Below are 69,109 nucleotides of genomic sequence, written 5' to 3'. Positions count from 1 at the left end.
GTCCTAACATGTCTCTTGTGCTCTGTCCATTCTTTTTTCTCTGTGGGCTTCAGTTTGGATCATTTATATTGATATTTGAATTCACTAATACTGTTTGTTGCTCTTAAATCCATCCAGTGAGTTTGTAATTACAGATACTGCATTTTGTAGTTCCAGAAGGTTTGTTTGATATTTTTATAGGTTACGATTCTCTGTTGAAGTTTTCTCTTTAACAATTTTGTCATACTTCACATTTTTCTCTTTGACATATTTGTAATAGTTATTGAAGTGTCTTGTCTGCAAAATAAGATACAATGTCTTATCTGCTAACCACAAAATCTGGGGCATCTGTGGGTCTTCTTCTAATATTGATTTTTTTCTCCTGAGAATGTGTGATCACATTTTCATGTCCTTTCACATGCCTTATAATTATTTATTGTAAGCCAGAGATTGTATATACATGAACTGAGACTGAAGAAGATGATATTTTCCCCAGGTAGGGGAAAATATCTTTCTTTATTGGGCAATAAGATAAGGGGTCCATCATAACAATATGATTAGAAAATGAACTGCATTGGGGTGGGGTTGTAGTTTTGCTAGTCCCTACCTCCTTGGCCATGAGACACCCTGGGAAATTCATTTATGCCTTTCAGAGGCTTGAAATGAGCTCCTTAGCCTCTCAATCAACACAGCACCAACATTTTGCAAATAACTAAGAGAGCTTTTTTATGACAAAACCCCCCTTCCTCTAGCAGGACTTTTGTCTCCTAAGCACTGTGAGTCTGTGGGGGAAATCTCACTGTTATTCTGCATCCTCCTCATCTGCCCCCACCTTCCTGTGCCCCTCAAGCAGTCAGCAAAAGTTCCATGGGAGAAAGCTGAGGGCCATCATGGATTTCCCACCTCTCATCCTCATTCTTCCAGTGTCCTTCCTTTCAGCCCAAGGAAGGAGTGGCTGCCCAGGCTTTGAATCCTGTCCCTTTCTGCTTTCTTAGAGATCTTTATGTAGAATATATCATACCCCTTCTCTCCCATGCAATTTGTCTTCTTCCTCTCTTGGTACCTTCCCATAAGCACATAAGTTCAGGTTTCTCATATCTTTTTTTTTTTTTTTTTTAAGATTTTATTTATTTATTTATTTGACAGAAAGAGAGAGATCATAAGAGAGGCAGGCAGAGAGAGGGGGAAACAGGCTCCCCACTGAGCAGAGAGCCCGATGTGGAGCTCGATCCCAGGACCCTGAGATCATGACCTGAGCGGAGGGCAGAGGCTTTAACCCAGTGAGCCACCCAGGCGCCCCAAGGTCTCTCATATCTTGAAGAAAGCATTGCAACCTTTTTTCATCCTTGTGTTCTTGAACTACTGGTCCTTCCATTTACCCGGATGGAACAACTTATTCAACGAACTATAGTTGAACACCTACAATGTGCCAGGCAGAATTCTAGGTGGAATACATCCTGAACAAAAACAAAGCCTTGACTCTTATGGAAATTATATTCTATGGAGGGATACAGAAAATAAACACATAAGCAAGTAATATAGTCAGAAGGTTAATAAATTCTAAGGGGGGCGGGCAATGAAGCAGAATGAAGGAATTGGAGATGACTGGGGATGGACACTAGGTGAGTATCACTTTATATAGGGTGGTCAGGGAAGCCTTCCACAATAAGGTAACATCTGAACAGAGACCTGAAAAAAGTAAGAGAATGAGCTGTATGGACACCTTGAGGAAGAGTGTCCTAGTCAAGGGGAATAGCACATGCAGAGGTCCTGAAGTAAATGGGCCTGGTGTACTCAAAGAACAAGGAAGGGATTACGAAGAGGAAGGAAGGAGAAGAGTGGCAGATGAGATCATAGAAATAGCAAGGGTCCAGGTCATACAGGGCTTTGTAAGCCAATTTAAGGACTCGTTTTTACCTTGGAGAAATCTGGAAAGTTTGAAAGTTTGGAAAGAAATCTGAAAGTTTGCTTATATGTAAAAGGATCACTCTAGCTGTTGTGTAGACAATAAACTATAGACTGAAAAGGAAGCAAAGAGACAGACTAGGATGCTATTGAAATACGGGAATGTGACAAAGATGGCTTGGACCCGTGGAGGTGGGACGAGGTCATCTGGTTCTGAATATATTTTGAAAGTAGTTATAGTAGGATTGCCAATGCAGGGTTTGCAAGAAAGAGGAAAATCAAGGATGACTGCCAGGTTTTTGGCCCCAGCGATTGAAGAATAGAGTTGTCATTACCTGAGATGAAAAGGCTGTAGGAGAAAAGGGGTTTTTTTCTTGGTTTTATTTCCATAATGGGGAGTGGAAGTTATAAGTTCGATTGGAGACAAGTGGAGATGCTGAGTAGGCAGTCAGATATACAGAATTCAGGAACACATTCCAAGCTGGAGATTTAAATTTGAGAGTTGTCAACACACAGATAATATTTAAAGCCATTGGAGGATGAGATGACCAAGAGAGTGGGCACTGAGCCAGAAGAAAAGAGTTCTGAGTACTCAGTCCTGTTGTTCCCCAATATGAAGGGGTTGGCCAGAAGAGAAGGACCAGCTGGGGAGATTAGAAGGAGCAACCAGTGAAGGGAGAAGAAAAGAAAAAGAGGGGAACGTTCTAGAAGTTGAAAGTGTTTCAAGAAAGAAGCAGAAGGTATCAGGAGAGAGTGAAAGGATTCATGACGCAAGAGAAAGAAAGTGACTGGTGATGTCCTCAAGGAGAGGAGAGTATGCAAGAGGGGGGCGGCCTCCATAGGAGCACCCCATCTCACCCACAGCATCAGGGGCAGGCAGAGCACGTGGGCCACTTGCTCTTTCTCCCCTTACAGCTCTGCTCTTCTGCCACCACCACCTGACCCCTTTCTGGTCTCAGACCCACGAGGGACTCCACCGGGATAATCAGATCAGAGTCTTCCCAACTCCTGGAATGTCTTAGACAAGTGCCAGACCCGGGCAGGACTCTGATGCTATTCACTTATAAAATTTTTCCCATTCTTCGAGGTCATCTAGAAGCCCATCTCCTCTGGGCACCCTTCCTAAACCTCCACAGCCCCAGCCCACAGTGCTTTCTCCTCCCCTGCCCTCCCACTTCCTCCTCCAACCCTGAGACTGGCATTAAAGGGCATCACCCTTGGAGAGCCGGGTTGGAGTGAGGACCGAGGCCCTCTCCAGCTGCATTTTGACACATCACCAGGAGGGGGCTCAGGGTAGCAAGTGCATCTGTCAACCACAGTAGGGACAACTTGCAAAAGGGTCGGGAGGTTGGAGGCAATCTGTTAGTTCCTTCCCAGCTTCGCAGACTGCCTGTGCTAGCCTGCTTCATTAGTCCTGCCTCCTTTAGGGCCCCGGGGGGAAATCCTTCAGGTGCTCTCTGGAAGAAACAGTCTCTGACTCAGTAGGTCCTTGGGGACATAGGGCAGGACTCTTTCAGAAGTAAAGGAGGCAGCTCCTTTTCCAGAACAGCTAAACCATTCTCCTCCTCACATGCGCCATCCTTGGCAGGGCTAGCGGGGAGAGCCCTGATGTCCTAGTTTCCAGCCCACTGTCCCGTCTACACCTCACTCCCTCTGGTCTGGGTTGAGGCATTCACTCCAGAGTTCAAAATTTCTGCCAGCTACAATATTAGGAGGTATGGGGGTGGGGGAGGGGAACCTGGCTGAGGAACCTGAGGAGATCAAGCTGGGGGTCTGCCCTGAGGAACTCTTGAAATTACTTGGGACTAGCAGAGAACACTGGGCAGCACATGTCAAAACCAACCACAGCTGAAGTTGGCCCGTGTTTCTTGAAAGAGACGGGAAGTAAGCGGATTTGTCCAGTTTGAGAGGCCAACATCTGGTCGACTCCCTGTCCCTGAGGGGAGGGAACTGAGCTGTGTGAATATTTACGGACGTGTGGAGGGTGTGCAGATTGATGAAGTGGGAGGACATTTTGACAGCAATGCTGACTCCAACAGAATGGAACAGGGGATTTCTAGGGTGAGTGGAAACACCCCAGGGGTGGCTGGGATCATTCCTCAGAGGTGGCCATGCCTCCCTGAGTGGAAAAAGTCTGACGCTGCTCAAGGCCCTGGTTGGAAACCCAAGGCCCACCACGGGTTTGTCTGTGGGGGTGTCGGGTTTCCTCGGAAAGCCTGGTTGTAGAGATTTCTTTAGAAGTTGTATTTGCGATGATCTCATCATGGGAAACGAGGAAAGAAGAAGAGATGCCAAATATGTTATTGTGCTGAAAATCCTGTTTTAAGAAAACAATTGCAAGATTGTATTCATTAGCAACTGCTAACCACAAAAGTGGAAAAAACAGTTATGCCAATAAGAAATAATCCCCACGTCGGACAGAGTGCGTGTCCTTGGGGATGGAGCCAGTGGGGAGAGAGCCCACTTCTGGTGACAGAAGCAGGGTGGGAGGGAAACGGTCAGAGGGCTGACCAGACGCTGGAGCTCATATAGCCTGCCTACCTCAGACTGGGTTTCTCTCCAGGGTCAGTGACCTGAGGGGTCACCGATCCACACACAAGGCATGGTCCGGGAGGGACAACTTCCATCACACCCCGCATGTCTCCACATGAGAGGCAGAGTGGGCTGAGGGAAGCCAGCAAGAGAAAGGGCCTGGGATTGGCCGTCAGTCATCCCGCCTTGGAAATGAGGATTTGGCCGGGGTGCTTGAGTTGGTTAAGTGTCTGACTCTTGGTTTCGGCTCAGGTCATGATCTCAGTGTCATGAGATCGAGGTGTGTTTTAGGCTCTACACAGGGCCTGGAGCCTGCTTAAGATCCTCTCTCCCTTGGGGCGCCTGGGTGGGTCAGTCAGTTGGTTAAGTGTCTGCCTTCTGCTCAGGTTGTGATCTCAGGTCCTGGGATGCAGCCTGGCATCAGGGTTCCCACTGAACCAGGAATCCGCTTGTCCCTCTGCCCCTCCCTCCACTCATATGCTCATTTGTTCTCAAATAAATAAATAGAATCTTAAAAAAAAAAAAAAGAAGACTCTCTCTCTCCCTTTCCCTCTGCCCCCCACCTCCTGCTTGCATGCTTTCTCTCTTGCTCTCTCAAGAAAAAAACAAAACAAAACAAAACAAAAAAACTGGCAGGTGAATAATAAACCATTCTCACTATTGGGACAGCTTAGCTTTCCCTTGTGCCGGCGCCAGGGCTGGAACCATGGTCGGATGTCCTGAAGATGTCCAAGCACGTACCTCAAGCCCAGCTAAAACCACATGACCATCACGTGTCCCCGTAACTCAAAAAGCAATACTAGGATTTGAGATTTAGCACCTGGATTGAGACTAGGATTTCTGGATTTCAAATGGTTTATCCACTGTCTTCCCTAGGAAGGTCTCCTCTGCTGGCTTCTCCTGAGGGGCCCCTTTGTTCTCCAAGCCTGGGGCTCTTGGTCTTATCCCTCTCTCTGGAACCCTTAACTTGTTCTGTTCTGTGCTCTTTTCTCTGAGCCTGTCATAGGCCAAACCTAGGAGCAGGACCAGGGCAAGGGGACATAAATGAGGCCCCTGTGATGCAATACTGAAGGAGGCCCTCATTCTCGGGGTTGTGCAAGTGCTGGTAACTGGGCTATTAGCACGTGACTAGAAGTCATCAGAAAAAAAAAAAAAAAAAGCCCAGAAAAACCAAACCAACTCCCAGTATGAGGGAAAAACGTCTCCTGGCACCACAGTGCTCTTTTACTTTTGTTGTTTTCTTTCTTAACTCCATCCCGGCCCTCCGGTTTGGAGAACCACCCTGCCCCTCCAGCAGAAGGACAGATTCCAAGATGGATTCCTGGTATCCCCAGCGCCGGAAGCGTGGGCTGGAGAAGGAAGAGGAGAGCAGCAGGAGGAGGGTGCAGGCTACCACCCGGGACAGGGGGCGACAGACACTGGAGAGGGTGGCCAGGGAAGAAGAGGGGACAGTGGGCCAGATGGGGACAGCTGGCCATACAAGCCTTGTTAGAAGACGTTTTGTTATTTTTCAGTGTATGTGTTGGATGGGGTGGGGGTGTTAAGATGTTCTTGTCGGATCAGTTCTGCTCTTTTTTCCAGGCTGCTCCTGCTCTTTTGCCCGCCAGAAGCTTCCAGCTGGAAGTATTTGGATCTAGACACCTGAAGTCTAACACTCAAGTGTCAGGAATAAGAAAGCAGAAAGCAGGAACGTGCCCTGGTCACTATGCTCTATATTCAACCCTACACTGGATCCGGTTATTTCAGGGAAACTTGGTTGCCTTAGACAGTCTGGGCTGGCTGGCCGGCCCCAAATGGCAGCCTTCTGCACTCTAATTGAGTGGGTGGGGCTGGGTGGGGTGGTGGCCTTTGCGAAAACATCCAGGACTGAAACTGTAGTTTCAGACCTGAAAGTGCAAAGAAGTTTGGAGATAAAGTGCAGCCTGTGTAAGGGGAGGCCAAGGTCAAGATTCTGGTGTCACAGGGAACTTGGAAAAAATGCCGCAAGGGGGCCTTTGGCCCCCAGCACAGCCAATACTTGATTTTTCTTTCTTAGGGAAGTGAAGAGTTCTGGGTATTGTTCTTAGGTGAGGCCTGCCAACGTCTTGGAGCTGCTTTCTGAAAGATGGGCTGCTTAGCTGCTCTAAGGAGCCCAACCTCACACCCCCGCACTCACCTTAAAGCTAGGTTAAGGAATTCAGTTTGCTTGATTTAAGGGTATTCAAATAGATGAGGAAAATACTTGTCCTTTTGTATGTTAAGGAGGCTAAAGAAAGATGTCTTTGAATTTTATCGGCATCTCAGAGATTCTGTTCCAGGAAAAGTAATAGGAGGGTCAGCACATGGCCTCCCTTTGCTGGAATGATGGTCTGATGCTATCGCGTCTGATATTACAGCGAGCCTGGGGAGGATGAGACTCTCAAGGGTCACTGTTCAATCTCTCATCAATCCTGAATGAGCAATGGCAGCTCTGGGGGTGAGGCCAAGGGCTGGAAGGAATCCTGGGTCCTGGAGGCAGCTGCACGATGCCTTTGGAACCAGACTGCTTCTGACTTTCTCCTCAGCGACCCTTAGCTTTTGTCCCCAGAGCTGCAGGATGACTGCTGTACAACCGGTTGTGTGTCTGCACTTCTGGCACAAAGAAAAAGAAGAGCAAAAGGCGAAGGCACATGCCAGCTAGGCCCGCTCCTTATTGTTACTCTAAAAAATGTTTAATTGTGATAAAATATAGACACGATAGAATTTACCATCTTAGCCATTTCTAAGGGCACAGTTCAGTAGCGTTCCGTACATTCAGACTGTTGTGTAACCCATCTCCAGAACTCTTCCCATCTCATGAAACAAACTCCATATCCACTTAACAGCAACCCCCACCCCATCCCCTCCTCCTCCAGGTCCTGGCAACCACACTTCTCCTCTCTGTCGCTAGGAATTTGACTGCTCTGGGGACCTTCTGTAAATGGAATCATACAGTACTTGTCTTTTTGGGACTGGCTTAGTTCACTTAGCATCATGTCCTTGAGATTCATCCATGGCATACCATGTGTCAGAATTTCCTTACTTTTTAAGGCTGAATAATTTTCCATTATATGTATTACATTTTATTTATCCATTCATCTACCGATGGCCACTTGGGTTTTTTCTACTTTTCGGTCATTGCGAACAAAGCTGCTATGGACGTGGGCATACAAACATCTCTTTGAGACTGTGCTTTCAGTCTCTTGGGTTTATTCTCAGAAGTGGGACTGTTGGATCCCATAGTGATTCTATTTTTAATTTTTTGAGGAACCACCATGCTGTCTTCCATTGCATAAGCCCATTCCTTTAACAAGTTTTTTTCAAAGCCCCAACCTGAGAGTTTCACTTCCATCTCATTGCCCACAGTGGATCACGTGATCACTTCTAGCTGCACGGGAGCCTGGGAAATGATGTATTTTTGACTAGGCCTATATTAGGGAGGGTCACTCCAGCTGTTTGTGTTCAAGGCAGGTGTCTGAGTCTCAGCTGAGCCCATCTCAGACACTCTATCTATTCCCTGCCCTAGCTGTTTATCCTTTCGGGGGGATCAGCTCCCTCTCAAGCCACTGCTTCCAGAAATGTGAGGCAATACTCACTTTCTTTCCTCCTGACCTGTTCTCTTAAGCAATTATGAAAAAATATCTCTCCCCACACACACCCATATAAACTGTCCTGTGCTATTCCTTCCTTGTCCATCATGGCTGAGTCAAGCGTCTGCTTCCACACTCTAAGTCCTCTGGGATATGACCTGTGTCACCACTGCAGGGCACAAGGTACAGGATTGACTCTTGGTGGAGGGAAGGAGACTCCATTCTTCTAGATTAGTTCTATGCCACCTCCAGGGTCCTGCTGGAGGGATCCTGGCTCTCTCAGCCTAAGGACACCTCTTCCTCAGATATTTCTCCCCAGGTTGTGGGGCCTGGTGGGGGCTGCTCATCCTGCGATCTATGAAGTCAGGCCCAGCCTGGAACAGGACCTGATAGGGCAGGGGGAGCAGTGTGCATTGGTGGAGAAGCTCATGACCTCCAAGCCAGATGGTCGTGCCTTGAACCCCTGTTCTCTGCTCCCATCCCTAGAAGCAGTTACATAGACATAGCCGCTATCAAACTTAAATTCAGAAACACATGTGCACGTAGATTCAAATACAGAGTTGCTCACACAAACGTCCGTACCCATGTGCCACACACACACACACACACACACACACACACAAAAGCAGGCACAGAATTAAATTTGCATTCGGCACTTAAATTCAAGGGAGCAAATCTTGTTCCTCCAATCACTACTTTTATCCTTTAGTAATTTATTAATCTATGTCTCAATTTTTTTAATTTGTCAAATGAGGATAATCATGGCATTCCACTCACTGAGTTGTGAATATTAAATGAGATAAAATAGTAGAGAACTTACGAGTGGTTACACCTTCCAGAGATGCGCATGCATTCATTCTATTTCCTGAGCCCCCTCCTCCTTCTCTGTTGCCACTTGGTGGTGAGCCTGGCAAAAGCACGAGGTTCGAATCCTTCTATCCATCCTCAGGTTTCTCACCTGTAAAACGGAGCTAATATTATCTATCTGGTGGGACTGTAGTGAGGCTCTAAAGGGGTCCCAGCAGGGAAAGCTCCGAGTCTAGATCCTGGCCCCCAGAAACCTTGCTACACTTGAACTGTTCCTGTCTGTAACTGATGAAGAACAGGTCGGAGAGCAGATGCAGGGACGGGATGTGCAAAGGTAAGCGCCTAACGCCACCCCCCCCGCCCCGCCCCCAATCTCCTCCCAGGCTAGAGCTGGGGCCTCTAAGGACAGAGCCCAGACACGGGGATCAGAGCTGCTCCCCCTGTTGGAGCCTGGCCCGGGGTTGGGGGCAGGGCTGGTCGGGTGGCCGTGGGTGGGAGGAAAAGAGGAAAACCAGCTCAGTGGAAATTACCCTGCGGTTGGCTTAGGCGCCCACGACACTGTATTTATAGAGAGCTCCCTGCAGCTCTTAATTCCTCGCAGTCCACTTAACCCTTTCCAGGCCGCGGTACCAGCCCCGGGCGGAGGGAGAACACAGGACTGGGGTCGGCTCGAGGGATCCGGGATTCGAGATCCGGCTCTGCCGCCAGCCGCCTGGAGGGTGGGGTGGTCAGCGGGCAGTCACCTGTCTGTCCCCTCTCGCAGAATATAAACGTCGGATCTTGAGAGTGTGGGAACGGGGAGGGGGAGGGGCAAGGGCAGACCAGCGCCCCCTGGCCCGAGTCCAGAATCTGGTCTGGGGTCAGGGGCGGGGTCCGGGCCGATGCCCTGCCCAGCGGGCGGGCTCAGGCCTCTGCCCGGGACAGCCGCCGCGGGGCCAATCCCGCCTCTGGGGCGCACCCGGGCTGCCTTTCCGGGCCCGCGGCTTCCTCCAGCCCGCCCCGCCCCTCCCCTCGGCCTCTCCGGGCCGTCCCCGACCCCCACTCGGGCCCGGCCTCGCGGCGGCGGCGGCTAGACAGCGCTCCGCCGCGTCCCCGCGTCCCGAGAGCCGGCCGCGGCGCGGTGAGTGCTTGCGTGGCGCGGGCCGGCGAGGGTGGGGGCGGCCTTTGTCTGCGGCCGAGCGGTGCCGGGCAGCCGGACCGCGTGCTGTGCCCTCCCTCTCAGGGCGCCCGTGCCCGGCCCACTCCCCGGGTCCGCGGCGCAGCTGGGCTCTGGGCCCGCAGGCAGTGGGGGCCGCCACAATCCAACCCCGCCCTAAGCTTGTCGCCGAGGGCGCTGGGGCACAGTGGGACCTGCCCTCGCCCGGGAGGTCCTGGAGGAGGCTGGTGGGTGCTTGTGATTCCCCGGGCCCTGGGCGTGCAGGGGCGTGGGGGCAGATCTGTCACTGTGTTGATGATTCTGGAAAGCTCAAAAAAGCCAGCTGGGGTTAGCGGGGAAGCAGGGTCTTCCGGGCCCTCCAGAGGGCCCTGCAGAGGAAAACACCCTGAGTCCCAGCTCCAAGGAGGGAGAGCTGCGGGGGAAGGTTGGGAAAGGGGGCCCACTCTTCTTGGGCCTAAAGGGAGGACTTACGGGGGCAGCAGCGGCGGGAGGGGGACAGATTCTGAAAAGAACAGGTAGGGAAAGCTGACCTGGGGGAAGGGGCGAATAGGTGTTGGGGGTGAGGCGCAAACACGAGGGAGAAGGATGGGGCAATTTGGGCTCTGAAATTCTCTAAGAGATGGTGGGGGAGATAGGACAGAGAGGAGGTAGGAAACTTGGTGTCCCAAAGGTGGGGACCCAGGATGGGGGACACACTGGGGGGGGGGCGGGGAGTTGAACCTCAGTGTCCCAAGGCCCTCAGAATGCTGTTTAACCAGGGAGTTGGCAGGTTTGGTGGCCTAAGGCAGCAAACTGCCAGAAAAGGGGATTTATTTCTAAGCCAGACCTGCCCTAATGAGAAATGCGTGACAGATGACTCAGAAATGGATGGATCTATCACTGGGGGAAAACCTTAGGCAAATGGTAGTGCAGGAGCGATGGGGGAAGAGGGGAAGGGTTTGCTTAATCTAATTGAGAAAAACAATTTGCCTTCAAACTGGATGTGGGTAGTTGTAAATGAGTCAATTTCATCATTCAGTTAAGGCCCAGGTCCTTTTCTTACATGCATGTCTTTAGCTGTTGACCTCTGTATTAGAAAGTAACGAAGCTATTCTGTCTTTAAGAGAGGTCTGCATTTAGTCCAGCCTCCTATCATTCCCTCTGGCCTCTCAGAAATGCCTAGGAAATCTGATGCTGTGCAGCCTTCCCTGCAGTTTGAGGGCCTGTACATAGGTGGGTCGCTTTTGGAAGCTGGGAAAAATTGAAGTCTAAACTTGAAATTGAAGCTGAAACTTGTCTGATGGGTTGGGCCCATCTGAGTGGTGGGGCGGGGTGGAGGGTTCTGGGGCTGCAGGGTGTGAGCCATGGCTCATAGTTCCAGCTCATTGGGAATGGGAATATTTGGGGTGAGTACATTCCCTGATATCTAGAGTTCCTGAGCCTTAGCACTAACACTTATTTTAACTATCGAGCATGGAAATCTTTCTCTGCCGTATTACGTACATCACAGTCTGACTTCAGGACACTCCTGATGTCAGTGAAATTTTTCTTCGTGATTTTGGGTCAGTGGTGTGAATGTCAGATTTTGCACTAACAGGCTGTAGGGTGAGGGGACTCTTGTGGGAGTGAGCTTTGCATTAAGTGGCTTCAGCCACACTTTTACTGATCACTTGACTGTTGTTTGGAGGTTTTTTTCCTCTCTTCAATGACATCGCTGATGGTTTCTCCTGCTTGCCTTCAGTGAGCTTTCCAATTTACTCCAGACTCGTGGGCTGCAAGAAATCAGACCATCCAGCTTGTAAGAGGGGAGAAGTGTGTGTTAATGCAAGGCTGAGATGGGAAGGGGTGCTGGGATTTGTGGAGCTGGCATTCCTTCCTGTCCCTGGCCCTCTGCAGCTCTGACCAGTCACCGGATGAAAGCAGACCAGCTGCATGTCTGAGATGCTCAGATGCCTGACAGGGGGGCGGGGTGCTTGAACATTTGTGGAAAGGACATTTATAGAAGCATCGTCTCTTCTGAGGAGGTGGTGTCCTTCCTCTTGTGAGGATGACTTCTGAGCCTTCCTCGGGGAACTCCTCAGTCCTTAATCTGTAGCCCTGTCTTGTCTGGAGCCATAAATCTTGATTCTTTGGAGCAGGATTTGGCCTTGACCATGAGCTAAGCAGTACTGCTTGGGGTCAGATTGGCAGGATGGCTGTAGACCTGTGAGTTGGGATTCCACCGTATCTAAGGACACTCCTGGAAAGTGTTGTAGAACACGTCTCTGGCCTGCTGCTGGCTGGTTCTTGGTTGGACATGTGGGGTTTGAGTGTGAAGAAAAATGGTCCAAATACAAACAGCCTCTAAGATTATGACCACATCAGGCCTGAGGCTGTGGACTTGAGTCATGGGGTCAGAGGAGGAGGAAGGGCAGGCGGAATGATGTCACTGCCCATGAGCTTATCCTCTGAGTGGGTGGCCACTTCTCATTGCTGTCCTCTTTCCAGACCCCAGGGCAGGAGTGCCGGGTGCGGCATTGGGGGGTGGGGGTGGGCAGTAGCTGCAGGGGAAGGCATAGCCTGGGCCTGCGGGAAGTAGGAGAGTGGGAACTGATTGATGTGATCCGTGAGAAATTTCCTTTGGTCTCAGATACATCAAACGTCTTGGCCAAGGCCTCATGTGTTTTTCTGCAACCCCGGCTGCCACAGCCCAGTTTTGCCACCCCTGCAGTATGAGGTTCCAGCTAGGAACACGGAGGTTCCAGGTTAGAGGTGGGGTTGTGCTGGATGCTTCACAAGCATCACCTCGTTTAATCATGTCAGTTCTCCAAAGTCGAGCGTCATTAGGTCCGTGGTAGAGATGGGGAAGCCAGAGCCCAGAAAGGGGAAAGAAGTCACGTGCCCAAAGACACACAGCTGGCACATGCTGGACCTGGGCTGCTGTCCGTCCCCAGAACAGGGAGAGATCTCATTTGGAGAGCTGGGGAGAGGGCTGGCCTGACCTGGGTATCCCAGTCCGAGCATCGGTGGGAGCGCTTGCTTTTCCAGAAGCCTGGTCTTCTGCACCCTTGTGCCTCCGGAGGCCCTTCTCAACCCTCCAGGTCTGAGTTGTGCTCCCAGCCAGCTGCCCCACTCTGTCATTCTCTTTGTGGTCCAGAGAATGGATGCCTCCTCTACACCCCTAATTCCTTTGGGCATTTGGCCTTCCAGAGGCATTTGGAGAGTATCAGAGGGAAACCTGCTAGGAGTGGGGAATGAGAAGCATTTTTTATTGGGAGCCCTGGAGTAGGAAAAGATAGTACCCCTGAAAAGCAGGGCTCCCAGGTCACCCTCAAGTCAACATGGGCTCCCCGGAACCGGGGCTTCCCGGGGGAGATACTGGAATGTGCACTGGGGGTGGGGGGACCTAGATGTATATAGCCCGACAGAGGAGCTCTTGGCTGGGGGCGGGGGTGCCCAGGTGGCCTTGTCCGCATGACTATGGCAATAATAACAGCAGGAATAATTTGTTACTGCTGCTTGTGGGTGCTAGGTGCTTTCCTAAGTCCTTTCTGCATATGGTCTTATTCTTATAGCAGCCCTTGTGGAAGAGGGGTTGTTACTCCTGCTTTAGAAATGAGGAATCAAGTCTCAAAGAGGTTAAATCATTTATATTTGGTTGTGTGTCTAAAAAAAACTTTTGAGGCAGAATTTGAACCCAGGGCTGCCTGCTCCAGAGCCCAAGCTGTACCCTGGGGCTGGCAAGGTGGCTTAACGATTCCATTTAACAACACAAAAGGCCTAAAAAGCAAGGTCCACAGGGGGCTATTTCCAGCTGTCCTGTAATCTCCCTAAGAGAGTAATTTGAAGTCCTTATTTTATAAATGAGCAAACTGAGGGTCAGAGAGGATGTTTGTCCAAAGTCCCATGACTAGGAAGTAGCAGAGTCTAGATTTGAAACTGTGTCTTCTACACCAAAGTCATCTCCTTAAACACCAGGGCTCACTTTTCCCATGAAGGCTCTTGTGAGGACAACAGCCCAGCATGTGATCATGGTTAGAGCACAGGATGGTGGTGGGACCTTAGAGAGTTGAGGAGACAAAGACCCAGAGAGGCAATGGGAGCCGAGGGAGCCTAGGAAGTGAGTGATGGAGCCTGGTCTGAAATCTATAAAAATCTCCCAAGTTGCTGTTTTCTTTTTTGTATTAACGAAAGAATTAGACACTCATGGTCAAAGTCACAGAAATATATCAACTAAGAAATAGGAGTAGATGCTTGCCCTTGTTCCCACGTTCCAGGGTTGGGTTCACTGTCACAGTTCCAGACCCCTTTCCCATATACAAACATCCATCTCTCTCTAAACACATGGTCACTTTCATTCATTCACACTGCACTGAGCACTCACCATGTGCGGGGTCTTCGCTGGAATCAAGGGTACAATAGTCAATAGAGCAGACACTGTTCCTTGTCAGGGAGGGTCCAGTATGACACGAGGAAAAGGAAACTGTGCAATGAGTAACAGGTAACTCCCCTAGGGTGGCCGATCGCTTCCTGACTTTTCTGCCAAGGTGGCTCTCGGGATAAAGTGGTGTTACGCATGTCATCCGGGAGGAAGGAACTGTGTTTGCAAAAACCCAGGAGAAGAGGATCCCCTGTTGTAGGACTCAGAAGAGGCGAGTGTGGGGGAAGGACAAATGGGAGGAGGTGAGGCTGGGGAGGTGAGCAAGGCCAGAGCAGGTAGGGCTCTGTGGGCCCTGGAGGAGCTGATGACATCTTGGAAGTGATGGCCTGATGCAGTTTATGTTTTTATAGCAGTTATTCTGGTTGCTGTGTGGAGTCAAGACTGGGGCATAGAACCGGGTGAGGAGACAGAGGGAAAGTCGAGAGACCAGTGAAGAAGCTTTTGTAGTCAGCCAGGCAAGAGACGACAAGGACTTGGCAAAGCAGTGAGAGCAGCACAGGTGGAGACAAACAGAGGGTGAAGCTGTATCAGGCATCGGCAAACTTTTTCTGCAAAAGGCCAGAAGTAAATATTTCAGGCTTTGCACGGATTACAAGTGCACGGTTCCGCTGTCGTCTGCAGAAGCAGCCGCAGACAATATGTAAATGAAATGTGGCTACATTCCAACCAAACTTTATTTACGGACACTGGGATTTGACTTCCGTGTGATTCCTGTGTCTCATGAAATACTCTTTTGATTTCCAACCGTTTAGAAAAGTAAACCTTTTCTTAATGGGTGTGCTGAACTAAAGCAGGCAACAGGCTGGTTTTGGGGCTTGGCTGTCGATGTAGTTTGGGGTCAGGAATGGTTGTTCTTGGTGATGGACTGTAGAGGCAAGAGAAACTCGGGTTTCTGGCTTGAGCAGAGGGTGGAGAGTAGTGCCTTTCCCGAGCGGGAAGAGCTGAGGAGGAACAGGTTGGAGGGGAGATCCAGAGTTTGAAGAGGGACATGTGAAGAGGGAGATGCCTGTGAGTCACCGGCGAAGAGATGTTTAGGGGACAGTTGGAGCTCAGATGAGAGGTGTGGGCTTGGGGAAGAAAATCTAGGAGTTGCCAGCATATAGACGATATTTAAAGCCATGGGAGTGGGTGAAATCATCTAGGGGAAAATAGTAGAGAGACTTGAGGAGAAGGTCTAGGAGCCAACCCCGAGGGGTTCAGTGGTGGAGGAGGAAGGCTGGGCGCTGAAATACAGGTGATGCTGAGATGGAGAGAGAGGTAGGGGACCAGACCTGCAGCCATGGGGCCATCTGTTAATACAGAAATGAGGTCATACAGTTGACAGTATGCTTGACTGACGTGACACATGTCATGGACTTATTTCTGTATCAGTATACATTCTTTTAAAAAGCTGTGTGCTACTCCAGTACGCAGAGGCGCTGTCATTAATGTACCAGTTCCCAACTGGTTCCCATTTTTGCTGCTAGCTGGGTGTCTTTGAGAGTGGAGCTGGTGTGTCCCTAAACCAGTTCCTACGAACTACAGCCCATGGGCCAAACCTTCTGCTGCTTGTTTTTTGTATAGCCCACAGCTAAGAATGGTTTTTACATTTGTCATGGTTGAAAAAAAAAAATCATGTGATTCATGAAAATTACATGCAATTCAAATCCAAGTGTCCATAAATAAAGTTGTGTTGGAACATGGCTCTGCTCATTCATTTATGCATTGTCTATGACTGCTTCCCTGCTACAATGGCAGGGTTGAGTAGCTGTGACAGATATCAGATGGCCTGGAAAGTCTAAAATATTTACTATCCGGACCTTTACAGAAAGAGTCTTTTCCACTCATGCCAACAGAACAGCCCTGGGAAGCCCGGCTGGGTGTGGTTTGGCTCATCGGCCCATTCTGGAGCCAGTCATTGAGGGTTCTCCAGTGAGTCAGGTCCAGTCACCTGCTGAGGCCCAAGGGTAGGGGTCAGTCACACCAGCTCACAGGGACTGGGTTCCCTGCAGAACCGGGGAGCCCTGTTATTAGAAGGAATCGGTATAGAAGAAGAGAGGCGCTCTAGAACAAAGGTCGTGGAAGAAAGTTGCTAAGAGCCTCAAGACTGACTGCTGAAGACAGAGAGGGTCCGCTTAGCATCCGTTGTGTTTCCTTCTCAAAGAAAGAAGTTGCAGAGGCTGTTGAGAAGGAACTGAAGTTCAGGCCAGGTAGGGAGGTGATGATCTGGTGTATTCCATGGCTTTGTCTTCTGGCCCCTTTGATTGTCCTGGTGCAGAGTGAACTTGGAGATAAGATGTCTGGAAGCTGTTTGGGGTATTTCAGGAAAACCGTGGTAGATGGTGAGGGTGGGGGCCGTAGCCCTCCATGGTTTCCCACTGTGTACAGAATCCATCCTTAGGCAACCCCTGACCACCTCCCGGGCCCCATCTCCCGAAAGCCACTCCCCAGAGTCCCTCTCTTCTTAGAGGATGCTGTGGGGGCTCACTCCTCCAGGGAACTGCTTGACCCTCCATGCCCATAATACTTCATCATGTTTGGCGTGTGAGTGGCTAGATGAATGCTGAAAGACTTGAGATGGGCAAATAACCGGTTTTACAGGGAAAACGGCAAATTTGGGGAGTGACAGATTGGGGATTGTGTCCTTAACCCCTGACAAAATCCTGGAACCAGTTATTAGTGGAGCACTTGAAGAAGAGTCTATTTTCTTCAGAGGAGCCTTTTTTATTTTTTTTTTTCCTGGTTCCTCCCCATTTGACCGGCCCTCCACCAGAAGTGGGGATAAGACCTGTGATGCGCAGTTGGGTGGCAGCACGAAGGGGGAGATTCCTAATCCCAAGGCCCTGAACAGGGGGTGGGCATTGATCCAGAGGCAGAACCTAGTGCTGTGGGGTCTCCTTATTCCTGTCCTCTTCCTGAGGACCTCAATGCCACAAGAAACAAAGCAGGGAAAAGAGGGTAACCTTTTTGGGTAACGTTCATTTTTCTTTCTTTTCCTTCCATCACAAAATTATCAAGCACCTTCCAGGGGCCAGGAACTGTCACAACAGTACTGCAAAAGATCATGGCATGGTCACACAACACTGTGACTGTACTTCCCCCCACTGAATTGTACACTGAAAATGGTTGAAAGGGTCAACCTCACACTCCATGGATTTTGCAATTTAAAAGAAAAGTTCGTGGCAGTTGGGGTGATGGAACAGGTTTAACTGATGAAATGTAATAAATAGTGGCACAAATGAAGTATCCCAGAAAGTCCCACCCCCTCCCCAGCTCCATCAGAAGAGGACAGCAGAGACGAGGGTCTGTGGCGATGAGAGTGAATGGTTCCCAGTCACTGACCACAGATTTGATCGTCTGTGATTTCGGTTATTTTGATGAACAATGTGGCACGGCTGCTCAGGGTGGCCTCGTCAAGGGAGAAGATCTAAAACGTGCAGGGAGGGGGTGGACTTGTAATATAAGGTTGAAGGAGGACTGGTGGGCGGAACACGAGACAGGTTTGGTTTCAGGATAAAGCAGAGCTTTATGCCAGTGACGCTGCCCCAAAGCCAGTGGATTTCTTCAGGAGGCCCGTGGTACCCAGCACTGGTGGGGTCAAACGGGTTGTGAGGGTGGCCCGAGAGAGGCACCCAGTTCTGATATGTGACCATTAACCTCTGCAGATTCTTCAGAATTGGTTGGAGGATCTTTCTTCTTTCCATAATCTCCCTCAATGATCCCAACTTGGGCTCCCATCACTCCCAATGCGTGGGTAGCTCCTGTCCTGTTCTGATCTCTACTCCATGTGTCCAGCAGTCCATGTGGCATTTGGCGTGGACGCTCTGTGTAGCTCAAGCCCAGTAGAAATTGTTCTTCCTTCTACACGTGCTTCATTTCCAGGTGTCCCCATCATATGATGTGTGCCCCCATGTGCCCAATTTTTCAAGCCTTCAAGATCCCCTTGTCTGTCTCAGCCCCTCCCTCCCTTACAGACAGAACAATCCCCAAGCCAGGTCGCGCCTACCCTTGAAATATCTGCTGAGCCGGGCCCAGGGATCACCACGTGACTCAGAGGAGATAGTGTCCAGGTCGTATTTTGAAACACCTATTTTAGATGTTGTTTCCTTTCACCGCTCTGAGCAGTGGTGATTTTTATGGGGTGGGAAGAGCAGGAGAGAGGAAGAGGGAAAGGAGGGGAGGGATGGCTCCCTAAATTAGTCACTTCAGATGCTGTCAGAAAGACCCAAAATAACAGTGACGCTAGAGTAGATGCTTATTCTCACCCATGTGACGGTGTGGGTCCGTCCTGGGCTGATCCTGCAGCCTCTCCGAGGGCCTCGTGTCTTGCCATTCTGAAGTCCCCAGAGTGTTGCCTTTGGCAGCATGGTCTCAGATGGTCACCACGGCTGTGTTCCAGCTGGTGGGAAGGGGGAGGAGACAAGACAGGGTATGCTGCTCTCTTTAAGGGTCTGACCCAGACGTTGTACACATCAGTTCCTCTCACATTCTATTAGCCAGAAGATGGTCACAGGACACACCTCTTCCCTGCAAGGCAGGCTGGGATCTGTAGTCTTCAGCTGAGTGGCCATGTGCCTAACTAAAAACTCTACAGAAGAGGAGAATAGATATGAGGGGGGAAATGAGTGGTTTCTGCCACCATCGTTTTGTACATTTCAGTGTGACCTGCCTGGCAGCTAATTGGCTCGACCTCAAGGATATAGTACATGAAGATTTAACGTACTAATGTAGTTCTGCTAGGATCCAGCCAAGCATTTCTTTTATACATAGGAACACAGAGTTTAGAGAGGGGAAGTTACCTGTTACAAATTGCACAGCAGTGACAGAGCTGGGACTAGAATCCTGAACTTTGGGCTCATTTTCTACTATTTCAAAGGGATCTGGTTGAGAGTCACCCAGCAGTGCCAGGAGAACAGGTGTCTTGGGGCTGGGGAGAAGCCACTCTGTCCGGCCTGTTTACCTGGGGAGCTGCTCACCATGTTTTCTGGACTCACCTTTAGGGTTATATTATGTCTCAGGTAGGGGCAAGTAGCCCTCACTGTACCTTAATAATGTCCTGAACTGAAGTGCAGTGATTCACATGCACTTCTCTCTTCGATTGCAGGCTCCTTGAGGACAGACACACAGCTTCGTCATCTCTCGGGCCCCAGGGCCTGCCTACCAGGTACTCAGTGAACAGTTAAATGCACTTCTCAGTACACGAACGAATGTATATTCAAGTAGTCTTTTGATCGCAGATAATAGACACTTAGCCCAAACTAGGAGGAGGAAAAAAAGATCGGCTCATGTATCTGGGCTGTTTCGGTGTGTACTCGCTTCAGGCATAGCTTGATCCAGGTGCTTATCTGCTGTTTGCAACAGCTCTGCCTCTGTGCTACACTGGTTAGCGGAGATCAACACTGGCATGTGCTTTGCTCCTTCTTGCCCTCTTGGTGGGAAGCATTGTACAAATGGACCCTGCAGGGATTGGGAGGAGGCAGGGGGTTAAGAGATATGGGGTGGTCATGGTGGGAGCAAGGAATTCCTCTTGATCCGAGAGCTCTATACGAAGAGCCCAGTCTCGGCCTTTGTTTCTTGGTTTGGGCTTAATGGGGGCGCATACTGGGTCCTCTCTTGGGGGCTTCTCTATGGATGCACTTCTGCAGGGGTTGAATGAACTTCCTGCACCTTCAGGCCAAGGGTGGCCTGGGCTCCTCAGTCCTGCTTCCCAGGGAAAGCCAAGGCGCTGTGTGTTCTTTCCTGGCAGGACTCCTTGGAGTTCCCACATTTGGCTGAGATGGGGTTGAAGGAAGAGGAAGAGGGAGGGCTGGCTGGTGACTCACTGGGAGGGGTGGTACATACTGGCTCCAGGGCAGGTCCCGCCAGGGGATGAAAATTCCCCTTTGTAGAGGAGGTGGGCAGGGTGGTGACAATGCAGCCTGAGATCAGTGTGTCTCCAGGGGGGCAGCCAAAGAGCAGTGATGGGCTTTCTGTTCCCAGGTCATGCTCCCATTCCCTGAGCAGCACCTTGTCTCCAAGAGGTATTTCTCCATCCCTCTCTCAGTCCCTGGGGCCCCAGCTGTTGGGGTAGGAACTTCTTGGAATGCTCAGGTCTTCCTGGCTCTAGGCTGTCAGGTTTTTCCCTAGCTTGAGCCATGACAGTGGGAACTTTGCTGGGTTCAGAGTCTAGGAAGGTAACCAAAGTGGGGAAGCCTAACGCCCACCCCTGGAAAGCTTCTCGTTCTCCCTCTGGAGTGAGGGACAGCTTGGCCTTTGGGGAGCCCTGCTAGGTCTGGTCAGGAGGGAGGTGCTCCCCCACACTCATGGAGGTGGCAGGCATTCCCGAAAGACCCTGGTGAGTAGAAGCTTGACATATGGAGATCTCATAAGAGAAGCCTTGAGTGCCAGGCAGAGGAAAGTGGCTTTACTTCTGTAGTGAATGGGGAGCCATGAAAGGTTCTTGAGCACAGGTAAGGTTGTGAGCAGATTCCTATCTTAGGTCCTGAGAGCAGACGTTGTCGAGAGAGGGGTTTGTAGGGGCAGAGTTCAGACAGCAGGGCCAGTGAGGAAGGTCACAGGAGGGTCGGGGTGGGAGTGGCAGGCATGAGCAGCAGTGGGAGGGTGAAGGAGGGAGGTGGCTTGGGAAGAACACACAGGCCTTGGTTTTCTTCTGGGGCTGAAAGAGAGAAAAGGAGTCTTAGAATCTGGAAGCTTCTTAATCCTTAGGTCCTAGTGCCTCTTTGGGGGTGGGGATGGGGGTAGAGATGGGGGCGCAGCACAGAAGCTGCAGCCTGCTAGCTTTTCCTGTGGCCAGTGGTTGCCCTTGTAGGCAGGATGTGGTGCCCGCCAAGGGTGCCTTTATGAATGGAGCAGCAAGCCTGCTGACTCAGCAGGCGGCAAGGCTTTGAGGCCTCTGGGTTTGGACCGGAAGTGTCTGGGAAGGAAGTGGCTATTCAGGGCTTCCCCACTGTGGACAGCTGGAGTGGGGTGTGTGTGTGTGTGTGTGTGTGTGTGCAGGATGCACCCGGTTTGGCTGAGGGAGTCCCTCAGCCCAGCTGCTGGGGGTGGGGCAGGGTGGGGGGGGGTGGGGCGGGGCGGGGCCCGGAGTGTGCTTGCCTGGGACTGGAAGGCTTGAGGCCTGGTGCCCGAGACCAAAATGATGGTCTGCTCCCGGGAGGGCAGAAAGCCGCAGCAGGAGGTTGGAACCCAAAGCCTTGGCAGCTTGCTAACTAGCAGATTATATCACATTACCAAAGGCACCTCGCTTACAGGGGCTTTATTTTTTTCTCTTGCAAAATGGGACTGAGTGGATCTGGCTGTCTCCCTGGGTGGTTGTGAAAACGTGAACTCGACTGTGTTCTTTTTTTTTTTTTTTTTTTTAAGATTTTATTTATTTATTTATTTGTCAGAGATCACAAGTAGGCAGAGAGGAAGGCAGAGAGAGAGGAGGAAGCAGGTTCCCTGCTGAGCAGAGAGCCCGATGTCGGGCTCTATCCCAGGATCCTGGGATCATGACCTGAGCCAAAGGCAGAGGCTTTAACCCACTAAGCATCCAAGCACCCTCGACCTTGTTCTTGTTGAACAGTGCTGGATAGCCCAAGTCCACACTGCTTATGTGGCTTCCCTGGGACATGGGAACAATCAGACAGCAGCTGTGGGATGGGGTGAACGTGGGTTCAGCCCCCCAGGTCAGACACTGTGAGGGGGTAGCCAGGATCAGGAGCAGGGCTGGGCTCAGGGAGGTCTCGTCTGCGGCCACAGACCTATCTCTCACTCAGCCCTCACTCCAGCCTCTGGTGTTCGCCCAGACCTGGCCTCTGAGTGTCCAATTAGCAAGTGTGCTCTTTCTCGGGCCCCATCCTCTGACACCAGCTGCCTCCTAGTACTCTCTCCAGGAGGTTTCTGCACAAACACTGCTAACTTCACACGTGTAACACCGACCACCTCCATGTTCTGTCTCAGTGACTGCCCATCCCTCTCATGAGGCTCAAAACCTCCTCTGGCCTGACTGCCCCCTTCCTCTCTCCCCACGCCCTCCAGTGCTGCTGTTCTCACCCAGACCTGCTTTATCTCTTCTCCTGTATCCTGCAGATGCTAACAGTCATCTTTATGGAGCACAGCTCCGACCATATCCTTTCTCCTGCTCCAGAACTGTCAGAGGCTCCCAGTTACCTTCAGGATAAACTTCAGACCTTTCAGCTTGTCTTTCCGTCTGGCTCCCGCCTCAGCCTTTACTCTCCCCACCAGCTGTCGTCTGGAGTCAAACTGAGCCAAACTGATCTGCGCACATTCTTGCCCTGGGCCGGCCAGCCTTGCCTCTACTTGCCACCTTGCCTCATCTTCCTTGTATTTTGTACCAACATCTCAGTTCTGAAGGGGTGGGTCCAGCTGCCCCCTGCCCCGTGTGCCCTGGTCTAGCCTTCCCAGTGACTCAGTTCCCTCCTGTAAGCATGTCTCAAAAAAAAAAAAAAAAAGCCCTCGGTGGGGAGCCTTGTAGAGTGTGGAAGGGAGGACCCGCCACTGGGCTGTTGCAGACTTCCCTGAGCTGGTTAGGGGATGGGGATGAAGCGAAGGCAGGCCTGGGGAAGACCCTTGGAGACAAAGGCCTCACTTCCTCTTCCTCACAGGCAGGGGCAGCCTTCCACCACGGAGAGCCCAGCTGTCAGCTGCCTCTTGGGAAGATGCTGTGTTGCTGGGCCAGCGCGGGTGTGGGCGTGGGTGTGCCCTTGGCCACGGCCCTGGCAGCGCTGTGGGTCTGCATCACAGGTGAGGGGAGCAGTGTGGGGGTTGGAGGGGGGGTGCACCCATTCCCAGCAGGGCTCCTGCCAAGCCCTTTTGTCTAGCAGGGATGGGGAGGGTTTTGGCCAACATCCTCCCACTGTCCCCTGTTGCCTGTCCACTCATTTCCACCGGGATTCCAAAGGCAACTTACTCTGCATTTCTTAACCCATTTCCTCTACTGTAATTTGGTCATGTGAGCACTTACTGTGATAATGTGTATCTTGAACACACAGTGTGTGTGCTCCCTCCTGAGGGCCTTTGCATGTACTGTTCCCTCTGCCTGGAACTTTCTGTGCCCACACATAGGCATGACTTGATCCTTTATTTCATTCAGGTCTTTGCTCTGATGTCACCTCCTCAGCAAAGTTTTTTGGCTACCTTGTGTAACACAGCACACCACCTCTCCCTACCCTCGACCTTACTTTGTCATGCTGCTTCCTGGCCTTTACCTCTGCCTGACATGTTGTGCATTCATCTGCTTCTTGTCCGCTCTGCTCAAAGAGCAGGGTCTGTCCTCAGTGCTAGGACTGGTTCCAGCCACATAGTAGCTGCTCAGTAACCATGTTGGATAAATGATGTAACTCTTCCCACACAGCTCTTGGCACAGAGTCAGCATTCAATAACGACATTATTTTTAATAACAACGTCCTCATCCTATTTTAAATCCTTACCAGCCCCTGGCAGAGGGCAGGACTGCCTTCGTCTGCTGTAGGGGAAGACAAAGCTGAGTGTCTGCTGCCACCTGCTGGTCATAAGGAGGAGCAACTCTGGTTGTGGCTGCTCTGATTTCTCTGAAGGGCTTTGGGTGATTCCTTAGGTTACATTCCTAAATGCCCCCTATAAGGGACACCAGTTGGAGAGCGGCCTGGGACATGTGGTTGCAGCGAGAGATCCAGGACCAGCATAAGACCTTTAGAGACCTCTACACACGGGGAAGATCATGATAGCCTTTCCCTGTAATTCACAGTAAAAATACTATTTTTCTAAATGCAAGAAGCCTTTAGTGGGTGCTATATCCAGCCAGCGTTGTATCAAGACTGTTTGGTTTTTACGTTTTTTGAGTGTTCTTGCTTTGCTAGTGCCCAGAGCACCCACTTAACCAAGAATGGCAGTGCCAGAGTAGGGAGCATGTCTCCCCAAAGAAAAGGCTCAGGGAAAGCGCCCCCTCTCACTAACTTCCCAGGGCTCTGAAAGAAGAGCTAGAAGGGAGGCAGAGGTGGCTGGGTGAGGAGGCTTGCCAATCCACAGGATCAAGGGCAGAGGACAAACAGGGGAATCTGGCTCTAGGGATGAGTTGACAGTAGGCTTCCAGGATTCCTGCTCCTGTATTCCCCTCACCTTCCATTCATCAGCAGGCCCTCGCCAACAAACCTGACTCTGTCCCGTGTGCCCCAACACCACTGCCACCCTCTGGAGCTAAGCCAACTTCTTACAAACCGAACTGAAGTAGTTCTTAAACCAAACAGCCAGAGTGAGCTGTAAGCACTGTTAGGCAGATTATGCCTGATTACCACCCCCTCAACCTGCAGTGACTTCCCATTGCATGTAGCAAACTACATTCTTTACTGGTCTTGCAAAGCCCTCCCATCCAGACTCTCAGGCCACAGTGGACAGCTACCTGGTAATCTCACTAAGGGAGCTGAATCTTGCCTCAGGGCCTTCCCACCTGCTATTCCTTCTGCCTGGAATATTCTTACACTGGCTTTTTTGCATGTCAGGCTCTTTCTCATTCCCTTAAATTTCAACTTAATATCCTCTTAGTAAGAATGAGCCTCACTGCCCTGTTGAAAGGTGTGGGCCTTCCTTCCTTCGGATATAAAAGCAAATCATGTTTATTTAGGAAAATAAAAAAGAGAAAGCCCTTGTGATCCTTTCTCATTCAGAGGAAACAACTATTAACATTTGATATATACCTTTTTAGACTCCCCTTTCTAATTAATAAAGACAACATACTTATGTGAAAATGCCACAGTCAGATATTTGAAAAGCGACCACCTCTAATCCTTGGCTTATTTATGTCTCTCATATCCCTAATCCCATGCTAATGAGAATTTGTGTCTTAGTTTGTCCCTACCTCCCTTTAAAAGGTAAGCTCTGAAAGGGTGTGACCTTGGTCGTCTTCTCTGTTGCATTCCTAACTCTTATGCTCGACAATAGTAGGTGCTTGCTGTAGCCTTGTTGACTGAATGAGGACCACAGGTAATAAACTTTGCTTTGCGTCTCGGGCCTTAAAGGATGGGTGGACTGGCCTGCACTTAACCCAGAGCGAGGGGAGGACTAGGGAGGGTCCCAGGCCCCACCCCTTCTCACTACCCTACCCCACCGCCCCCAGGTGCTTTGGAGGTCCAGGTCCCCGAGGACCCCGTGGTGGCCCTGGTGGGCGCCGATGCCACCCTGCGCTGCTCCTTCTCGCCCGAACCCGGCTTCAGCCTGGCTCAGCTCAACCTCATCTGGCAGCTGACAGACACCAAACAGCTGGTGCACAGCTTCGCCGAGGGCCACGACCAGGGCAGCGCCTACGCTAACCGCACTGCACTCTTCCCGGACCTGCTGGCCCAGGGCAACGCGTCGCTGAGGCTGCAGCGCGTGCGCGTGGCGGACGAGGGCAGCTTCACCTGCTTTGTGAGCATCAGGGACTTCGGCAGCGCAGCAGTCAGCCTGCAGGTGGCGGGTGAGCGCCGGCAGGGGGCGCCCTCGCGGGCTGCGTCACTCACCTCCTGTCACTCACCTCCCCACCCACAGCGCCCTCACTGACCCCGCAACTCAAGCCCCACTGCTGACCTCTAGCCCTGCAGGTGTCCTTTCCTCCACTGCGACGCCCCCCTTGCCCCCGCCCCGTCCTTGCCTTACTGACCTCGACTTCTGTGCTCTACCGCCTGCCCCACTCCAGCTCCCTACTCAAAGCCCAGCATGACCCTGGAGCCCAGCAAGGACCTGCGGCCCGGGGACACGGTGACCATCACGTGCTCCAGCTACCGGGGCTATCCGGAGGCCGAGGTGCTGTGGCAGGACGGGCAGGGCGCACCCTTGACGGGCAACGTGACCACGTCGCAGATGGCCAACGAGCAGGGCTTGTTCGACGTGCGCAGCGTCCTGAGGGTGGTGCTGGGCGCGAACGGCACGTACAGCTGCCTGGTGCGCAACCCTGTGCTGCGGCAGGACGCGCACGGCTCGGTCACCATCACGCCCCACAGAAGCCCCATAGGTTTGTTTTGTGCCTGAATGTCCCCATGAGGGAGGGAGAGGCTTGTCCTATCAGCAGGGGCTGCAGGATTTTAATCTAGCTCCCTACCTTCCGTTTCCCAGATGGGTGAAATTCCCAGCAAGGGCGACGGGAAAGGCAAATAGGGCGAGTAGGCTGGGAGCCTTACCTTGCTGGTAGGGCCGAGGACAGCCATCACGGACCTTCCTCACTCTCCGGGGCTACTGACTCCAGGGCTCCGGAAACCTCTGGAAAGAGAGTTAGGATAGGAGAAGGATCCATCATGTAGGAGGGGGGTTTTGCTAGGGCTGGATGCTGTCCCCAGCCTCTCCCTCCCAACCTCCCTGACCCCCGCCGCCAAGAACAGGCATTGTCAGGCCAAGGTCAACGGTCAACCTCAGTGATTCTTGTCCTAAGATTAGGGGGACTCTACATCTGGGAATCCGGAGACCCTATCTGCTTTTGGGTCTGGAGAGAAAGCGGGACTATGGGACAGGAACTGGGGGTTAATGAAGGAGGAAATCTGAGAGGCTGTGGGCTGGTAGCCCGGAGCGTCCCAACCCCCTTCACCATCTTATCTAACCTCACCCCCAGGTGCCGTGGAGGTCCAGGTCCCCGAGGACCCCGTGGTGGCCCTGGTGGGCGCCGATGCCACCCTGCGCTGCTCCTTCTCGCCCGAACCCGGCTTCAGCCTGGCTCAGCTCAACCTCATCTGGCAGCTGACAGACACCAAACAGCTGGTGCACAGCTTCGCCGAGGGCCGCGACCAGGGCAGCGCCTACGCTAACCGCACTGCACTCTTCCCGGACCTGCTGGCCCAGGGCAACGCGTCCCTGAGGCTGCAGCGCGTGCGCGTGGCGGACGAGGGCAGCTTCACCTGCTTTGTGAGCATCAGGGACTTCGGCAGCGCAGCAGTCAGCCTGCAGGTGGCGGGTGAGCGCCGGCAGGGGGCGCCCTCGCGGGCTGCGTCACTCACCTCCTGTCACTCACCTCCCCACCCACCGCACCCTCACTGACCCCGCAACTCAAGCCCCACTGCTGACCCCTAGCCCTGCAGGTGTCCTTTCCTCCACTGCGACGCCCCCCTTGCCCCCGCCCCGTCCTTGCCTTACTGACCTCGACTTCTGTGCTCTACCGCCTGCCCCACTCCAGCTCCCTACTCAAAGCCCAGCATGACCCTGGAGCCCAGCAAGGACCTGCGGCCCGGGGACACGGTGACCATCACGTGCTCCAGCTACCGGGGCTATCCGGAGGCCGAGGTGCTGTGGCAGGACGGGCAGGGCGCACCCTTGACGGGCAACGTGACCACGTCGCAGATGGCCAACGAGCAGGGCTTGTTCGACGTGCGCAGCGTCCTGAGGGTGGTGCTGGGCGCGAACGGCACGTACAGCTGCCTGGTGCGCAACCCTGTGCTGCGGCAGGATGCGCACGGCTCAGTCACCATCACAGGTAGGCAGGAGGCAGGTGAGCAGCCGGGGAGACGGAGGGAGCTGCTGCCTTTTATCTAGACCCTGAGTTAGAATTTAGGTGGATCGGGGTGGTCAGAAGCCTCCACCGAGAAGTCCTTGAGGGACTTGGTTTAAGGCGCTGGTGAAAGTCATGTATAATATTGGCCCTCCTACGAGCGCCTTAGAGGCGCTCCGCACGCACAAAGGGGAGTGGCTGCGAGAATTTGGAGGTGCTCTAGGGAGTCCTAGAGCAGACGCGGCATGGTGAGGGAGGGCTTTCCTACTGCAGCTGCTTCGGGGGACGGGAACGTGTTCCTGGAGCCATGGCACCGTCTGATCTGAGGCCGTGAGAGACAGCTAGGGATTTCCAGGTGGTCCGGACCGGACCCCACAGTGTCCGCACTTCAAGAGCGGAGCTCTCAACCCAGGCAATCTCTGCTGCCCCCGTGTGGCCAAACACCAGATTGATGTCGCCCATTTAGCCATTCCCTTGATCTGCTTGGGGTCTGATTTGTGGTCCCAGCCCAAACACCTTCCCTTCCTGCATTGCTCACCTCAGTGATGCTCCTTGTGCCTGGGGGCGTGAAGAGGGCTCAGGCCCACACTCAGGCCAAGGGAGGCAGTCTCCATCCGTCTTGGGACATGAGGTTGGCTCCTCAGTCCCTCAGGCAACTCAGCTTTCCCACCGGCCTCCCCACAGCCTCTGGAATCAGGACAACAGGTTCTGTCTGTCTGGTTGTCCTGTCCTCCCTTCCTGTGACTTCCACCCCCTGGTGGGTTTCCTGAGAGAATAAGAAATACCAGGTAGAGTGACATTGACAGAGAAAGGGAAGATTTCTGCGAAAGGAGGCAGGGGCCAGAGTGGGCTGGAGCAGTCGGGAGAAGTCTCCAGGGACAGGTGGGATTTGAGAGAGCCTGGAAGGGCAGGTGGACTTTGTGATCATTTGCCCCTGGGGTTGAATTGGGTATTTGCCACGCTGTACAGAAAGGGCTTATGGGTGTCAATGGAATGGTAAGGAGAACGCTTACCTCATCTAAGAGAAAAACACTTTTATTTTAAACTTCAGTAGCTAACATTTAAAGTGCTTTCAGAGATGAGGAAACCAAAGCCCAGAGAGAAGAGAGAACTTTCCCAAGTCTGCAGACTAGAACAGTGGCTTTATTTCGGGGGCCAGGCACCTCTTTGAAAATTGGATAAACAGTAAATGCAATAGTTTGCATGTTTAGAAGGTGCACAGGGGTGTGTGGCCCTTGGCTCCAGCACCCAGTGGTGAGCCAATGACCCAGGACCAGAATCCAACCTTTAGCCTCTCAGCCTAATTTTCTCTCCTCCCCACCACCCAGCCTCCTGTTTTCATAAGAGCAGGTCTGGCCTACTTTGGAGCCCTTGGCCTGTATTTTGCTTCAGGCAGCTTTATGCCTGGTAAAACATTCTAGGATTCAGAATGTCAGTCCTCCAGCCTGGGCTCTCCCACACCTGCTGGAGAGGTTCGTGACATAGAGCATGCTGTGTGCGTGGAAGGGGCTTTATGGAGCATTCCCTGGGAGTGGAGCCTCAACACCCTGGCCCGAGCCCTGCTCTTTACTCCAGGGCCAGTTTGGCTGGTGTTCAGGTGCTAACACCAGTCAGGGGGTGAACACAGACAGACATCCTCCCTCCTCCTGAGTATTTTGGTGGCTCTGCTCCCTCCTTTGCTGCAAGGGCCGTGCCCGGGATCCCCAGGTGTTTCTTTCCTGGGCTTTATGGATGGGCCTTCCTGGCCCCTCGTCTCAGCTGCTGTCCTCTCCCGCTCCCCTGGGTGATGGGTCTCTTTGTTTGCAACATCCTGAGCAGCAGCTCTGCCAATTATACCGGCTGGAGGGAACGTCTGCTGCAAATGCCCGTGTCCCTGGCAGGGCCTCTGCTGCCGAAGTTTCTCCTGGCAGTGCTGTCGGCCCTGACCATGCCTTCTGCAGACCCAGCTGGCTGCTGCTGCTGGCCTGGGCACTCGTGGTCTGCAGACAGCAGAGGAGAGCAGTGCTGTCTTTTGTTAGCTCTGAGGTCCCCAAGCTTTCTGCCCAGGACTCGGCATGGGCCCAGGGACTGGGCTGCTGGCTGGCAAGCTCAGAACAGTGGCTGGCCCAGACCCAGGTGCGGGTGCCTCGAGCCCCTCCCTCTGCCGTTGAGAGAGCTAACAGAAGGGCCCTCAGCATTTCACGGAAACATTCCCCTGGCAAGTCTCCCCCTCTGGGGTAAACCCAGAACCCTCACCACGGCGCCCTCAGTTCCCACCCCCATCTACATGTAGGGCTCCCCAAGCATTTTCTGTAAAGGGCTGGATAGTAAATATTTTAGGCTTTGTGGGCCACATACAATCTCTGTTGCTGCTGCTGCTTTTCCTTCCCCTTCTGCTCCTCCTGTTTCTTTTTTGGTAACCCTTTACAAATATGAAAACTATTATTAGCCAACAAGCTGTACAAAAACAGACCACAGGACAGACCTGGCTCGCAGACCATAATTTGCTGACTCCCGATCTCTGAGATGGGGGATATCATCAGGCAGGGCTGCAAGAGTCAGGGAGGGCCTTCTGAGGAGGTGAATCTTAAAGTAGGTGAGCGTTTGGGGACATTTTTTAAAGTAGGGGAATCTGACAGCACTGGCGTGGGGGCTGGAAGGCACCAGCTGTCCCCGCAGAGAGTGGTTAGTTCACCAGCTTGGCTGGAGCAGAGGTTCCTAAGGTGGATGCAGAAGGAAAGGCTGGGGAAGCGGAAGGAGCAGCCACATAATAGAGGTCCTTGAGAGGATGGAAGCATTATTCAAATGTCAGTGGGGAACCATAGAAGGTTCTAGAGCATCATCAACTGTAGACTTTTCACCCCTGCCAAGTTGAGGCATGTCCACACCAGCTACAGCTGGGTCAGGGCTTGGATGTGTCTTGGTGGGGGGAGGGGAGGGGCATGGGAACATCAGTGAGCTCTCTTCATAAGTCTGGAGCCTAGTGAGGGTGGGAGCTACCTATTTACACCTCTTGGCCAGGGGTGTGCAGTCCTCAGGGCCACAGGGGCCAGGCATGACCATCTCTTCCTCTTCTCCCCACTTTCCCTCCCAGGGCAGCCCATGACCTTCCCTCCTGAGGCCCTGTGGGTGACCGTGGGGCTCTCTGTCTGTCTCGTTGCACTGCTGGTGGCCCTGGCCTTCGTGTGCTGGAGAAAGATCAAGCAGAGCTGTGAGGAGGAGAATGCAGGTGAGGGAGAGAGGGTGCGCGCACACACACGTGTCTTTGCGTGTGGTGGTGTGTCTGTGGCATCAGTACGGGGGTCGCTTTCTGGTGACCGAATGAACATGAGTGTGCAAATGGGGCCTCATTGTGTGTGTGACCCCGAGGCTGAATGTGTCTCGTACATATAAACATGCCTATCGGGGTGCAGCTATGGCAGGCTGAGTGCGGGTAGCAGCAGGACGGAGGTGAGAGGTGTATGTGGGGGCCTGCCGTGTGATGGTGAGGGTGGAAGTCATGCAAGCGTGTCTGTGCGTGGATGCATGGGTGTAGAGTGTGGACATTTAGTGGCACGCGTGTGAATGCCGTATGGTGTGTGTGGCCTTGTGTGAGGGTGTGTGTGCCTCCCAGTGGGCAGAGTTGAAAGCGTCTGCCATTAGATGGGCTGAGATCAGAGTTGACTTTGGTGATTGGCAGGTGGTGAGCTGACATTGGTAGACGGGCGGTTTGAGCTTGGTCCGGGAAGCGTGTCAGCTCTGGGGAGTGGTGGGTGGTGAACACACGCTGGTGAGTCGGGAGTTGATGCCGTGGGTGGTTAGGTGGGTACACGAAGGCTTTCCTGGTGAACATGGAAGTAGATGGTCGGAAGTGGGAGCTGGCTGGGTGTCGGGAAGGAGGGTACGTATGTAGAGGAGAAGGGACAGACGGGTGGCGGCTCGTGCAGTGGGTGGCAGAGGGGGCTGGTAGAAGGACAGGAGCACTGGTTAGGTGGGTGCCGCTGGTGTTGGAGGCTGGTGGTAGGGGGGCTTGGTGAGTGGGTAGATGGGGGAGCAATGGGTGTGGCTGGGAGGAGGCGTCACGGGGAGGAGATGGTGCTCGGATGGGGGAGCGGTGGCTTCTGCTCTGTGCTGGTCTCAGGCTCCCACCCTGTGTCCAACATCTGGACCACAAGCCGGGCCTACTCCGCCCACTTTCCTGCCTCCCATAGTCCCAGGTGGAGATGTGCAGGGATGACTGGGGGCTGAGAAAGCCTCATTATGGAGTTCTTGTCTTCCAGGTGCTGAGGACCAGGATGGGGATGGAGAAGGATCCAAGACCGGTAAGCCCGAGCTTCGAGTGGGCCTTATTGGCTGCGGGAGGGACGCAGGGATGGGGAGAGAACTCTAGGATCCCGAGGAACCACGTTTGCTTGGGGTTTGGATGCAGTGTGTTCTGTGGTCTGTGGCCTGCTGCCCTGGTAAGTCTGGTCTTTACCTCAGTGTGAGGCCTGGACGTGGGTCTCCCCTGGCTCTCTCCCAGGTGTTGTTTTGTCTCTCCTGCCCACCTGACCTTTCTAACTGGGCCAGCTCCACTCTGAGTGACCCTGCACTGTGGGGTCTGGTGGCCTTCTAGGGGAAGGAGGGCTCAGGGGACAGGGTGGCCTGGGTTTAAGTTCCAGCTGCCGCTTGTGGGCTGAGCGGCCTGGAGCAAGTCACTTTGCTTCTCTGGACCTCAGTTTCTTCATCTTTGAGTCTTGGCTTCCTCCTAATAACTGCCTACTTCATAGATTGTATGGGTTTATTTAAATGAGATCATGTATATAAAGGGCCTTGCACCAGGCCTGGTGACTGGTCCATGCTTGATAGCTTGGAGCCTTGTTAGTAGGCACACAATTTAAGACAGTTCCATTCTGGTTAGAGGTTATGTGACTTTGGTCACAGTGCTTTGCTGCTCTGGGCTTCAGTGTCCTTCTGTAAAATGTTCTCTTGACCCTGCCTTGATGACACCAGAGGCTCTTTTGAGTGACTGGACACAGGGGTGGTTTTCACAGGGCATGGTGCTTTGAAGACACGAACTTAGAGCCCAGCTTGGGGTAAGTGCTGTGGCGCTGGTGTTTCGTGGCTACTGGAGGCTTCACCGCCCTCCCTCCTGGGGCTCCTGGGCCAGCTTCCCGAGGAGCCATTTGGGACGGTGTCAGTTGACATCGGTCCCCTCCCCACCCCCGTGAAGGAAGAGCGGAAGACTGACACCTGGGGACTGCTGTAAATGATGCCAATTAACTCTCTGCCTTTGGTGTGGCGACAGCCCTGGGATCAGGCCTCATTTTCCTTGCTCAGAGGCAGATGTAGTTGTCAGAGGGAGGGGGTAAGGAGTGGAGCATGGCCTAGAGATTTTCTCAGTCTCGTTTCCTCATGACCCCTCATGACCTCATGACCTGGGAACGGCTGCAGCCTCCTGTAGTCACGTCACCCTTATTTGCAGAACAGACTCGGTGTACTTCCGCATCTCTAGCTCACTGGAGGGCAGGGTAGCTGTTCCCATTGTACAGATGTGGAAAACTGAGGCCTAGAGAAAGGAGTGGCAGGATACAGAGTGGAGCTGGGCCTTGGGACAGCAGCCTAGGGCCCCTTGCCTGGGGCTGGGAGGTTGCCCTCATCCTCCCAACTTCTCCCAGTCCGTGTAGCCTCACTTCCTTCTCAGCTCCCATCCCTCTGCCCGACTCCTGACCCCGCCATTGGCCACGGTCCCCCCTCACTGTGTGCTCCTTCCTTTTTTGCAGCCCTGCGGCCTCTGAAACACTCTGAAAGCAAAGAAGGTAAAGACATGTGGTGCCTGAGATTGTGTCTGTGGGTTGGCCCATCTGTGTGCGGGAGGTGGGAGAAGATGGTTGGCGGTGGGGGTCACCATCGCAGGCTCACTGGTGACCTGAGACTCCCTCCCCAGGAGAGCAGCCGGGACTCCCCCCTGACCGAATGGCAGAGGGCAGAGTAACCACGGTCCCAGCTGCTCTAAGTGGGTGCAGATGTGACAGAGGCTTCACAAGGACGGGGATTTTTTTCTCTCTCCTGGAACAGTCTAAGCGTAGGTGACCTTAAGACCACTGACGTCCTGGCACTAGGTTCCATTTATTGGTTTCTGCCCTCTTCCACTCAGAACTTCCATCCCTGGGTCCAGGCTGGCTGCTCCAGCTCCCATGCCCTCTCCGGAAGCAAGGGGGAGGGAGGAGAAGGAGGGACTATTTTTTTCTAGGGCTTGACTAGAAATAGCTCCTGTTACTCCAGTTTCGGTCCATTGGTCTGGATCTAGTCACATGACCCTGAGCTCGGGGGAGGCCAGGGACTATGGCTTTCAGCTGGGGAGCCACGTTCCTGATATGTAGTAGGCAGTTAGTGAATGTTAACAATCATTATTACTTGTATTCCGTAACATCAGCGGTTACAGTAGCAAGTGGTTGCTTGGAAGTAAGTGTGAGATTCTTCCTTACTGAAAGTAACCAACAGTGACATCTATGTATGCGTGTTTGTGTGGAAATGTGTGTGTGTGTGTATTTTGAACAAAATATTCCTTGCAGCAGATTTGCCACTCGATGTGAGTGGCTTCCACCTAGAAAATCAAAGTTGGTTGCTAAAGGTTATGGAAACACTTTCAGGTGGCCTGGGTGTCCCTTTCAGGAAAGAAAACTTTCACTAAATTCCTGGATGCTCATCCCTGCATTTAGAGGAGAAGGGAAGGACACAGCCTCTGTCTTCAGGAAACTTTCAGAGGCCAGGACGGGGGGGGGCTGGGGTGCAATGGGGCCCTCAGAAACCTGCACAAAATACGTGATAAGGGAGGATCGTAGACTCAGACTTTCACAACAGTCAGTAAAGGGGGCTTTGGGAAGGCAGCATTGTGCAGAAGAAAGAGGCCCCGGGGTCAGAAGGGGAGACCTTGGGTCTAGTCTCTGCCTCTGACCTTCGGGAAGGTTTCTTCATGAGTGGAATGCACACCACACTTACAAGATGGTGGTGGGTCTAGGCAGGGTGACAAATGCGGAAGGGCTCGGTAAAGCAAGTCCTTTTAAATGCTGTAGAATGTTCCATGGCAGTAAGAGGTCGATGTTGGGGTTTGGAGGGATGGAGATAAGTTATCTGCCTCCTTGTTGTTCTGAACTGAATGAGGCATAGAAGGATTGAGCAGATGGAGATGAAAATGTCAGCTTGGTTCTAGAAGAGAGCTGCAGGAGAATGGCCTGGGTGCAGGGTGCAGTGGGCTTCCCCGTCTTGCTCCCAGCGGGTCAGGCTGACCCCCCAGTCTCTGGTCACACTGTGTGCACAGAGGCTGCACCCGGAGGCTGGGGCGGGGCGGGCGCGGGAGGGGTGGTACTGCTTATCCTGGAACAGACAGAGCCCAAAGAATGGGAGAGGGAGCGCCAGGATCACACACACTCCGAGCCCCTGCCAGGTCCGGGAGTGGCGCGGGGCCAGTCCACTGGTGCCCCCATGTGGAGACAAAACCCAGAGGCACTCAGCAGCGTGGAAAGGGGAGCTGGACAGGATTTCTTGCTATTCCAGGGGAGGCAGCCAAGCCAGGAAAGACGGAGGGGGATAGAAAGGAGGGGGAGAGTGGAGGGGACAAGTGTGCCAGTGAAAGTGGTTGGAAAAGGTGGGGGGGCGGGCAGCCGTGGGGCTGGAGAGAGAGGCTGGCGGGGACTAGGCAGCCTCCCTTGGGGGCCCCATGGTCTGTCTGATGCCCAGCTCCTGTGTTGTGTCCGTCCGGGCCTCCAGGGCCGTGATGAGCACAGAAGGGTGAGGGGCGGCTGCTAGTCAGACTGCGGTGGCCCCTCCCACACGCCCTCCGCGCCCGGAAGTGTGTGAGCATGCGCCTGGGGTTCTGGAGCACGCCCAAGAGTAGAACTCTTGCCTTAATGCTTTTTCCCTCATGTTTTCTTTCCATCATGAAATGCAGATGATGGACAAGAAATAGCCTGACCACGCGGGCCAGGGGTCTCCGTGTGAGCCCTGCCCTCAACAGACGGCTCCCACTCCAGCAGGTCTGCTCATTCTCTGAAGGACAGAGTGACCTCCCCGCAGCCTTCTTTCTCCGATGGATGTGATTCCCAAGTCATCCTGCTGCCTTATTTCTCCGGTGACACGATACATAAACCATTCTGCTGTCTGGTTTCTTACGGACACCACCCCACCGCCTTATTTCTCCATGGATATGCTGCACGGACCGAGGCTGGCTGCCTCTTTTTCTCCAAAGGACTCAATATTCAGACTGATCCTCTGCCTTATTTCTCCAAAGACAAGATACACAGTCACCCCTGGCCTTCTTTCTTCAGTGGCCCTGATACACTAGTTTTCATTTCTCAGCCTTTTCTTCCACCCTCCCCCACCCTGGGCTCCTTGTAAGCCCATCTCCTCAGACAGGGACACTGCAGCTTCAGCATCTCCTCGAGTCCACAGGCGTCTCCCACCTCCCCTTCCTCTGGCCCCAGCCTTTTCCCTCCCTAAGTGAAGACAGGGCCCTTCCCCCAGGCCCGCAGAGGCACACAGGTGCATGTGCTGGAACACGTGCCAGGACAGGTAGGGACCTCCCTTGGCCCAGTCTCTCCCGTGGTGCCCTGGGCTGTGCCCTGGGAACTGCCTCCCCACGGAAAGCACGTGCTGGTCACACTGGGTGTCCGGGTGTCTGTGTGGGCCCCCTGGGGGCCAGCCCCTAGCCCCCTGCTTTGCCCTCCTCTCCTTTTGTTCACCCATTCTAGTCATGTTCATCAAGCATCCGTAGGGTGTCAGCACTGCCTTGGGCACCTGGGACATGGTGTGAGAAGATAGGCCCCTCCTTTAAGGAGCTTGTCCTTCAACTAGGGACCTGTGAGGAGATACCTGCCTGCTACAGTCTGTGGCTCTCGAGCAGTCTCCTGCCCTGCTCCCTACAGTACCCTCTTCTGTGCCCACAGCCTGCTGGATACCTCATGCCCACCGCATCCTCATTCCCTCCCCAGAGCAGGGGGTAGGGATAGCAACCTGGAGACGGGGCAGAGCCTCTTGCTACAGTTGGAGAATCTAATGGTTTCCGAAGTCTTTCCAGGTGGGAGCAGGTGGGCAGGCGGCCACGGTACCCTGTGAGAGCAGAAGTGTAGGAGAAGCCTGGGGATGGGGCAGGGCCAGGAGGGCACAGGGATGCAGCCCCTCACCACCCCCTCCCACCATGGTGCTATTCTGGAGCCGGGAGGATACCTCCTGGCTTGTCTCTCACCGGCCCCCAGCCTCCAGAATGCTTCTGATGTCCTCCCGCTGACATTTCTTCCTTCCTCCGGGAATGGAAGAGGTGACATGTCTAATTTAAATGTGGGACTTTGAGGAATTTTGTTAACTGGGGGTGTATTTTGGGAAAAATAAATGGCTTTGTAGAAAGCTTTTTCTCCGAGAAGTGTGTGGAAGAAGGTTGGGCAGCAGGACTTGGCAGGAAGCATCCCCTCCTGGACATTTGAGTCCAGAGTGGGCCAGGCCTGTGTCTCCACCCTTTCATCGTCCTTCAGTGGCTGGGCCTCTGTGACCATGCAGCCCCTCCCTGGCCACAGTCTTCCTCCTGGGACAGTGAAGTTGGCAGTCTAGAAAGGCTTGGCTCCTCCCTTTCCCGGAAACACCACCTAATTTCTTTATCTTGGGAGGCTCAGATCCTGGGCTTGTTTAGGGCCACTTCTAGCACCCCGTTTTGTAGATGGGGAAGCTGAACCCTAGTAGGAAGCTGATGCCAGGAAGGAGCTCTCTCTGCATGCTGTTGGTGACTGGCCCGTTGGAATGGGCACTGGACTTGAATCAGAGGTCCAGGGCCGGAACCTCATTCTACTCTGTGACCCTGAGCAGGGCATCTAGTTTCTCTGGACCTTACTTTTCTTACATAAGAAACAGACCTGAGGTTTTCACCATCCTCCACTTCCAAAGACTGAGAAGAAGGGGGGAATGTGGCATAAGCAGGTTTCCAGGGGGGCTGGGTTCAGGGGTGCGGAAGCCTGCAGAACACACTGTGCCCATTTGCCCCTGGGTGACAAGGCGCTGGGGCAGCAGGAGGGGCCTGTGCTGGAGGTCAGGGCACTTGGCTTTGGTTCCCAGCTGCACTACTAACTTGTGACCGAGTCCTTCATTATCTCTGACCCCTGATTTCCTTACCCATTAAGTAGGGCGCTGAGTCCTCCCCTGAAATGTACACAGCAATCTTTACAAACCAGAGCGCCTATTATGAAAGCCCATGGCCCTCGCAGTGAGACTGGTCACCCTGCTTGAAGTCCCACCACGGGTGCTCTGGGTGGATTTTAGAATCAAAAGACTTGTACCAGGGCTCTGCCTGTGCCCCGTACTCCCCCTTGTACCCTCGAGCTCGTTGCTCACGCCACTGGGCTAAGCTCTACCTGCCAGGTGGGGACGGCAGTGGTTCATGTTTCATAGATCTCTCTGAAGGTTGGACAAGACAGTGGGTAGAGAGACAGGCAAACCATAAAGGCCGGGGTGCATGTGGGGGCTTATTTTTCTTCCCTGCTGCTGGGGCTGCACTCTTACTCCCTAGGTGACTTTGTAGATGGAGCACAGTGACCTCAGTTTGCCTATCTGTAGAAGAGGCATGGGAACCAGTGTTTTTTCTTTCTGATGGGGCCAGGATAAGCCTGGATCAAATGTTCGCAGGAGGGACCCGGCCGGTGGGGGGGCTTTCCTGGGGACTGAGGGGTGAGGAAGGTAACCACTAAGTCCCCTGTCATAAATGCCCCAGAGAGCAGTATTTTTAGCTGCCTTTCCTGGGCAAAGCTCCAACTTCTGCATTTTAATGGAGAAATAATTCTCACAGTGCGACAAGCTGTAGCCTGCAGGTGTCATATCCATATTAAAGAGGGGACAGAGCAAGGGTTCATTTGCCTGGCTCGAGGTGTGACCAGAATTCACCTCCAGGAGCACTTGTAAGCAGGGCTGTGAAGACCAATTAGTGGATCTGATCGCTCAGAGGGAGGGGCCTGGGTGGGAGGTGAAGACAGCAGGGCTGGGGGTCCTGAGCCATCCTGATTGTCCTTTAACAGAGCAGCGTGCCTCTGCTCGTGCAAGAGCAGGGTCTGTGCTTTCCTCAGGTCCGTTCGGGGGGGGAGACATCTGAACTTGCCCGTCCCAGGGGGCAGTTGCTGACTGTGTGGGCCAGTGAGCAGATTGACTCTCACAGCTTCTGAGCTGACCAGTACCAAAGGTCCTTCTACAAAGCCCAAGTCTTAAACTGAAATGTGAAGCCAAGGTTTGCCCCAAGTAGCAAAATCCTGGACCTCCAAGTGCAGGGCTCTCGCAGAGAAGCAGGAGCTGAGGAAGGCGTGCAGTAACGTGTGCGAACATTGCAAATGCAAACAATATTATGTTAAACTAACAAATACAAAGTACCAGGGGCCCAAAATGGCATCGCTTAGGCCAAGTCCCTACACTGGGGCTTAATGTGTCATCTAATTGCACTTTTGACCTCCCCTAAAAATATCATCTTAGTAGGGATTTTCTGTAGGGTTGCCAATGAATCTTCCATGTGAGCCTTCTCTGTCTGCCAAAGGAAGATGAGGTCATTTGCATGATAAGATCCCTGGCTTTTCCTGTTGCTTTTCCCTGCCAGGGAAAGTGGCCTTGCCTAGAACAATTCTTTTGCCAAAAACTTTCTTGCCCCACCCTCCTATAAGAACCTTCCCTTTTGTACAACTCCTGGGAGCTTCCCTCTCCTAGCTTGGTGGCCTGAATTGTTTAATAAAGCCAATTAGATCTTCAGATTTACTCGGTAGAATTTTGTTCTTTAACACAGAAATATGCAGGGAGGTTGTCTTCACCTGCAGTCCCTGCATGCAGAGGGAAGCACTGTTAAAGGTTTGCTATCCTTCTAGACTTTTCCCTAGGCTAACACTTTTATAAAACTGAAACCATATATATTGTTTTTTTCTTTCTTTTTTTAAAGAGATTTTCTTTATTTGTTTGAGAGAGAGTGAGAGCACGAGATCAGGGAAGATCAAAGGGAGAAGCAGACTCCCCACTGAGTGGGGAGCCCGATGTGGGAATTGATCCAGGGACTCTGGGATCATGACCTGAGCTTAACCGACCGAGCCACTCAATTGTTCTTCAATTTCATATAAACGGAACCCTACAGTACATACTATTTTGTGTCTAGCTTCTTTCAAAGACATCCCTCATTCCTCCTTTTTTTCTTTTTTAAGATTTTATTTATTTCACAGAGAGAGAAAGCACAAGCAGGGGAAGTGCCAGGCAGAGGGAGAGGGAGAAGCAGGCTTCCCCCACAGAGCAGGGAGCCTGATGTGGGACTAGATCCCAGGACCCTGGGATCATGACCTGAGCTGAACGCAGCTGCCTAACTGATTGAGCCACCTAGACTCCCCATCCGGTCATTCTTTTCAAATGTCTACATAGTATCTCACAGTACTGTTGTCCTAGAATATACTTTGCCAGTTCCTATAATTTGGATACAGATAATGCAGATTTGTGCTCGAGTTTGTATGGTATGGAGCCCCAAAAGTGGGATCTCAGGGTCACATGTATATGTTAAAAGTTGGTGGAGACATGGGGCACCTGGGTGGCTCAGTGGGTCAAAGCCTCTGCCTTCAGCTCAGGCCATGATCCCAGGGTCCTGGGATTGAGCCCCGTATCTGGCTCTCTGCTCGGCAAGGAGCCTGCTTCCTCCACTCTCTCTACCTGCTTCTCTGCCTACTTGTGATCTCCATCTATCAAATAAATTAATAAAATCTTAAAAAAAAAAAAAGTTGGTGGAGTTGCCAGCTGTTTTGGACAGCCTGTTTAGTCAGTCTCCGTGGCAGCAAGAATGAGCAAGCAAAGAACACTTAGGGCCTCTAGCAGCGGGGATCCTAGATAGGGCAGGAAGGGTGCTGGGAATTCCAGCACACAGCTGGGCTTAAAGGGACTCGGGGGTGCGGCCCTACTCAGGAGCAGGTGAGGCCTGCAGTCATCTCCTCTCCCAGCTGCTCTGGGCCACCATCCCTTCAGTCTCTGCCTTCTTTTTTTTTTTTTTTTTTTTTAAATTTTCAGCATAACAGTATTCATTATTTTTTCACCACACCCAGTGCTCCATGCAATCTGTGCCCTCTATAATACCCACAATCTGGTACCCCAACCTCCCACCCCCCCCCCCGCCACTTCAAACCCCTCAGATTGTTTTTCAGAGTCCATAGTCTCTCATGGTTCACCTCCCCCTCCAACTTCCCCCAACTCCCTCCAGTCTCTGCCTTCTGGTAGTCCCGTGCCTCTGTCCGTAGGGGTGATGATTTCACCACTAAGGAGGCAGTGCTTGTTAGAACAGAGGACACCCAGGATCTCATGGGGCAGATCCATCCAAGCCCTCAGAGACAGAGGGGTTCTGACCTTTGCTCCCAGCCTTTCCCCAGTGTCTAAACAGCAGACACATCCTTCAACCTCTCTTCAACCTCCCTCAGTGAATATGATTTCCCCAACCCCATTGGCCTCCTCTGGACATGTTTCATCACCATCCTTTCGGATGGAGGCCCTGGCCTGATAATGTTTCAGCTCATAATAGATCCTTCTTTTATCTCCTTGATCCTGAGCACTTTGCTCCTAGTGATACAACTCCAGATACCATTAGTCCAATACTTCTTAATCCTGGCTGCACATTAGAATCACTTAGGAGACTTTTTAAAATGTTGGTGCTTGGGCTCTATCCCTAGAAGTTCTGATGCAAAATATTTGATGTGTGTGACCCAGAGGCTCTAGCCTGGCTTATAAGTTAATGCAAAATAAGGCTCAGAGGGACAATCCTGAGCAGAGACCTTTGAGACCAGGCACCAGAGACAAGCCAGCTGTTCTCAGTGATCACTGAATCAGACCGAAGGGTGTTTATTTTCTCATTAAAGGGAGTGCTAAAAATACAGGTGCAAAAAAAGGTTGAGGGAATCTGTGATCCTATGTGCATGAAGAAGGGGGAGCCCTGTTTTGTGGGGCCCAGGGGAGAGCAGGAGCCCCGAATTCTTGCCCTCAGTCAGACCAGGCACCCAGCTCTGGGGGATTGAGGAACGTTGGGGTGTCATGGATGATGGCTCAGACCCTTCAGCTCAGTGTAGGAAATGGGGCTCCTCCCCACCTCCTCCCACTGCCTCCCTTTCTCCCTCACCCCCAGGCATCCAGATGTGCACAGCCACGTGGCTGGTTCTGGCTCCCTCCCTACCCACCCCCCCCCCAGCACTGTGTTCTGCACAGAGACAAAGACCATCTGTCCTGCTCCCTGCAGCCGTCAGTGTGCATGCATGAGCCAAGAGCAAAGAAGCAGCCTCCTGCTCCTCCTGCTTCCTTCTATTCAAGTCTCAGACTTCCTTCTGCCCCAGGGTATCCCGAGCCTCTACTGTACTGCAGAGGAGCCAGTGACTGGAGGGAATGTAGCCTTCTTCCTATCCACTGCCCCTCGCCGTCATCTTGTGGGGTCTCTGGACTTGAGTCCTTCCTGAGTTTCTCTATCTAGTCCCATAATTGCCTGGGCCATCAGGCTTTTGGGTCCGGGGGCAAGGGGGGCGTTGCTGTTGTCGGTACCCTGTTCTGCTCCCTTCTTGCTCTCATGTCTCAGTATCCTCTCTAAAATGTTTCTTGAAGAATGTGACCCCCCAGTCTTGGGGTGTTGGAGGAAGGCAACCAGAGAAGCATCTCTGCCAGTCGCTGACCTGACATTTTGCCTTCTTTGCTAAGATAATGTAGTGTCATTTGTTGCTAATGAATGAACGTACTATTTTTTTCTTCCTAGAGCTTTCATAATTGCTTTGAAGTCCATGTGCTCACTGATGGCACCTTCAGAGAACCTTCCAGGAACCCGAAGGGGACCAGGCTGTGGATGCAGCTCAGCCTCCGCGGGTGACCATGCTAAGGGCCTGGGTGACATGGCTGGGGTGCTGATTTCCTCTGCGTCTCTATCCACCCTGCCCTTCTGGGTGTCCGCCTGCCCACTGCAGCTGGGAGGATCTGGGTCAGCGCAACCAGAGAATGCTGGCAGCCAGGGATTCCAGACCTAAGGCATTTGTAGATGGGCCCTGCAGTGCTGAGAGAGGAGGGCATTTTGCCCTGTCTGGAGGATGCGTGACAAGGGAGAAGGGGACAGAGATGACTGGCAGGGTGGCAGAAGTTGCACGCACCACATTCCGTCCTATTTATAAGCTTCGCTCAAGCTCCCCCTGACTCCCACCGGATCTGCCCTCGGTCCCTTCCGCCGTGCCTCCCCCCACACCTCTGCCTGCTCCTTGGTGCTTCACTGCCAGGGGAAGGCACGAGCTCCTCCACTGTTCTCTGGGAGTTCACTTCCTTCTCAGCCCCGCAGGTCTGGATCGCCCGCCCAGCCCTGGGCACAGAGCAGACCCTGTGGGCGGCAGGGAGGCACCCAGACCACGTGAACCCTGTCTCTGAAGGGCAGGGACTGAGCCTGAAGTTTGCTTCTGCACTATCCCTGAAAAAAGAATTTCCTAGCGAATGAGTAATGTAAATGAGGCTGCCAAAGGGTGCTTAACCTATTTAAAGGAATAATCTATTTTAAAAATCTCTTAGAAGTACCTATTTACCCAGAAACAATTGATATGGTAATAGCAAGTCATTCTCTCTCTCTCTCTCTCTCTCTCTCTCTCTCTCTCTCTCTGTTATTTACCAGAGAAGGTTCCCTAAGCTCCCTTTGCCCACCCCTCAGGTCTGGGGTAAGAAAACACTACCGGCTAGCCCCTGGAGAGCTGGGGAGGAAGTGGTCTGTGTCCTCGCAGGCTGTGTCTGTAAAATGGGGCCAAGAGTAGCACCCTCCTTCGCAGGTTGACTGAGACGGAGACATCACCCACAGGACCGAGGCTTCATGGGGCCACCTCACTTGCACTCATGCAGCGTGGGAAGATAAGTCTGAGCACAGAGGGCGCTGGGCTCAGTACAGACAAAGGAGAGAGGACAGACCGACAGGGTGGGGGATGGGATCGGGGAGGACTCTCACTGCTCAGCTGAAGATGGCAGTTGAAGGAGCTCCAGGTATAAGAGAGAAGCGGCCACAGCCCCCTGGGTACCAGCATTGTAGATCAATGTAATCCCTTGGCCTGCAGATCGATCCTGCTTTCTCGGGGTGTAATTGGCTTGTTGGTGTTGGCTTGGGGGAGAGAAAGAAGCTCTTTCCCAGGGAGAGGAGCTGCATCAGAGGCAGCCATGGCGCCCCATTCCTGCCCACCACTGCCAGCAGGACGATGGGGCAGTAGGCATATACCATTCTTACCCCCTCCTCAGGCCCCATGCCTCTCCCTGCCTACTGGAACGGGGCGAGGCAAGCCAAGCCGCTCCTGGGGGTAGTCTGACCCTGTGCACCTGCTCGGGCTCTGCTTTTCTTGGTCTGACTTGGCCCCTGCTGGTGGGGGTGGGGTGGAGGGGTGGAGGGAGAAGGAGATGAGGTAGGAGAGAGAAGGACAGCATCCACAATCTGGGTACATCAGCCTGCCCAGGACGGGAGCCTCAGCCTCTTCTCCACTGTACTGTTGAGCTCAGAGGAGGGGAGCAATTGGCCAGCAACTGGGAACAGATCTCAGAGGAAAACCCAAGAGGCCCCTGTCCCCAGCTCAGGGCTGTGTCCACAGGACTCGATTATATAGCCCTAGGGGGTTTGATCTGAGCCTAGGGACATGGTTATCTGAGCAGCCACCTCCTGCAAGGGGTAGGGCTGCCCAACAGAACGCAGTTCTCTTTGCAGCCCCTACCCCGCCCCTCCAAAGGAGAATGTGTTCCATTGGTGGTGATGGCAGCAGAAGCCGAGATTTTGAGGGCATTTCTCCTCCCAACCTCAGCAGCCTCACTTCCACTCCTGTAGTTTTCTTAATAAACACCTTTAAAATATTTATGAAGGCAACTTCAGTGAAGAAACACAATGTTGTTTTAAAATGACTTTCTTCTAATAGGTAGCTTTGGCAATACCCAAGTTCTGGAGGGGAGACCCATCAGGGTAAAGGGCTCTCCTTTAATGAGCTAAGAAGTGGGGATCCCTTCCCTCTCTTGGGGGGCCTGATCTCATGGCAGATGTGGAGCTGTGACAGTTTGACAGGGCTCAGGGACCGGAATGTGAAGTATGGAGGAATGGGTTAAGGGAAGGAGCAGACCGGCAGAGGCTCTTGGGAGAACTGACAAGGGAGAAGCCTGAAACCTCAGTTTCTTTGGGACCGTGGACAGCACCCCTGGGCTGTGCTCCTGGGGTGTCTGAAAAGCCTGGAAGCTGACAGCTAGCACTCCTGGATCTGTGCCCCACTTTGTTGATAGGAATGGGGAAGGGCTGTGCTCTAGAAGGAAGTGGCGGATGCCATGGGTTGGCAGGATGGGGTCAGGGGCGCCTTGGGTCCCAAACAGTTGGTGGCTGAACTCAACAACCCCCCAGCAGCCCCGGGGGTTGGGGGGGGCGGAGATAAGATATCAGCACCTTGTTTGGACATGTTTGAGATGGGATTCAGCACCTGGCCTCCAGATATTTCTGTCTGGCCTTAGAAACTCCAAGGGGCCCCCAGCTACCCTCCTTTCTTGAGCAAAGCCCTATGCTGCCTTCTCATGTCAGCTAGGATGTCACCCTGTCCAACCTCCCCCAGTACAGATAGGACATAGATGCCCCTCCCTATGCCCCTCCCCTTCCCCAAACTAAAAGGAAAACCTCTGTCCTTATCTATCTGGAATGGAGGGGAGGCCCTGGCAGAGAAATGTGGAGAGAAGGGTTCTATCGTCACCCTGTTCACGCCCAGAAAAGTCTCTTTCTAACAAGAACTGTTTTCATCACCATCGCCTAAAGCCTGGAGCTGCTCTAATTACGTGTCAGGCTGGAATCTGACAGGAAGCATTTTAATTATTAATTTGAAGTGTGCTGAGTGTGAGGATGGGGGAGGCCCGGTTCCTTCAGTTCACTCACGCCTGGCTCCGTCTGTTGGGACCTCATTAGGGACACTTCAGGCCTTCCAGGCCTTTCTGCCCAGCCGGAGCCTCTTTTCTGCCGTGGCCCAGGGCCTGCATCTCCCATGTCTCTGCCCTTTCCGAACCCCTGCTTGGCGGAGCTCTTTCTGGTTTTCCTCGTTGACAGAGTCCTTCCACACGGAGGCTATAGTTCCCGCTATACAGACGGAGCAGACCGAGGAGGGTGGGGCGGGGTAGGGGGAAAGGCGCTGCCCCAGGTCACAGCTCCCAGCAGCCCCAGGCAGTGCAGAGACTTTGGCTTTTCCAACTGGAGCTCTTGAGTTCTTGCCTGCCAGCGGAGGTGGCCTTCTGCCAGGCTGTTCTTCCTCTGGTGGCTTATCTTCCTACTTACCTTATCTGTGGCCATGCACTGACTTCCCTTTGATTTGTTGTCTGCACCTGCCACCTTCAAGGACCATTGCTGGCTCCATTTACACCCAGGCAGGGGCATAACCTTCTGGGATCTGGGGCTGGACTGCTGGTCCTGTGCCGGGGAAGGTAGAGTCCGGGCCTGCTGGGGACCTGGGACGTCATCTGGCCTGTTGTCTCCTCTGCCCCCAGGGAAGGAAGCCTGAGCCTCTGCTCACGAGTGATCTTCTAGATCTGACCTCCCTGCCCTCAAGGCCTGCTACTCCTATCACACATCATTGTTTCTGCATTTCTGGATTCAGAGCCCCAAAGTCCCAGCCCGGGCAGCAGGCCTAGAGTTGACAAATGTACTGTTTCACGTGTGTCTACCTGCTGACTTGCTTCTATAGCTAAAAATACTGTCTGTTGCTCCTCTGAGCCCAGGGCACTTGTGAGGTCGAGACTGTGTTCCCATCCCTGGCTCTTCTCCTTGAGTTGCTGGCTGCCCCCGGGGAAGCCCAGCCCCACCCTGGCTGATCCCTGTGCTCCCACGCCATGCCTGCCTCTGCCTGCATCTCCAAGGCTGCCATTCAGGAAGCTGCTCTCAGCCAGTGGCCTCTGGTTGGTTTCTTTACACGGCCTTCCTTTCTGTTAGATCCCGGGATGGGATGGAGAGGTCATGATCCACTAGGGGAGATAACATTTATACAAGCTTGAAGTAGGAGGAGCTGTGGGCCCCAGAGGAATAACAGAAGGCTTCCCAGAGAGGGTGACGTGTGAACTGAGTCTTGGAGTTTACGTGGTATTTGAGTCATGGTTGGGTGCAGGAAACAGAAGTGCCTGTATTTTAGGCAGAAAGAGGTTGAATACAGGGTACCGGGTATTTACAAAATCACTGGAAGGGGTGAAGGAGCAGGCTTGAGGCTGGGTCTCCAGGAATGACTGCAAGAACACCGCAGAGCTGGGGGGCCCGAGTGGCTCAGATGGTTAGCCGTCTGCCTTCGGCACAGGTCATGATCCCAGGGTCCTGGGATCAAGCCCCGCATTGGGCTCCCTGCTTGGCAGGGAGTCTGCTTTTACCTCTCTTTCTCCCCACTGTTCCCCTGCTTGTGCTATCTCACTCTCTCTGTTAAATAAATAAAACCTTAAAAAGAAAAAAAAAAAGAATACCGCAGAACTGACCAGCAGGCACATGGTGACAATCGGAAAGGCACTGTGGGGGGCTAAATATCCCATCGGATTCCTGGTACCTGTGAGTGTTATTTTGCATGGCAAAGGGACACATTGTAGTTGTTATTAAGTGAAGAATCTTGAGATGGAGAGATATCCTGGATTATCCAGGTGGGCCAGTATAATCACAAGGGCCCTTACATAAGAGGGAGGCAGGAAGCAAAGTCAGAAGAGGAATGGGAGGTCAGAAACAGAAGCTGGCTTGAAGATGGAGGAAGGGGCCAGCGGCCAAGGAATGCAAACAGCCTAGAAATGGGTTCTTGTCCATGGCTCCAGAAGGAACGCAGGCCTCCCGACATTGATTTTGACCCAGTGAGATTGATTTTGGATCCTGATCTCCATAGCTGTAAGAGAATAAATTTGTTATGTTAAGCCTCTGAACTGTGGTAATCAGTTATAGCAACAGAAGAATGCGGGGTGTGGGGGAAGAATCCTTGGAACCGGTGGTTTCAATGCTGCCGTAGCCGGGTCCAGGGATCAAGGACCGTGCTCCTGCCTTTCCACACTCCTGAGTCCGAAGACTTGATGCTCAAATGCTACTGCATTTGCACAACTAGGCTGCTGGCCGAAAACAGCCCAGAGCAGCCATATACAGTCTCCTAATCTGCCTTTCGAGTCTTGCCAAAGTGCCTTTAATTGCTGGAACCTAGCTCACACACAGAGCCTCAGCTGCAAGGGGGCCCGAAAGTATCATTTTTAGCTTTCCAGCCACAGACGTCCAGCAAGGCCACTAGGAGGGGGTAGGAACGGGATGCCGGGTGTTTCGCAAACATGCCAGCCAGTGGGGAATAATGAATGATGACAATGAGTAATATTCCTCAACACCTGTTTGTGGGTGCACTCTGAAAGCCTCCCCCTGGCCCATGCATGGGTGTCATTGAATTGTCCCCCATAATCTGACGAAGATAAGCTCTTTGCCCAAAGCCCCACAACAAGCATGCGCTAAGGGGCAGACTCTGAACCCAGCTGTGCTCTACTTTAGAGCCCGAATTTTAGCAACTGCACAGGACAGAGGAGAAGCAGGGTCAGTCCACGAGGGGAAATGGCCCCAAAGAACACAGAGGCACAGTGGAATTGGGTACTGGAAGGACGGCACACCACTCGTCTGCCCTCCATGAAGGATGGTAGGTGGGAGAGGCAAGGGGAGCCGGCAGGGGCCAGCCCATGGAGGGACTCAGTGTCCTGCTGTGTAATCTTAAAGGCCACCAGGAGCCACTGAAGTTTCCTCTTCCTCTTCCTTCTTCCTTTCACAAGAGCTTATAAAGCAGGAAGGTGATAAATTGTTTCGCATTTTGTATGTAAAGAATGGTTTACACTAGAGATTTGGGAGCTGACTCAGAGAATACGCTGAGCCCCGATTCTGGTCACACATGGAGTCTCGATCCTGGTCACACTCTGAGCCCCGATCTTGGTCACACATGGAGCCCTAATCCTGGTCCTACAAGAGTTCCAACCCTAGTCACACATGGAGCTCCGACCCTGGTCCCACACAGAGCCCCAACCCTAGTCACGCATGGATTCCTGACCCTGGTCAAACACAGTCTTGATTCTAATCACATAAGGAAGCCCAACCCTCGTCACACATGGAGTTCTGACCCTGGTCACACACTGAACCCTGATCCTGGTCACACACTGAACCCCGATCCTGTCACACACTGAACCCTACCTTTAGACTAGACTGAGTCCTATCCCTGACCTCTTCCTGAGCCCTAATTCTGAATGTACACTGAGCCTGCCCAGCAGCTGAGTCCTTATCTCATCCAATTATCCCAGGAATGCCCCTGATCACTGGGGCGCTCTCATGAAAGAACAGTTCACTCAGTACAGCCGTTCCCTACTGCTGTGTCCGTGGCCCAGAGCTCACATCTTTAAAAAGCAGAGAAGTGTCATCTTCCTGGTGAAGGATGACTAGACAAAGCTTGCTTTGCACCTGATGAATTGAGGAGAAACAGGGACAGGAAGAGGCAGGGGAAGAGAGGAGAGTGAGTTTCTAGAACATTAAGCTGCTTTTTCTATAATGAAGGGAGCTCTCATTACAAACTGGGAGGTCCCTGATAACCAGAGGGGGTGGGGGGTGGGGAGAGCAGAGTGACAACCAGGAGCTCACTGTGCTCTGTGGGGCTTCTCAGAGAAGGCTCAGCCCCTCGGCCTTCCCCCAGCCACAGCAAGGAGGCCTCTTAATGAGAAGAGGTCTGAGGAGACCAGGTGAGCAGGGCCAGCCCAGCCCAGGTTTCACCGGTACCCTTGGGCAGGGCACAGGCAACACTGTGGCTGGGGGAGGCAGGAGGCTGGAAGTTGGAGGAGGCTCCTTCCAGAACTAGTGGATTGGTGGAATAAACATAAGCCGTATTTGATTTGAAGATTCCTTTATTAAGAAGTAGGAAATCATCCTTCAGCCCTGTAATAATGCTCTGAATTAGAAAACAAACAAATCAAAACAAAACTGGGAGAGTGCCTTAGCATCTCCAGCAGAGGCTGGACACCTCAAAGAGCAGGAACGTCAGGCAAAGTGCCCTTCTTGTCCCTTTGTCCCCCACCCCCCACCCAAGACCAGGCATGAGGCCCCCTCCTCTTGGAAAGATTTTAGGTGCCTTGGCCCCCACTCTGGATCTGGAAAGAGGTTTGAACCATGTGGGCAAAAGAGGGCTATTGAGGGCCTGAGCAAGGGTGAGAGACCTATCCATTCAGTGTGTATTCACTGAGAACCTGTGCCAGCTCCCCGGAGCAAGCGAATTATTCCTGCCCTCAAGGGGCTTACAGTCCGCAGGAGCAGACAATTGCATGCGGAAAACACAGGCCAGTGCAGTAGTGAGGGTGGATCTAAGGTATGTTCTGGAAGGGGCCTGACAAAAGGTGAGCTGAGGGCAGGTGGGAGCCACAGAGGAATCAGACTTGCATACCCAAAGGAGTTACTGTAGATGACTGAGAGCCTCCAGGGGAGTTCGTGGGAGGGGCGGAGTGTGGGGACTGGGGAGTGCCCGCCCCACTGGGGGTGGGGGGGATACTCGCCCAGTAATGTCAGATATATTTTTTTAAGACAATTTTCTTAGAGCAAAAGTGAGGGGATCCCCCCCCGCCGCAGGAAACCTGAAATCTGTATTTTTATGTAAAATCCTCTTCAAATTCTGTGTGGGGAGCAAAGCAAGTGTTCAGGCCACCAATTTCCAACCTCTGCAGGAGAGGCAGAGAAATACCCAGGGGAATTGGAGAGTGAGTAGTGTGGGTGGGGCCTGAGGGAGGCGCCTCTGGGCTAGAGAAGTTCTTAGAGCGCTCCCTTCAGGGAAGGAGGTCCTCCTGCAGCTTCCCTGACCGGCGCCCAGCCTCCAGCCAGAGCCAGAGGAACTCTTCTCCTGTGAAGAAGCCAGAGGGCGGGCCTGAACTGGGTTTTCCTTTGAGGAGGCAGGAACCCAAGGAAGACCCATCCACTGAATGTGCAAGACTGTATTCCCTGTCTGGTGACCACCCTGAAAGATCCCTCCTCTTGTCTACGCAAGATCTGGGGTGAAGCCAATCCTGAGAGGTGCAGCCCCTCATTCAGGTACCAGGGACACTGCAGTGTGCCACCCATGAAAGGAGTGTTAGGCTGAGCACCCCTGGGCCCTGTCCTAGAGCCGTCTCCTCACCAGGCTGATCTCTGGCTTCACATTCCTGGCTCCTTTCCCAGAAACCCCCTGTCGCCCCCCCCCCCCATGCCTCTGGGATCACAGGCTACACCCAACCCTCTTCACTCCACACAGGCCAAACGCTGGGCTCGTCATTCCTGGGAATCATCCTTTCTTGTTTGTTAGTTTTATGGATTTAACTCTCCACTCTCACCCTGGGTGAGATTTACCTCCTTCCAACATTGTCCCTGGAGGGAATGGTCAGTGGTGGGGCCAAATGGGAGAGATGGTGCCAGTGTTCTCTCCTGCCCCCTGTACTCCTGGCTTGCCAGTGAACTTCTCTTCCCCATCTCTCCAAAGCGGACTTAGCATCCCGACCTCCTTTGGAATCCTTCCCATAATCAGTATATGGCTTGGCTGCCTCCCTACAAGTCTACTAGGAAGGCCCTACCACTGACCCTAGAGAACCCCCACAGAAGTCAGGGTCCCCCAGCCTTTTTCCACTGTTCCTCTGCAGGCTGTGACCTATAGTGACACCCGCCCTGTGTTGCCTTCTTGAGGGTGGAGGATGGGTGGGGTAGAGCAAACGGCAGGTGAGTTGGTCCTGGAGACTGGGATTTGTAACGTGGCAGGTGGCAGGGAGTACACCCTGCAGGGTCTGGGGCCCTGTGTGGTTGCCTGCAGCGAGAAGCTCCTGCCCTCTGCATGTTCCAGCAGGGATAGGAGAGAGAGGGAGCCGCCTGCACAGGGAACTGAGAGCCTCAGGCAGGTGTGTGAGCTTGAATGTTCCTGGCAGGGAGTCAGATCTGATCAGCCATGGTGCCTGGCTGTGGACAGCATTGGCCTGAGGTCACCCACCTCGGTCTCCTCGGCTGGCACGGCTGGGGCCAGGTGAAGTGGGAGAGGTGGGTGTTGACAGTGGTGTGCTCCTCCGCGCAGCTGGCTTTCAGGCCCGGCACGTGGGCAGAGTCAGGTCTCATCAGGGTCTCTGGCTAATCCGCCTGGAAGGGGGCAATGTGGCCCCCACGTCCTAACCCCCACCCTGATGGGAAAGGAAGGTTCTGTGAGAATGCGTTGCTGGAGCACTGCTTAACCTGTTAAGATATAATGACTTTGGAGGGCTTTAGCAATGTGCTGTTTTACTTAGCAATGTGCTAATCACGTGCTATTCTTATCCATTCATTACAGTTGGTCCCTGTCATGAGCACTTCTCCTGGCTAATGCTTGACTGAGCTCTCTTAATCTATTCTCCCAGTCCCGGACTAGACAGGAAAGCTAGATTCCTTCCCCCGCAGTCAGGGGCATGCAGCAGCTCTGAGGAGGGTGGTGAGACTCTTAAGTCCCTTGCTGCTGGTGCTCCCATCTTTCCCAAATGATGCCAACCCTTTGCTGTAGCATGGTCTCTCTACTCTCCGCCGGACGGCCATGTCCCAGCCATCTGTGCAAGGTTCTGCCGGCCCCAAATACCCTTGGCGCCCTCTTCCAGGTGCCCAAATTCTACTCCGTGGCAAATGCATTCCATTCCAAGTCCGTCCTCCTCCCAGAAGTCTTTCCCACACCCTGTAACTCCTAACAAATGCCAGTTCAGTCCGGATCAGAAAAGGGTGGGCATCGATATGGCTGAAGCCCTTGGCTTCCAGGCTCTGCTGGAGACGGGAGAAGGGGAAAGTTTACTTTGGACGGGGAACGTGTGGGAGTCTCAATCCAGATCCTGTTTCTGTACTTAGGAGCTGGTTATTTGGGGCAGGATACTCTACCTGTCTGTGTCTCAGTTTTCTCATCTGTAAAATGGTAATGGTCTCAGTTACCTGGACGGGTGTTGTAGAGTAGGTGAGATCATTGACACATGGTGTCTAACACAATACCAAAGAGGAGGTACTCCATAAACATATAGAGTAAATAATACTAGCAATGTCAAGTTCCCAGCCCCCTCAATTTCTGACTGTGCGACTTTGAACAAATTCCTTGTGTCTTCATTTGCACTGTCATCTATGAAGTGAAGATTGTATTTCATCCAAGGATTCAATAAATAATTATGGAGCAACTTACGACGTGCTGGGCATTACTAAACCTGTCATTTACTGGTAGTTCATCCTAGGTAGTCAATAACTGTCAGTTTTCTTATATAAGTCACAGCTGGACAGTGGGAGATAGAGGGGTTGGCGCAGAGGAAGGGGACTCAGGAGACGAAGGCGGAAGGCGAGGCCTGCCTCACTTTTCCAGCTTCCTTCCTACCCTTTCCCTCTTCTGTCAGTACAGCCTCACTTTGCCTCTGGTGGTGGGGGCGGGGGGTGGTGGATGGTGCTGGGATCTCTAAATGGTTTTCTGTCCTTTCTGCCTCTTGGTCCCATCAGACCGCATGTAGAGACTGGATCACCTGTCCGTTGCCTGTAAAATGGAGACAGTGGTACCTCTTTATTCTCAGACACTGGGGGCACTGCCACAATGTCCACCTCATTCAGAGTGGTCTCCTCACCTAGCTTTTCTGCAGCTTCATGCTCCTGGCTCCTCTCCCAGGGACCAGAGTCTGGACACAACGTCACCCCTGACTCCTTCATCCTGAGGCCTCACACCCTTCCCTTTTGCCTTTTCCCAGCCCCCAGCCACACAAGACCAGATCCCCACGGGGGCTTGTGTGTATGTGTGTGCATAAGCAGCGTGAGACCGGACACAAATAAGATCTACACAAATGAGATCTACAATAAAATTGGATTGAACGAACCCACGATGAATGCCCCCTCTGCAAATGGGATTCATTCATGATCCATTCAGTGCCAAGCTCTGTGTCAAGGGCCATGGCATTGATGTCACTAATCGTCAAGCTCTCTAAAGACTGAACGTCATTCACACTCTCAACACCTCCCTGTCCTCACCAGGCCATCTGTCTCTCAGACCTCCAGCCCCCTCCCTCACCCCCAGAGCTCCCCAACCATGGATTTTGGCTGCCGCAGATGTTGGAATGACAAGTCACTGACTTTGGGGTCAAAGCCTGGTGCCATCACTCACCCTGTGCCCTCAGGCAAGTTATTTAACTTCTCAGAGTTTCATGGCTCTCATCTGGAAAATATGCATGCATCAAATTGCTTATCTCATGTTTGCTGTGGGGAATAAATGAGATAAGGCTTATGCTTAGAACACTGGCCAGGCACATAGTACATGCTCAGTGAATGTGAGCTATTTATGACGGTTAGGACTCCTCCTGCTCACAAGCTCGCCTCCCTCCCCCTCTGCCACAAGCGTGAGCACACAGTCGGTGGTCAGTAAAATAAGATTTCCCAGAAATAGGGAGATCTGATAGACATACTGGGTAAGGAGAGCCAGAAACTGCCAGAGGTTCGTAGAGGGAGAGGGACTTGCCCATGGAGGAGCAGGCAGGTCTGGAGGAAGATCTCGGGGACAGCTGTTTCTGTCTGAAGGACAGGGAGCTTGTGGCTCATGTCTTCCACAGCTCCACAGCTCTGACGGCCACAATTCTTTCCCTGGTTGGCCATATTTTGCGTTTTAAGTCACAAGCAAGCCACAAGGAGCCCACGCCACTCTAAGGGAAGCCCATGCGGGTATAGCATAATTATAAGAGGAATCAATGACTTCTTTGGCCTTCCAGAACCTCTACCCATTTTCCTCTTCCAGGGGCCCCTTGCACTTTTGGCACATTTGAGGCAAGTAGCCAGGCGGCGGGACAGGGAACAGCAGACAGATGTCAGCCATGCCCACATGGACTCCCAGAGCTAGAGTGGATGGCTGTGTATGTAGCGGTGGGGTGGGGGGCGGGCTTCTGGGAGAGGCCAATGCCTTGTCCAGGGCTCTCTCGGAGATCTCTGGCTCTGGGCCTCCATTTCTTCCTCAGTGAAATGGGGACCATTCTGTAGTTTCTCTACCCTGACTGTTGTTAAGACCAGAAACAATCTGGCCATCAGAGAGGAAAAACAAGTTGGAAGGTAGAAGTGGATGTCTTGCCTCAGAGCTAGGTGAGTCCAGACCCGGGAAGGGACTGCCCCGTCCCCATGGTCAGATAGGGCAGGCCCCAGCTGGCTCCTTCCTCAGGGGAGCCCCTAGCATCCATCCTCTGAGCCACGTCCTATCACTGAACCGCCCAGGAGTGGCCTTGGACTGACAGAGGGACTCAGACCCCGAACTCTCAGGCTGGCCCCGGCAATTAGCACGACCACCCACCCCAGCCCACCCATGGATTTCCGCCCCAGAGGCTGCACCGTGGCTAGCTCTTCAGGGCTCTGACTCCTGACCTCAGCCCAGGCCTGAAGGGAGATCCCCACGCTGCAGTCCACACATCCTTGGCCCGGCCCGTGTCATGCCAATAGCACCCTCGGCCTCTGTTCCAGACTGGTCTGCACCATCTTTCTGTCTCCCCTCTGCTGGGCTCAGGCAGGGGCAGTCTCAGCAGAGACCCCTCCCAATGGGTCCTGGTGGGCTGTAACTCTACCTTAATTGAAACGGGCAGCAGGGAGGCCCCCCGAGGAATGACATCCTTGCTGTGCCTTGACCACCATTTCCCTGCTCCGAGGGAGGGTCAGTGGATGGAGCTGCGGCTGTCCCGGCCTCAAGCTGCCTTGGGGGGAGGGCGCAGGCAAGGCAAAGCAGTGGCCCAGGGCCAGCTCCCAGTTGGGGGTGTGTATGGCTTCTTTCCCCACACCCCTTGATGCTCCCCTCCCTGGAAAACACTGGAAACCAGGCTGGGAGTCACACTGATCACAGTGCATGTCCAATCCCATTTCTTATCTTGTCAAAGGCCCACGGCAGCCAGTGAGGTAGGTGAAGACTTAGCAGCCCCATTTTCTAGACCAGGTAGATAGGCTCAGAGTGGCAAATGGACTTGCTCAAGGTCACAAAGCTGCAAGAGAGCAAAGCCAGGGTCAGCCTGGAAACCACACACTCAAGGGAGGCAGGGTGGCACAGGCTCTGTGACTTCAGGACAGTTACTTAACATCTCTGAACCTCAGTCTTTCCATCTGAAAACTGGGGACAGTAAGAGTTCCTCTCTTATCAGGTTATTGGGAAGATCAAATGAGATAACGTTCTAAAACACACTCAGTATAGCAGTGGCAGAGACCTGCCCAAAAACGGTGAGCAGGGATTGTGATTATTGGCTCAAGGATAGGCAGGTGCTGTCCCTGTGGAGGCCGCGCCCCAGATGAAGCCTTTTTGCCTGTGGGTTCCCATGTTGTCTCTGCTGGTGGCCCTCGAGACCTGTTAAAGTGGGTTCAGGTCCTTGTGTGAAGAAGCAGGGGCCTCGTAAGGCCTTTGGATTCCTCTCTGGGTCTGCCTCCTTGGAGAAGTTCAGGTGCCTGCCATGAGCCCTCATTCACAGCTCCCCGCCCCCCCTCGCCCTGTGGCTGCTGCCTGCTTTTTCACATGGGCCTCAGGTCTACACTGGGCCTACTCAGGCCACACTAGGCACTGGCTGGGGCTCTGCCCTGAGTCTTCTGTCCCTAGAGGACAAAGCTGAGGATGGGGGCTAGAAGGATTGGGGGTGGTCGAGTCTCCCCAAACAAGCCTCCGCCTAACCTAGCCTGATCTTCCAGGGTCTGGGGAAGTCTGCTCCCCAGCATGGAGGCCTGCCCATGGGAGCAGCTTGCTCTTGCTCTGTGTCCTCAGTAACCCTGAGATGGAAGGGGGTGGGGTAGGGTTATGGATCTCCAGGTAAGTTTGCCTTTGGAAAGGAGAGGCAAAAGTCTGCCCTAGAGCAGAAAACATGGGGGGAGGTGGATGTAAATGATCTTGGGTCTGGCTCAGGGACCCGCTAGGCCCTCAGTCCTGCCTGTCAGACCAATAGTTAACCCTGACCTTGGACTCTGCTCCTTGTGAGCTTGCCACCTACAGATAAATCCCCTCCAGGACAGGGCCAGCTCCAGGGTCAGAGCCAGCAGCCAGAGCCAGTATGCTCAGGAACCTGAGAGAGGAATCCCACCTAATTTACATACTTTTGAACACCCCTTCCAGGAGCCCTGTGATGAGAAGGAAGGGAAGGGGCTTCTGGCCACCCCTTCTGGGACCTAGATGGTGAGGGGGCACCTCTGTGTCTAAGATGAGCTCCGAGAAAGCTCTGGGGCCTTTGGGGCTAGATACTTAGCATTTTAAAATTTTATTATGACTGCATTTGTTTAAATATATATATATGTATATATATATATATTTATAGCTCTATGTACCCACCGCCCCCCAGGCCCCTCCCCAGCCCCTAGTTTTTCCCCTTGGCTTTCTGTTTGGCAGCTGTGTAGGGCAGCAACGTCTGAGTGCTCTTGTCTGACACCGTTTGGGTGCTGCTGTTCCTTGTGACCCTTCGGGTCTGCTCGGGGGCCAAGGTGGGGCCTGGGCGGCGGCCAGTCAATGGAGAGCGCCTTGGCTTATAGGGAGCAGGGGAGGGCTTGAGGGGGCCTACATGGGCCTCTGGACGTGGCGGCTCTGGGGACAGGCCCACCTCCTCCTCCGCCACCGCCTCCTCGCCGTCCTCTTCCTCGTCATCACAGCACAGAGCGTGGTAGAGCACTTTGTCGCTGAACCGTACCCTCTCGCGTGTGCCCGGGGTCCGCTGGGGCAGCTGGCCCTTCACAGGACCAGCACCGAAGGCCTCCTCGCTGGAGGAGTCCGGGGTCTCCACCCGAGGCCCATTGGGGATGGGCGTGCCGCCATTCATGAGCCGGTAGTCAGGGCCAGCCCCGGGCCGGGTCAGCTCAGGGCCGTCCACGGAGTCCGAGGGCGTGGATGCGTCCAGGAAGGAGCAGAACTCCCAGCTGTCTGAAAGGATGTCCGCCGTCATGAAGTCCAGGTGCCCCAGGTCGAAGGGGCCGCCCACGCCCGCCTTGTCGCTGCTGGAGGTGCTGCTCACAGTGGCCGTGGTCCAGTCGTCTGGCTCCAGTTCAAAGTCGAAGTCTGAGGTTAGCTTATCGATCTGGCTCACCACCTGGCCGGGGAAGGAAAGAGGGGTGAGGGGGCCTAGCATCATATGGGTGCAAGCATGTCCCCGTCCCACCCTGCTAGATGCCTGGCTGATGACCCCAGAGGATGGTCACGGGTTTGTCCACCTGTTGAGGGCCCATGTTGGACAAGGGTGAGCAGGTTTGGGCCATTTCCTACTCCTCAGCCCCTCCTTCCAGCCCTGCACCCTCACACCCCTCTCCCCCAAAGCCAGCTGCTGCTCTAGGCACAGCCCTGGTGCTCAGAGCTCCATTTTCCTTAGATGGAGAGGCAGCTGTTTACACAGGGCTGACCCTCCAGCAAGGCCACTCAGTGGAGAGATGAGCAGACCACACACCTTTGGAAAAGAAATGATATGGGGTGACCATGAGGAAGACTCTGCCCCCGTTTTCCAAACCCTCCTGGACCAGCTTGTGCTGCTGGTCAATGACTGTCCTCGTGGGTCTCCTCCACCGCACCCCCACAAATCCCAGAGCCTCCTCCCTCCGTCCCCACCCTGTGCCCTGATGAGTGGAGATCAACCCTGGCTGTTGAGGAAGGAATAACACAAGCATCATTTGGTAAGCAGTAAGGAAACCCCCCTCTCAGGCCCAGAGCCGCTTGTTACAAGCACTTAGGGGGCAGCTTGGCTGCCAAGCTCAGGGCACCCAACTCACCCCATGTGCAGGGACACCCTGCCTCTATCCAGGTGGCCTGCCTCAGGACGTCCCCTCGCCTAGGCCCTGCAGCACAGAAACTGGGATGAAGACAGTGAGGGGAAAAGGGAGACCCCATCAGAGATGTCAGAAGAGGACCGTGTAAGAGGAGGAGAAATGATTCCGACCAAAACTGAAAACAGCCAAACAATAATAGCCAAGTAGAGAGACCAAGGGACCCAAATGACCCAAGGACAGGACATACACAGTGAGTCACTGAGCCCAGGATCCAGTCCCAAGCACCTCCCTGGGGCCTTTTCCCAGGGTCAGAGCAGTCTGTTACTGAACGAACTAAAGAAGTCCTTAGTCTAACGGATGTTTATGAGGATGACTGCTGCCCAGGGGTGTGCTAGGTGGTCGGTGAGGGGTGGGGTAGGGAGTCCCCCAATGTGCAAGATGAAAACAAAGCCAAAAATCATGGACTGAGGTGTTTGGGGGCAGCAGGAAGTTTACTTGGTCAGAAGTTGGGGCGGGGGAGCGGTTTCTGATGGTGACCTGGTCCGTCATTTTCCTTCTGAGGCTCAGTTTCTCAATCTGCAAATGGGGAGGTTGGGTGAATGGTTTATTTCTAAGGTCCCTTCCATCTCTGACATTTTAGAACTCTGTGTTTATAGAAATGACTTGAGAAGCTGTTTTGGGGTGTCCATGCCTAGGGATATCCACTCCTCATAGCTCCAGGCCCCCGGGGTGGCAGGGACACTTGGCTGAAACCTGCAGACTGGGGGAATTAGGACATTTGGATTTCAGATTTAACTTGGACATTGTTCTGTGTGTCTTTGGGTAAGTCACATAACCTCTCTGGACCTCAACCATTCAAGTGTGATGACCCCAGCCCTGCCATCCTCCCCAGGGCTTCATGTTTAGCAATGAGGAGGGCTATGAAAAGTCTCCCTGGGGCACTGATTAGAACAGTGTCATCATCTCCCATCTCTGAGCACCTACTAAGTGTCAGACTTCCACCCATGAGATCATCCTCTCCTGAGCTTCTAGAAGATACACCACAGGCACAAGTAACTGCGGGGAGTGGGGGGGCTGTAGTTCCCAGCCCCTCCTGCTGCTCCCCTGCAAAGTTGCACACCACTATGAGGTGCTGCTGTGATTTCTGGGCTTGGGCAATGGGGACAGGGCGCCACTCTCCAATCTGGCCACCCTGTCTTATGCCCCCCACACCCAAGTGACTCCCTCTCCCTCAGAGAAGCTCACATCCCTTAGAAGCCCTTGCTCAGCCCGAGCCCCACTTGAGGGCTGGGAGCCCCGGCGCAGAGCAGGGGGCTCGCACACTGGAGTGTGCTCCAGCCTACCCCCTAGAGTTTCTGATTCAGTAGGTCCTGGGGTGGGGGAGGGGGACTTGGGAAGGCACATACCCAAACTTCCAGGGGCTAATCCAGGGGCATACTTTGAGAACCACTGGCCTGGGGCCTGGGATGGCAAAGACACAGAACCTCAGAGTGTTGCCAGCCTGAGGGGAGGCCCTGTGTCTCTGGGACAGCCACACCCTCAAATGAGACCCTGACCAAGTTGAGCCTGAGTCCGCTGTTGCACAGGGTGGGGACACAGCTAATAGGAATCTGGTTGAGTGACAGGCTATGACCACACAGGGTTGGCTGAGGCCAGGCTGGGCCCAGAATTGGAGCTCCTAATGCCCTGTGAGGAAGACCACACAGGCCAGGGATCTCTAAAGGGGCAGTATCTCTAAAGCTGTCAGGCCTGGACACTCTCCTTCCCACCCAAGAAGTTCCTGCTGGCCACCTGCTCAGGCAGCCTTCCCATTCAGCCCCTTCCCCTTCTCCATCAGAACACCCTTCTCTGGTTTCATCCCCAGGGTATGGAGGGATGGGACAGAGGGGGACTAGCAGTCATGACAAGGAGGCCACGTCTCAGCTAAGGAACTTGAAGCACGTGATTTTCCCTCTCCAGTCTCCGTGTCCTCCCTGAAAGTGGGATGAAACTCCTCTCCTCACCAGGGTGACGGGGCCTCACTAGTTATGGGTGTGGCTTAAAACACAGAATTGGCACCACCAAGCACTTAAGAAGCCAGGCTGTGGAGTCAGACTTAGGGTCCAACCCTGGCCTCACCCTGACAGGCTGTGTGACCTTAGCCAAGTTACCCAGCGTCCCTGTGCTAAGTGTCTTCATGAAGGGGAATTTGAGTTGTATCTATTTGATAGGGCCGTTGGGAAGATTTAATGACATGACGCACGGGAAGCAGGTAGAACAACACAGACTAGATCAGTACCCACCGTGTGCCCGTGGGTGCTCCTACGGGACCAGGCGCCTGCACCAGGCCCAAGAGCGGATGGGAGTTTCCAGTGCCTGTGGCAGAATAATGGGACGTGTTGGGCATTTCAAATCCTAGCACATGGGGGGTACCTATGTTCCTTCAAGTAGGTCTGTCTCCAGACAGAGCAGAGGGAAGCAGAAGAGGGTCTTATAGCCAAGAGGTAATGAAGCTCAAAGGCAAATCTGGCCCCGAGCCTGAGGGACAGGCACAGCTACTTGCTGAATGACATAAGTGAGGATCAGAAAGAGGAGTCATGTGCCCAGTGTACCCAGACGGTAGGCAGGGCCCCTCTACCTCACTTCATGGGGTCCGTGGGGATGGAGGAGGGCGGGCAATCCCCACCTTACCTGCCTGTCTGCTTCCGATGCCTCGAAATCTGTGATTTCTCTCTGAGATTTAATAATCATTTTGCCTGCACATAATTTGGGATTGTCTTGGAGTGCAGGGAAATAATTATATATACAGAAGGACCGAGAGGGGGAGAAGAGAGAATGGAGAGAGAAATGACAACATAAAAATCAGAGAATCATGGAGCCTCAAAGCCAGAGGGACTGGAAACACTGCTGACTTCAGCTCCTCACTGTGCTTGCTGATGGGGACACTAAGGTAAGCCCCAGGCACTGGAGGAGCGGAATGGAGCCCACAAGTCAGGAGTCCTGGCACCTTAAGAACAAGACTTGCCTGATCTGGAGGGGAAGGGTAGGGCTGAGAGCCATGACAAACCTGCCCCACCCCGAGGGCGTCCCCAACTGCTGTCCTGTTCACTGCCTCAGCTAGCTCATCTGAACGACTGTCCCTGTCTGGTGGCAGCTTCCTGCCCCACTCCTGCTACATTTAAGGCACTTAGTAATCAGCCAACGGGACCATGTCACCCCTCCACTTCCAGCACTTCCCTGCTACCCAGACTCCTGAGCCTCTCGAACGCAAACCCCCACCAGCTCTGGCCTGGAGGGTCTTTGTCCTCCAGCAGGTGCTACCAGTCTGCCAGGCTTGCCTCCTCACCAGCTCTACACACTCCCCTGAGCCCGCTTCTGCCTCTGGGCCTCACCTGGGATGCTCCCTCCTTTGCTACTCATCCATCTCACTTCCAGAAGGAAGTCTTCTCTGACGCTCCGTTGAGGACAGGTTCCCTATGACAGGCTCTCAAGGCACCCTGTGCCTTTCCTAAAAATATTTTCTGATATTTATCACTGCTATACTTTAATGCGCATGTATGTTATATGATGGATGTCCCCCCACCCCCAAGACAGTAAGCCCCCCGAGGGGTGGGACTGGGAATGTTTTGCCCACCATGGCAACCCCAGTTGGCACAGAGATTGGCACACTGTTGGCAAATACAGCCATTGATGAGCGGATGAGGTGAGACAGAGGCCTTAAAAAAATTGCTGGGGGCAAAAAACAAAAACAAAAACAAACAAACAAAAACATTGCTGGGGGCTGCTCTTCTGAGATGGAGTTCCACAGTTCTCTCTCGCCTGCCCAGCCCTCCCTCCAGCCCTGGCTGAGCCTCCATGCCAAGGAAAGCACATCTGTGTTCCCTAAGGCCCCAGAGTCAGGGCTGAGGACTCAGGACTCCCAGCACAGGTATCTCCCTCACCTCTGGCCCCTTCACCTCCCTCGGCAAACTGCTACCTCCTCCCCTCCCTCCCAGCTCCCCAGGCAGCTGGTTACATAACTGGAGATCTGCATTATTTATGACCACTGATTATTTTTTAATTTTGTGATTATGTTATTTATTGTCTTGCAGGGGGAGGGGCTGTGCAGCTGGGGAGGGGGGAGAGAGCTGACTGTGATTTATGACTCTCATCCTGCAATTTGGCCTAATTGGCCAGAGAGCTTCATGAATCTGTCCAAAGGAAGAGAATGCAAAGGGAAAAGGGAGGAAAGGAAGGTGAGGAAAAAATAAATAAATAAATAAGAAGAAAAACTCCGCACAATTCTTGCTGAGCTGCGGGTGATAGAGCTGACCCACTTTGGCACAGCTCCGTGGTCCCCAGCCTCTCCTGCCCTGCTGCTTCCTGGCCGGGCCACAACCATCTCGTGCCTGCACAGCCCCTGGCTCTCCATGCCGCCCCAGAGGCAGCCCCTTGCCCAGGGGACTGCACAACTGCTAGCAGGCCTGTTCCCTGTGAAAATCAGGTGTGTGTGTGTGGGATCCTCCATGGCCACCCCAGGTGGGCAGGCATGCCAAGTTATGTCCCCCCACAGTGAACCTGAGGTTCATTTATGAGCTCCTATGCTGAGTGACATCTTGGGCAGGAGGAAGGGGAGGAACTCAGCTTCTGGAAGGCAAGGATGAGGGTATTTGACCCTGACCTTCGGGGCCCCACAGCTGGTGGGGAACCAGGAGAGCAGTGGGGAGGCAGATGCCCATCCAGAACCACAAGTAGGAGGTTGCTGGAGAGCATGTGGTGTTCTCACGGAGGGTATATCTGAATACCATGGTCTACAAGGTTCTGTGTAATTGGACTCCCTGCTCTCTCTTTGACCTTTCTTTTTTCCTGCTTTTCTCCTCCTGGTTCACCCCACTCCAGCTGTTCTGGCTTCCTTTTTGCTGATCTCGAACATGCCAAGTACACTTCCATACTTCCTCCTCAGGACCTTTGTATGAGCTGCACCTACTGCCCGGAAGGCTCTTCTGGATATCTATTTGTCTTGTACCCTTTGGGTCTCTCTTCCAAAGGCATCTCATTGGAGACCCCGTTCCCCCATCACTGTCACTCTGCACCCCTTTCCATGCTGGAAGAGGGTGGCACTGTCTATCGCAGGAGAGGCTGAAGGGTACCAGCCAGAAGGCCAGGGGCCTGGCTCGGACCACTCCAATCATGGCTAAGAAGCTCATAGGACTCCAAAAGAACAAGGCCACACATGGAGTAAGGAGCCGGCGAATGCCAGAATGTCTCATTAATAATATCGAAAAGATGTGGAGCTAGTTTTGTGTCCATCTCTGTGCTAAGTACTTTATACACGGTAGTACATTTAATTCTTACAATAGCCTGGGGCTGGTCGCGGAGGTATAACATTCAGTATCCTCATTTGCCAGAAAACAGAAGCCCAGAAAGGTGAAGTAACTTGACCAAGTCCACACAGCTAGGAAGGGAGCGGATCTTGGATTTGAACCAGAGACCTCTGGCTCTAAGAGCCTGTGCTCTTAGCCTCTGGACTGCGCTGCATCTCTGAGTTAAGATGCATGGAATTTTGTGTAGCTTCGAGAGCCTGCTGGGATTGGCCTGGCATCCTGGAGTATTGGGGAACCTAGGAGAATGAGGGCTAATTAATGATCGACTGTCACATCCCTCTGCGGCAGTTTCAGCTTTCAAAGCACTTTCACATTCCTCCCCTCTCTTAGTCCATTAAGGAACTTTACCCACCCATGGGACGGACCTTGCTTCCTATCACATGGGGGAGCTCGGTGAGAGCTGGAGCAAGGGTCTGGGAGGGCGGGGGAGCTTTGGGAGAGGGAACTCCAAAACCTTTAGGGCCGTGTTAGCCCCACTTACCACATACCAAGCCCCAGAGAAATCCTTGTAAGAGCATCCTGAGATGGGGAAGATTGGCATCCCCATTTCAGAGATGAGGAGACAGAGGCTCAGGGTCTGAGGGAGGAAGTGCTTTAGTGTCTGTCGTCTTTCTGTGAATTTCAGGCTGTATGCTCCAGGGGACAAGGACAGTTTGCCCTGATCAGTGGTGTCTGGGGCTAAGGGAAGTGGAGCAGCAGGACGAAGAGAATGGACTTGCTCCTTCAATCAAGCATCCTGTGGTCTCCCCCTGCAGTCTTGCATGCGAATCTTGCCTTTATATCTAAGTGTTTTGCTGTCCTCAGCTCAGTGAGCCTTGAGCTGGTCGTGTCTGGGGAAAGAGGTATAATGAACAAACAAGCACCTGCCTCTACCCTCTGGACCTTGGGTCTATCCATGCCCCGGATGGGCATGGGTAGACCCAAAGGGACTGAGAAGAGCCAGGTAGATCCTGCCTTAGAAGCCCCCTTGGAGGATCAAGAACCAAGATCACAGGGCTATAACCCCATACGCCAAACCAAGTCATGGCATCCCCATTGAGTAGCTCCATTCCTGACAAATCCCATCGCACGGGAAGTCAGCTAGGGTGTCTCCTCTTCTGCCTGGGCCTCCCGGAGCCTCACCTGCCTTCCTCAACACTCCCTTTGGCCCATCACCCTGTGTCCAGACCCTGCCTGGGGGATGGGGGAGTTCTGAGGCCTGCCCCCCTCCCAGCTGGGTGCCATTGGCAGCGGGCAGGCAGTGGCATACGGGGTAGATGCTGGTTGCCGTAGCAACCTGCCAAAGTCTTGGGTGGAGGCACATGGCCTCCAGGGTATATAGGGGGAGGGAATGCATCTCTCTCTGTCCTGGCTCAGGCCTTTGGGCTGCACAGCCTGTGGACCTGAGGCTCTGCTGTTCGAGACGTGGGGGTGGGTGAGTGTATGTGCTGAGAAGAGAGAGAGGGAACATCTAAAAATCTGCAAATAAATCCTAGTACTTCTGGTGTCCCTGCCTCGTCCCCAGAAGGGCGCCCCCCTCAGGGCATCACGGCATGAGCATAAGATAGCATCTCTAGAAGACCCAGTCAAGATGCAAAAAGGTCGCTGGCTGGCCCACCTGCTCTAGCCTCAGAAGAGGCAACAGGAACCTGAGTTCCAGTTAGTTCTGTCCCTGGTAGGCTGTGTGAGCTTGGATAAGGCCCTAGCCCTCTCTGGGCCTCAGTTTCTTCAAACAGAAAATGGACAGGGCTGGTATTGACCTATGGATGACCTGGAGGACCATGTTTGGGGGGACAGGGGAGGCAGATCGGGGAAGATGCTCAATTGAGAGTAGGTTCTGTGCTGTCATATTTCCAGGCTTAGAGTCAGTCCTGGCTCTTTTCTGGGTGGGCTCTTTCCTGGCATAAGTCCCATACCCTTGCCCAAGACCGAGACTCTGGATGGTTCCCATGGCCCTGATGGACCCAAAGAGGGTCTAGAAAAAGATGGGCTAGGGAGTGACAAAGAAGGGTTTTGTTCTTTGGACCAGTGAGGTTGGGAGAGGAGGGGTCGCTTGGGGGCACCTGGCTTTCACCACAAGGCTGATTCTGGGCTGAGGGGCTGCCCTGCCCTGCCCCACATCAGGTCATGTCCCAGCCTCTCCACAACCCCTCTGCTCTGGATACAGCTCCCTTCAAACATCTCCTGCTCCTTGGCTCTCAGGTCAGGCTGCAGTTGGCACCTACCATCACCCCTTCTTCTCAATCCTCCTAGAGCCCCCATCCTCCCGCACAGCTGGCTGGGGAAAGCAGGAACCCATAACTCCCGTTAAATCACTCTTTCTGCTATCTCTGCAGGGGCCCTGGTTATAGGGAGGTGAAATTTGCCTAAAGCCCACCTGGCTGGCATAATGGCACCCAGTGGGCAAATTCAGGCCAGTGGCTCAGAACGCTGGTCATGCATTTTGGGCTTGAACACAGCCCAGGGGGCAGGGCTGAGGACATGTGTACCTCATTACCCCAGCAATGTGGGAAGCAGTAATTAAGCCGGGTTCCACTTAGAGAGACAGAGAGGGACACACATCTCAGGATCTCTCAGTGACTTTTCAGCCTTGGCAGAAACATTCAGAACTCTGGACAGGGATGCACGCGTTTAGATGAGATTTCTGCCCCCATCCCCCAGCCCCCAACCAAAGTACACAGGAACCCTGGTACCCACTAGCAGCCCCTTGGATGCATTCCCATCTCAGGGCAGGGAGCATATAGCTGCTTCAATTTTTCCAGGATCAAGGGTTCTGAGTAGCCTGAGTGTGACTTCCCGAGAATGCTCTGAGCTAGGCCTTCTCAGTAGGGCCATCAACACTCTTCCAGAACCGTTTCTGAGCAGGTCGGAGTCTGGGAGGCAGATGGTGGGGTCAGAAGCCAGCTTGGGCCCCAGGAGAGTGTCTCCCACTAAGAGGCTATGGTGGGATTTAGTCTATATTTATCACCTTGGCAGCCCCGAGTGCTAACCACAGAACCCTGGGCCCATGACATGTTGCCCAAACTGGCTCTGCTACCTCAGGGCCCCGCTAGTCCTGGAGTATGCTGAGGTCCCTAGCAAAGCAGATTTGGGGGAAAGGAGAACAAGGAAAAGGAAGTACCCAGCAAAGTGACACGTGTGCATGCAGCTTTGAGTACACACACACACAAATGGAAACACATATGTGTGTTTTTTGGGCCAGGCTGAGGAAAACTGGTCTGGGGGGCTGTCTGGCCCCTCACTCACCTCCCTTAGCTCCTTGGCCACCTCCTTGAGTTCCTGCAGGATGCCCTCAAGCTGCCCGATGACCATCTTCATGCGCTGTCGGATCCGCTCCCGCTGGCCACCACTGCTGGGGTCGTCACTGGGCTGCCCGAGGTCCGGGGCGCCCCGAATGTTCATCCTTTACCACGTTGCTGCAGGCCTGCCCATATTCCCCCCAGCCGGGCACACGCTGCGTCTGCCACCACGGAGCCCCCCTCGGCCAGGCAGAGCTCCACATCTTAACGGCCCCCCAGCCCACCCTGGCCCTGGGTGGCCTTCACCCAGCCCCTGCCCCCTGCCACCCCGCCTCCTCTGCCTCTGGGTGGGGAATGGGACACCCAGAGGAAGACAGAGTCTGACGGAGGGGGTCAAGGTGAGGACACAGGAGGACAGGGGGAGGGGCCTTGGGCCTCAGGAGTGGCCGCCAGGACTTGGAGTGCCTGTGCCTGGGCTGAGCTGATCTCTGGCTGAGCCTGGACACCGAGGCAGGGGGATGACTCTGCAGGGACTAAGGGTAAGAGATGCCCTTGGGATGGGGGAAGGCAGCAGGAATCCCTCACAACTCCTAGGAGGTTGCAAAGGCAGAGGTCTCCGGGTGCAACTGACACCTGCAGAGGGACGGTGGCTGGGGTCTTCCAGATGTGGTTGTGGTGGGGGCTCCAGATGTGGGCAGCTCTGAAAAGGGAGCTGGATGGAGAAGGGCAGCCCCCTGCAGAGAGAGCAAGCCTGGCGTCAGCCCTCCCAGGCTGCACCACCAGCCGGCAAGCAATGCCGCTGCCTCCCTCCTCTCGCCAGCCTGCACCCTTCGTCGCTGGGGATTTTTTTTTCCTTTGTGGGGAGGGGTGATGGAGGCAGATTATCTACAGCATAGCCCTTCCTCTAGAAGGAAATGAAGGAGTCCCTGCTCTAAAGGCAGAAGTCCTCAGCCTGCTACGGGGCACCCTGCCCCAGCTTCCCCAGTCCCCCGTGCCTCCACCCCCCAGCCAGGCCTGGTCCCGCTGGTTCACGAGAGGGCCTCTCCAGTCCTTCCTCCTCCCTCCCAGTGCCCCCAGGGTGCCCTCAGTCCCAGCGGACCCTCCCTTCCTCAGCCCCGCCTTCCCTCTGAACCCCCGCTCTGCTCCCGGACTCACCAATGGTGGGGACACCAGCCTTCCTTCCCAGCAGCGTCGGGGGCCAAGCCCCAAGAGGACGTTGGGGGGCCCCCAAGGCTCCCTAGGGCGGGCTTCTTTCTCTGGACCCTTCGGCCCCCGGCCACAGGGAGGTCCTCAGAGCCGCCTTGGGAGACATCTGGACGGTGGGAGGGGGCGGGGCCTCCGCGCTCCAAGGAAGGGGGCCAGAAAAATCTCCCCCAACCCCCGCCGGGCTCCGGGTCGGGAACCAGAGAGGGTCCGGGGGGCTCGGGGCTCCGAGGCCACAGGTGACCCGGGCGCCGGGCGACCGAGGCGACGCCGGGCCGGTCCCAGCGTGTGAGCCAAAGTCGGAGGGATCGGAGGGCGCCGGGATCCCCTCAGCCCACTCCCGGGATCCCCCAGGCTCGGCACAGTCAGGGATTTGCTCTGTCCAGTCCAGATCGGCCGGCTCCGGGCTCCGCCGGGATCTGCCTGCCCTGCCCGGAGTGAGCGGGTACCGCTGGGCGCCCGGGGCGCGCTCAACCCGGACCCAGAAGGTCCGCACTCCGGCACCCGCGGCGTCCGGAGCGGCCGCGAGAGTCCGCTCAGCCCGGCCCCACTGTCCGCCGGGGGCGAGAAGGCTCCCACCGCTCAGTCTGCGGTCGGAAAGGTCCGGAAGCCGCCGGACCCGGGGGGAGGGGCGGCGGCGGCCGCGGGGACCGGGTCCCCGCGGGGCCGGGCCGAGAGCGCGCGAGGCAGGGGGCCCGGCGGGGCTGGGTTCGGCGGCCCGGGCGCGGGCGGGAGCGGCGCCGGGCGGAGCAGAGGAGGCGAGGAGAGCGAGAGGAGGAGGAGGCGAGGCGCAGGGAAGGGAGGGGAGGGGGCGCGCGCGGCGGGCCCGGGCCGGGCCCGGGCGCACCGGGCTCGCAGCCTCCGCTCCGCTCCCGCCGCCCCCCTGGCCCGCTCCCGCTCCGCTCGCCGCCT

General features: G+C 53.8%; 2 protein-coding genes across 6 annotated transcripts; one reads left to right on the top strand and one right to left on the bottom strand.

Moving 5' to 3' along the window:
• Positions 1-9,602: 9,602 nt before the first annotated feature.
• On the top strand, positions 9,603-39,476 carry CD276 (CD276 molecule). Of its 5 annotated transcripts, none has more exons than XM_032342506.1 (11): positions 9,714-9,930; positions 19,449-19,508; positions 22,951-23,089; positions 25,437-25,775; positions 25,995-26,309; positions 26,901-27,239; positions 27,459-27,755; positions 30,844-30,978; positions 32,009-32,050; positions 33,491-33,526; positions 35,659-39,476. In XM_032342506.1, exons 3-11 carry the CDS (start codon positions 23,005-23,007, stop codon positions 35,679-35,681), a joined length of 1,611 nt encoding a protein of 536 aa, XP_032198397.1. In that variant the 5' UTR covers positions 9,714-9,930; positions 19,449-19,508; positions 22,951-23,004; the 3' UTR covers positions 35,682-39,476. The 5 variants fall into 5 exon arrangements, with proteins under 5 accessions (XP_032198400.1, XP_032198401.1, XP_032198397.1 ...); XM_032342507.1 differs by lacking the exon at positions 9,714-9,930 and adding an exon at positions 9,991-10,193; XM_032342509.1 differs by lacking the exon at positions 19,449-19,508 and having other exon boundaries at positions 9,603-9,930.
• Positions 39,477-56,972: 17,496 nt separating this feature from the next.
• Positions 56,973-68,921, bottom strand: INSYN1 (inhibitory synaptic factor 1). The gene is made up of 3 exons (XM_032342505.1): positions 68,150-68,921; positions 67,002-67,728; positions 56,973-57,767 (listed from the first exon to the last, which is right to left on the bottom strand). Exons 2-3 carry the CDS (start codon positions 67,155-67,157, stop codon positions 57,045-57,047), a joined length of 879 nt encoding a protein of 292 aa, XP_032198396.1. The 5' UTR covers positions 67,158-67,728; positions 68,150-68,921; the 3' UTR covers positions 56,973-57,044.
• Between the last annotated feature and the right edge of the window lie 188 nt (positions 68,922-69,109).

Source organism: Mustela erminea, chromosome 5, assembly GCF_009829155.1.
Source record: "Mustela erminea isolate mMusErm1 chromosome 5, mMusErm1.Pri, whole genome shotgun sequence".
Taxonomy (NCBI): Eukaryota; Metazoa; Chordata; class Mammalia; order Carnivora; family Mustelidae; genus Mustela; species Mustela erminea.
This window is presented reverse-complemented; position numbering and strand designations above follow the sequence as displayed.

Coding starts and splice junctions, on each gene's coding strand:
- CD276 (XM_032342509.1), top strand. CDS start 23,005: ATGCTGTGTTGCTGGGCCAGCGCGGGTGTGGGCGTGGGTGTGCCCTTG. Junction 26,310..26,900: donor GCCCCACAGAAGCCCCATAG/GTTTGTTTTGTG, acceptor CCTCACCCCCAG/GTGCCGTGGAGGTCCAGGTC. Junction 27,240..27,458: donor AGTCAGCCTGCAGGTGGCGG/GTGAGCGCCGGC, acceptor GCCCCACTCCAG/CTCCCTACTCAAAGCCCAGC.
- INSYN1 (XM_032342505.1), bottom strand. CDS start 67,157: ATGAACATTCGGGGCGCCCCGGACCTCGGGCAGCCCAGTGACGACCCC. Junction 57,768..67,001: donor TGGCCAAGGAGCTAAGGGAG/GTGAGTGAGGGG, acceptor TTCCCCGGCCAG/GTGGTGAGCCAGATCGATAA.